The sequence below is a fragment of the Cryptomeria japonica genome, chromosome 5, assembly GCF_030272615.1.
Source record: "Cryptomeria japonica chromosome 5, Sugi_1.0, whole genome shotgun sequence".
Taxonomy (NCBI): domain Eukaryota; kingdom Viridiplantae; phylum Streptophyta; class Pinopsida; order Cupressales; family Cupressaceae; genus Cryptomeria; species Cryptomeria japonica.
The window spans coordinates 799,075,908-799,147,996 of record NC_081409.1 but is presented as its reverse complement, the minus strand read 5'-3'; the positions used below and the strand labels follow the sequence as shown (position 1 = coordinate 799,147,996).

The 72,089-nt window shown below is 35.9% G+C and overlaps 6 non-coding genes across 6 annotated transcripts; 1 reads left to right on the top strand and 5 right to left on the bottom strand.

The window, feature by feature from the left end:
- Nucleotides 1–35,423: 35,423 nt before the first annotated feature.
- LOC131075608 (U1 spliceosomal RNA) lies at nucleotides 35,424–35,583 on the bottom strand. Its single transcript, XR_009113234.2, has one exon. It is a non-coding gene; the product is annotated as a U1 spliceosomal RNA (small nuclear RNA).
- Nucleotides 35,584–36,082: 499 nt separating this feature from the next.
- On the bottom strand, nucleotides 36,083–36,155 carry TRNAE-CUC (transfer RNA glutamic acid (anticodon CUC)). Its single transcript has one exon. It is a non-coding gene; the product is annotated as a tRNA-Glu (tRNA).
- Nucleotides 36,156–47,708: 11,553 nt separating this feature from the next.
- LOC131075606 (U1 spliceosomal RNA) lies at nucleotides 47,709–47,868 on the bottom strand. Its single transcript, XR_009113232.2, has one exon. It is a non-coding gene; the product is annotated as a U1 spliceosomal RNA (small nuclear RNA).
- A 4,633-nt stretch (nucleotides 47,869–52,501) lies between these two features.
- On the bottom strand, nucleotides 52,502–52,661 carry LOC131075607 (U1 spliceosomal RNA). Its single transcript, XR_009113233.2, has one exon. It is a non-coding gene; the product is annotated as a U1 spliceosomal RNA (small nuclear RNA).
- A 340-nt stretch (nucleotides 52,662–53,001) lies between these two features.
- On the top strand, nucleotides 53,002–53,073 carry TRNAG-UCC (transfer RNA glycine (anticodon UCC)). The gene has a single exon. It is a non-coding gene; the product is annotated as a tRNA-Gly (tRNA).
- A 252-nt stretch (nucleotides 53,074–53,325) lies between these two features.
- TRNAE-CUC (transfer RNA glutamic acid (anticodon CUC)) lies at nucleotides 53,326–53,398 on the bottom strand. The gene has a single exon. It is a non-coding gene; the product is annotated as a tRNA-Glu (tRNA).
- Between the last annotated feature and the right edge of the window lie 18,691 nt (nucleotides 53,399–72,089).

The window sequence follows — 72,089 nt, the reverse complement described above, 5'->3', positions numbered from 1 at the left end:
TTCATTGTCCTCATATCCTTGGACAAGTCATAGCATTACTAAAAGACAATCCACAGACAACAAAGAAAAATAGGTGACGATACCCCATCCTCACCTTTCTAGTCAAAGACATCCTGGAGATAAAATCTCTAGTCAGAGACATCCTAGAAAAGCTAAAAGACATGTCACCAGAAAGATAAAATCAAAAGAAAACCAAGAATCGACATCATCATCCACTGTAGTCCTCAAGTTTAGTGTCTCTTGTCACTTGTATAAGTCTTATTTGATTGTGGTCACAATGTTTACTTTCACAAAAAGGATAGATAGCACTGAACCATACTGTTGTCTGAGTCTGTTGAAAGATTTGATTTGTTGAAGCCCATTGTTGATATTGTGTCTTATCTGAAATTGACTGAATCCATGAAACTGATACTTTATTGCAGAGAAAATGGAACTTTATTGTGGATCTGTGATGCAAATGTTGTTTTATTGCGGATTGTGCACAGATAGACTAAATAAAATTGGAAGAAACTGTACTCCTCAAAACATGTGATGCTCTTAGTTCCACACCTATTACTAGATGTAGGATTTTCCTTAGCCATAGATAGGAGCTAATTTATTATGGATGGAAAGGGGTGAAAAGGGAGGTTATTATGAATGCCTAACCAATCTTAGGTAGATCAACGACAAGCCATGATGGGAATGTGTAAAGTTTATTATGGATGGATTGGTTGTGAGTGTGTGCAAAGTGAAAGAATCCTGAAGGAAGGAGGAGCAATGTCTCTACACATGGCACCGGTGACCCAGTTTTCACCATGGTACTTGTCCAGGGCGCCACCGAAGTGGTTTTCACCGTTGGACGAAATGTTTTTTTCTTTACTTTTTTTATTTTTCATTTTTTTTTTGTGTCACAAGGTGCCTATTTTCCAGGTTTTCACCAAGTAATGATTTTTTAATTTTTATGATTTTTTTTTAATTTTTTAAATTTTAAATTTTTTTTTTGTATTTTTGAAGTAGTATATTCTGAAGAGCTATGTGTAAAACCTGCCAAGGTGCATATTGCTGATAGGATCCTCAAAAGGTTCATCCTTTGTGGTTGAGAGCTGATATGTATCGGATCCATAGGTTGTTGTGATGATGTAAGAACCAAGCCAATTTGGTTCGAACTTGCCCTTCTTCTCTCTGTCTTGCTGATTTTTGGGATTTTCTCTAAGATCTAAGTCACCCACCTTGAATGTGTGAGGATTTATCTTATGATTGTAGTTGCATTGTTGCTTGATTGAATGACATGTAGCTCAAGTGACTATCTTCCTTGATAAAGGAACTGAAATAGAATTACTAGTGTGTGGACTACACAAGCCCATATACATGTCACCTAAAGAAGTTTGGGCATCTCTGATAACAAAGTCCCTCGAAGAAGCTCCATTAAAGGTCCATGATGTATCGCCAGAAGGGAAAGGATGTGCGAAACAAGTGGATGAGTTATGAAGGTTTATGATTATGAAAAGAAGTGAAAGTAGGATAGCATGATGGAGACTTAGGATCAACAAGTATGCTTTTTGACTTAAAATTTTAGAAGTTTTGCCCCCAATTATTTTGGTATTAGGGGAGATCAACTCTTGTTCTTTTTTGTTCATAGGATTTTTATCCTTGACTTTGATTTTTGCAGAGTCCAATAGCTTTTGACTTTTCTTTATTTTTTACTTTTAGATTTTTCTTTTCAAAGCTTGATTCTTGATCCCCAATGAGTAAGGGATTTTTTAATTCTTGTTGATCCAAGTCTGGGAGAGGAGTGGAAATGGAATGAGTGGATGAAATGGTAAGGATATAAGATTTATCAAGAGGGTTGGTGATACACTCAATAGATTCTTCACTGGAACCACTCTTAGGACTATTGATATCAAGAGTTGTTGGCACCACTAGAGGAGATTTGAGTTCATACTTAGTAGCCACAACACTAGGTGGTTCACACCCAATTCCTTGATATTGCAAATTGTTTATAGATTGTTCTTGTCAACTAAATACTTTAGGAGATAGTGAGAGTTAATCAACATGAAAGATATACTCACCACATCCCATGTCTTTAAACTTGAACTTTTCTTTGAGCTCCATTTGTTTGGATGTAGAAGCTTTCAAGGATTCTGGATCCACATATGCTGATGAAGGAACAACGTCTCGATTGACTGGGATTGTTATTTTTGATCTAGGTCACATATTATTGCAATATATGAATGGATTTGGGTAAGTTTTGACAGTCACTTCAACTCCATTGTGTGGAAACTTGATACATCGATGATATGTAGAAGGGATTGCGCTCATCTCATGAATCCATGGAAGTCTCAAAAGTATGTTGTATGTGAGCTATAAATCAAGGACTTGACAAATCACATCTTTTGTAACTGGCCCAACTCTGAGAGGCAAGGTGACTGTGCCCTTGGATGAACGCTCTTCATCATCATATGCCTTGATGGTAATTTTGTTTGTAGCATTCACAACTTTATCAGAATATCCCAATTGTTTAATAGCGCTCAATGTACAATTTTTTAGACCCGCTCCTCCATCTATCAGGACTCGTTTTATTTGATGTTTATGTAAGAATGCTTCAATGTGTAAAGGTGCATTATGTGGTTGGCTCACGAAGGCGTCGTCAGCTTCTGTGAATGTAAGGGAGTGTGGAACGGAAAGGTATCCCACCATGGCATGAAACTGGTCCACGTTCAGATCAGTGGGGACAAAAGTTTCTCTCAAAGTTTTGTCAAGAATGGCTTTATGTGTGGGGATAAGCGTAAAAGCTCGAGGATGGAGATGAGTGTGGGTGTCTTCCCTAACTGTTCTACAAGGTCATACTTAGGCTTGGTTGATGAGGAAGCAGTGTTTTTAGCTGGAGCACCTTGCAAGGTGAATTTACCTCGACGAGTTGTGACATTACATTCAGAGGTTGGTTCAGAAGAAGATCCAATGCTTTTTAGGACAATCTTAGGTCTATGGGTAGAATTCTCAGGCGTTTTGTCCTTGATGATAATGGTAGAGAAATAATTGTCCATTGAAATGTGATTGGTAGTTGAATCATAGTTATAGGATGCTCTAGTATAGTTGGTTTGGTCATCTATAGCTTTAGCTTTTCTCTTGTCATGTTTTGGGAATGGTTCTTTAAACATTTCATGTTCTTGATTGGATGAGTGTCCTTCAATCTCAATGAGATCTTGTATGATGTTCTTCAGTCGATGACAGATTCCTATTTTATGGCCCTTGCTCTTATGAAATTCACAATACTCATCATCATTCCACCAATTTGGTTTAACCTTTGGCTCATATGGAGGTAGATCTAGGATTGTTATTATTTTGTTTGCCACTAGCTTTTCGAAAACTGACTCTAGTGGTTCTCCCAATGGAGTGTACTTCCTTCATGACTTGGAAGTTGTTTGAGTATTCACTTGATTGTTTGTAGAGCTTGATCCAGAAAAAAATGATTTTGGGTCGTACTGTATTGGCATCAACAACACTGTCATTGACTGTGTTCTTGTTTTTATTCCAAAATCTTGGCTTGTCTTTTCTTTTAAAGTCCTCTTTGTTTTCTTTGACTATTTTAACGATGCCTTGCTCAATTAGGACCTTCTTTATTGCTAATCCTTTTTCAATGACGTCCTTGAAGGTGGACAAACAAGATTTTCTTAGGTCATAACCAATTTCTCTATGGACATTCTGGGTGAACATCTCTACCATTTGTTTTTGTGTAATTTCACAAGGGCATCTGCTGGCTAGATTTCTCCATCTTTGTAAAAATGATGAAAAAGACTCTCCATCCTTTTGCTTGGTGTTGCACAAAGTATTGACTGATATGTCTATCTCTATGTTGTACGAGAAATGTTGGATAAATGCCTCTGCTAAGTCACCCCATGACTTAATTCCAGGTGGGAGTTGGGAGAACCATTCCATAGCTTGATCACCTAATCTTTGTGGTAATAGTCTCATCAAATATGTCTCTTCTGATGCTACCTCAATGCAAGTTGTGAAAAATTGTCTTAGATGTGCTTTAGGATCCCCTTTTCCTTTGTACTTATCGAACTTAGGTGTCACAAAATGTGCAGGAAAAGGAGGCATTGGAATGCTTTTGTTAAATGGATAGGGACATATGTCTCTCATTGTATAAGTTGGCTTCGTTGTATTTATGTCCTCCATTTTCTTTTGTAAGTCCTTAATTTGCTGCTCCAAATTGTTCTTAGGTGGAGACCAACTTCTTGGACCATACCCCATGCCTGAACCACCAGGTGGAGGAGAAGCATAATTCATATATGGATGATATTGATCATACACATGTTCATATGGAGGAGGTCTATAATGATGTTGCGTATAGGGACCACTTGGTATAGAGTCATGATAAGGAATGGAATATCTATTTTGTCCATGTATACCATACTCTATAGGCATGCCATGAGTTTGTTCTAATGTGTTGCCCCCAAATTTGATGTGGGGTTTCCTTGTGTCCAAATTTTGAGCATGCCTTTGGATATCCAATTGTTTTGGTGGTTGATCCTTAGCATTGGCATGTGATTGAGCATATTTTTCTGCATAAGACTTCCATAATGGTCAGCGAAAGTGAGTGTCATATGCTTGACCATGTGTGTATGGGACCTCAAGTTTTTGAAACAAAGATGATGTTGATTCAGGCACAAGATGTGGTCCTCTATTGCCCCCACTATTAGGCGTCCTTTGATCCATGTTGAGGTGAAGTTGTTGCAAAGGTCGATTTTCCATTATTTGAGACATGTCAAAATCATGAGGGATCTTGGCTCCACTTTGTACCATCACTTATAAGAAATATTGTCTATCTCTCCTCATTATTTCCTCAACCAATCGATTGAAACGGGGATCCATAATGGAGTCTTCCACTTCTGCTAAATGTATGGAAAAGTTGTTCATATTGTCATTGTGTGTATCATTGTTGTTTGTAGTGTTATCCATGTTGTCAACATTTTGAATGTTTCTATAAGCGTCCATGCCAGGTAATGTGGTATGATCCGAATTTAAAAAGACATCATTGTCATACTCATAGGCACTCATGTTTACGGACTCTTGAGCCTCTTTAGCTTCTCTCCTAGATTTTTGGGAATGGGTTTCAACCATGAACTGGGTCTTGACCAAGATGTGTGAGACTAGATGAAAATGGAAAGATTATGGAAGACCAAGAGTTGGATGGAATGTAAATGAATCTGAGGTGTACTTGCAATGTCCAAAGTATAAGACCAAGTATGTATGTAGTAGAGTAGGTGTGACTTCCAAAGAGATGACAATTTCTCTTGATGAGGTAAGTTGACCTTGACTCTTAGTAAGACCAAATGAGACCCAAAGGTGATAGACCTTGATGAGGGACCACTTAGCAAAATGTTGTTGAATGTAGTGTGTTGACAAAGTATGATGGTGGACAAGCAAGTGACCTTTTGACTCAAGTTTAGACAAATGTAAATGTAATGCAAGGTGTAAAGCAATGATGAACTTTGTGAGACCCAAAGATAGGTTGAATGCTAGATGAAAATCTAGAGAAATAACTTAGGAAGCTCAAGAATTCTGAAACTGATTGCTCTTGTTTGCTGGGCTATAAATTTTTCCAATTTGTGAAGTTGTTTGTTGTGACCAAATTTGAATTTGTGACTATTTTTTCGTGACAAGAGGACACAATGTTGATGAAGACTCAATGTTTGCAAGTGTTTAGATTCAAAATGACTCAAAGAAAAGTGTGTTGTTTGATGTAAAATTATTTTGCATACACTTTAAGACATAAAAGACACAATGTTTTGATGTTTGATCTTTAATTTTTGATTGTTCAAAAGAAGAAAAGCACAATTCTTATGGCTGGCCAAGACAATAGTTGTTGATCCCACATGGGGTTTCCCCCGAGGCTACACTATTCAAAGTGGATGCTTAGATGCTTGACCCCACTGGCTCCACTCTCGACACTCACTTCTCTGAGGCAGCCAAGCATTTGTCCCCACGAAAACTCCTCATGGTGAACTTTGTATCTCTACTAAGAACCGTATGTGTGTGGGTCGCTCCAGAGGTCTGACCTCCTAACCCAAAAACTAGATGGATTTTGGCTTTCTAAAACAAAAAGGTGCTAGTAAGGGCATCCGCTCGTGTGGCCATACATGCGGCACTTTCAGCACTATAAATACAGAAGGCTCCCAACCGGTAGGGGTTATGCCCTACAACTGATCAAATAAATTTGATCAAACAAGTTTATGTGGAGACATAGTGTCAGTATGAATTAATCAGCACACGTTACCCATGGCTTTCACCATGGATACAGTTGTTTATAGTGGTTCAGAAGAGGATGTATTTTCCTTGCTACCACTTGGGTCATTCTCTCCTCACTAGTAGTCCTAATGACCACACGGGGAGACAGGCCCTCTAAAGATGAAACAAAAAGAGTCTATCGCCCAAGACACAAAAGACATTGGTTCAATTTTAGTGCACCAATTGAAGTGTTTGATAATCTATGAAAACAAGGCACACAATAAAAAAGAAAATCATTGTCAAGGTCCTGCAACAAAGATCTATTAGTAGTTTGGATTGTTTCAAATGATCACCCCTTCCTGCAAGCACACAACTTAGGTCAATTTTAGATCCAAAAGACTTTGTGAAATAGGGGCCTTCAACAATGCGTTTTTTTTTTATCAATTCAAAGATTTGATTCATCACCAAAAAAGACCACTGTAAAATTTCAAGAAATTTCTAGAAATGTAAGAAAATCAAAAAACTTTGCTAATTTGCTCCAAAAATTAAATTTTTAATGAAAAATCATATAAAATGCAAAATTGATCCAAAAAATCTGAAATTTTTACTGGACACTCCTGATGATCTTCCAAACCTGCATAAAAAAATTTCTGCAAAATTTCAAAGTAGTTTGTGAGATATGAGAAAAATAATACAAAACCCTAATTTTCAAAGATCTAATTTTTTAGGAAGTATTTTGTATCAAAATTAAAATCACAAAGAATAGATATTATGTATAATTATGAGAGATTTCCAAAAATGTAAGAAAATCCAAAAAATTCACTAATTTTCTCTCAAAATTAATTTTGTATGAAAATACATAAAAAATTCATAGAAACTTATAATATGCTCCAAAAAATCTAAAATTTTTACTGAGAACCTCTGACAATGTTCTTGACTTGCAAAAAAACTTTGATGCCACAATTCAAAGCTGTTTGTGAGATCTGATCAAAATAATGAAAAACCCTAATTTTTAAAGATCAGATTTTTTAGGAATGATTTTGCATCAAAATTAAAATCACAAATAACAGATCCTGTGTATAAATATGAGAGATTTCCAAAAATGTAAGAAAATCAAAAAAATTCGCTCATTTACTCTCAAAATTAATTTTTTATGAAAAATCATAAAAACTTCATAGAAAATGCAAATTTGCTCCAAAAATTTTTAGTTTTGGATTGAGAGCTCTTAATACCGTCTTCAACTTGTAAACAAAATTTGGTGCAAAAATTCTTAGCCATTTGTGAGATCAGATCAAATCTCTCCAAGATCTTGATTTTGTGTCCAAAACCCTAGCTGCACAAGGTTATTCTCCAAATTGTTTTACAAAACAACAATATATAGTTAGGAAAACCAGCAAAAAAACATAGATCTAACAAAAATCCATGTCCCACCGGACGTGCCAAAATTTTTATGGTGAAAAGTGGAAACAACAATGTTGAAAGACTAAATGAATTCAACAACAAAACCCTATCCTAACAACAACAAAGATCCACCATAACATATGAAGATTACCTAAGACAATGCAAATCAAATGAAATCACAAATATTATACCATCACATGTCCAATAGGGTTTGAATCTCCATTCTTCCTATCTCCATTGATCTTGCTTGATATATTTGCTCTCAAATTTTATGTGTGCACAAGAGCTCAACAAAGAACGGAAATGTGGTTGCAAGTAGGCTTGATCTCATATGACAGTTCGAAAGCGTAGTTGGGTAGAATAGAATGATTAAAATGTGTAGGGTTGATAATGAAGGAAGCATCTCTTTATATAGAAGACACTATAAGAAATGGAGGGATAAGATTGAGAGGTGTAAAAGATAAATGGTCGGCTAAGATTAGAGGGTAGGTAGAGAAAATAATAAAATAATAAGAGGGTAAGTAGTGTAGGAATTAAGAGATGAATGTCATGTGTCATAGCTTGAAAAGGTTAATGAATTAATTAAATAAATAAAAATTTAATTAATTAATAGAAGAAGAGAGATCAATTAAATAAATAAAATATTTATTTAATTTAGGAAAAGGATTATTTAAATAAATAAATGTATTTATTTAAATGAGAAATAAGACTAGAAGAGGTTAAATGAATTAATTAAATAAATAAAGATTCATTTAATTAATAGAAGAATTAGGATAAAATAATTAAACAAATAAAGTTATTTATTTAATTAGACAGGACAATTTTAGGTGTCTACAACAACCAACCATGTGATTCCACATCAGCTGCACAAATATGGGGGCCTTTTTTGCACAACTATTGGCCTCTCCTTTTTTTTGGTTGTTTTGGACACCTTGGCAAAAAGCATGCTAATGTAGCATCATATTTTGATGATGTGGCCCTGAAACCTTAGTTATAAGCAGGGGACTTGCCACATAAGCTATTGTAAAAAATTGAAAGTGATTTGAAATTTTCACTTAAGATTTTGAGAAGCGCAAAGTTAGGGTGCACAGCTATTGGGTCCTCTCCCCTATTCTATGTGATCGTCAAGTTTGTTGATTATGTAGGCATGGCATATGCCATGATAATTCAATGGTTTATCATATCACAAACATATTAGACCTTATTAGATCATTCTTGAAAACATTATTTTAGCTAAGGCAACCAACGGGAAGTGAAACCATTTGATGAATATTTTTATTGATGATTACTATTAAATTTAGATATATTTGGACTTAGTTTTTGAAATAAAAATCCATATGTTTTTATAATTTTAAGTCATCTAGAAAAATAAAATTATTGATCTATTTGACAAGGGGTTCGTGATTATTCCTTTAGGGGCTTGTTCATTATTCACTTGTATAGATATATAAATAAATATTATAGTGACACATAAAACTAAGTTCTAATCTATATAAGTAGAAAATAATAATTCTCCATGTGTCATCTATCTTAATTCTTCCTCATGGAATTTTACATCATCATTAATCCTTATGGACCTTTAATATTAGTCATTAAAACCATCTACATGTGGATTAGAATCTTGTTTTTTCTCCTTTTATCTTCTACCATCAATCTTCCTCATTATCCTACGTGTCGAGAATATAGTCTAGAACTCATCCCACTCTTTCACCACATATGTATGATTTGAGCTAAACAAATTGAAGAAATTATTCTAAGAGTTCCTAATTTCATGTAATTATAGGAATAAACTAGACATAGATCTAATGTGCCAATAACCGATAATTAGCAACCAATAATATATTCATTATTATTGGCTTGCTAATGGGCTTTTGAGGGCTTATCCTCCTAGGCTTAGTGATAAAAGTCATGTGTGGATGTCGCCAGATAGGGGATGGATCAAGATGAACTTTGATGGGGCATCTAGGGGGAATCCCAGGATCTCCGGTGCAGGGGTCATAGCTTGAGATGAGAAAGGTAGTATTTTAGCACTTGGAGCAAAGAGATTAGTGGATGGCACTTGTAGACACCCAAAATTGTCCAATCTAATTAAATAAATATTTTATTTATTTAATTACTTTAGCCTAATTCTTCTATTAATTAAATAAATCTTTATTTATTTAATTAATTCATTTATCCTCTTCTAGCCTTATTTCTCATTTAAATAAATACATTTATTTATTTAAATTATCCTTTTCCTAAATTAAATAAATATCTTATTTATTTAATTATCCCACTCCTTCTATCAATTAAATAAATATTTATTTATTTAATTAATTCATTAACCTTTTCTACCCATGACACATGTCATTCATCTCTTAATTCATACACTACCTACCCCTTTCATTATTTTATTATTTCTTTTACCTACCCTCTAATCATAGCCAACCTCCTTTTACACCTCTCAATCTTATCCCTCCATTTCTTATAGTGTCTTCTATATAAGGAGATGCTTCCTTCATTATCAACCCTAATCAATCATTCTAATCAATCTATGCCCCCCGTTGACTACTTGACTACACTACGCTTTTGAACACAGGCGATCCTACTTGCAACCACATTCTGTTCTTTGTTGAGCTCTTGTGCACATAAAATCTGAGAGCAAATATATCAAGCAAGATCAATGGAGATAGGAAGAATGGAGATCCAAACCCTATTGGACATGTGATGGTATAATCTTTGTGATTTCATTTGATTTGCATTGTCTTAGGTAATCTTCATATGTTATGGTGGATCTTTGTTGTTGTTAGGCTAGGGTTTTGTGGTTGAATTCATTTAGCCTTTCAATATCATTATTATTGTTATCCATTTTCACCATATACATTTTGGCACGCCCGGTGGGACTCTTGTCCCTTCTGCATTTAACATCCTTGTTGTAGATATTGTATTTTGAAGTTGTAGATCTGACATTTTTGACGACATTTTGGTATTTCCGCGCCTGTGTACTTTCGGATCGCGTCTTTGATTTTCTGCCGTGTCTGTGACATCTGGAATCGCATCTATGTCCTCGACAATATTTTATTTTGTAGATTCCGAAAACCGTGTCTGTGTTCCTCAGTCGAGTCTGAGGTGTTTTTAGATGTGTCTGTGTCCAGAAATCACTTCTGGGTTCTGGAACCGCGTCTGCGTCAGAAAGCCGCGTCTATGTCTGGGGTAACCACGTTTGTGTGCATTGATTTCATTTTTGGAGTTTTAATGATTCAATTTTTGGTCATTTAATATTTCAGATCCGGTTTATTTTGAGCTAACATTTGCAAATCTAGCTAATGAAATTGGTGCAGCCTGTCTTAAAAACAAAATCGTTTGGTTGAAGGCCCCTAATTTCACAAAGTCTTTTGGATTTAAAATTTACCTAACTTGTGTGCTTGCAGGAAGGGGTGATTATTTCAAACAATCCAAACTACTAATAACTCTTTGTTGCAGGTCCTTGGCAAGGGTTTTTGGATTTTTATTGTGTGCTTTGTTTTCAATAGACTAGCAAACACTTCAATTGGTACACTAAAATTGAATCATTGTCTTTTGTGTCTTGAGCAATAGGCTCTTTTTGTTTAATCTTTAGAGGGCCTGTCTTCCCGTGTGGTCATTAAGACTACTAGTGAGAAGAGAATGACCCAAGTGGTAGCAAAAGAAAAACCATCTTCTTCCAAACCACTATAAATAATTGTATTCATGGTGAAAATTATGAATAACGTGTGTTGATTAGTTCATACCGACACTATGTCTCCCCATAAACCCGTTTGATCAAATTTATTTGATCAGTTGTAGGGCGTAACCCCTACCGGCTAGGAGCCTTCTATATTTATAGAGCTGAAAGTGCCGCATGTATGGCCACACAAGCGGATGCCCTTACTAGCACCTTTCTGTTTTAGAAGCCCAGATCCTTCTAGTTGTTGAGGCAAGAGGTCGGACCTCTGGTAGTGGCCCACACACATACAGTTCTTAGTAGAGATACAAAGTTCGCCACAGGGAGTTTTCGTGGGGACTGATGCTTGGCTGACCCGAGAAGTGAGTGCCAAGGGTGGAGCCAGTGAGGTCAAGCATCTAAGTATCCACTCTGAATAGCGTAGCCTCAGGGGTAAAACCCCATGTGGGATCAACAACTATTGTCTTGGCCAGCCATAAGAATTGTGCTTGACTTATTTTAAACATTCAAAACATTTAAGACCAAACAGCAAAACATTGTGTCTTTTGTGTCTTCAAGTGTATGCAAAACATTTTTACATCAAACAACACACTTTTCTTGGAGTCATTTTGAGTCTAGACACTTGCAAACATTGGGTCTTCATCAACACTGTGTCCTCTTGTCATGAAAAACAATCAAACAGTCAGATTTGGTCACAACAAAAATGACTTCACAGATTGGAAAAAATTGCACAAATTTTGCAGAAACGCGTCTGTGTCGGACATAATAGCATCTGTGTTGTATAACCGCGTCTGTGAAGGGCAAAAATGTGTCTGTGCTTTCAGAATCAACATTGCAATTTACAAAAAAATCTCAGAAACACGTTTGTGTTAAACAGAACCACGTCTGTGTCAGGAAATCGCGTCTATGAAATATACAGGCACGACTGTGTTCAGAATTGAAAAACTTTTACAGCCCAGCAAACAAACACAGTCAATTTCATAATTCTTGAGCTTCCTAGGTTATTTCTCTAGGTTTTCATCTAGCATTCAACCTGTCTTTGGGTCTCACACAGTCCATCATTGCTTTACACCTTACATTACATTTACATTTGTCTAAACTTGAGTCAAAAGGTCACTTGCTTGTCCTCATCATACTTTGTCAACACACTACATACAACAACATTTTGCTAAGTGGTCCCTCATCAAGGTCTATCACCTTTGGGTCTCATTTGGTCTTACTTAGAGTCAAGGTCAACTTACCTCATCAAGAGAAACTATCCTCTCTTTGGAAGTCACATCTACTCTACTACATACATACTTGGTCTTACACTTTGGACATTGCAAGTACACCTTAGATTCATTTACATTCCATCCAACCCTTGGTCTTCCATACTTTTTCCATTTTCATCTAGTCTCACACATCTCGGTCAATACTTAGTTCATGGTTGAAACCCGTCTTCAAAAATCTAGGAGAGAAACTAAAGAGGCTTAAGAGTCCGCAAACATGAGTTCTTATGAGTATGACAATGATATCTTTTTCAATTCTGATCATACTACATTACCTGACATGGATGCCTATAGAAACATTCCAAATGTTGAGAACATGGACACTACAAACAATAATGATACACACAATGATGATATGGACAACTTTTCAGTACATTCAGCAGATGTGGAAGAATCCATTATGGATCCCCATTTCAATCGATTGGTTGAGGAAATAATGAGGAGGGATAGACAATACTTCTTACAAATGATGGCACAAAGTGGAGCCAAGATACCTCATGATTTTGACATGTCTCAAATAATGGAAAATCGACCTTTGCAACAACCTCACTCCAACATGGATCAAAGGAGGCCTAATAGTGGAGGCAATAGACGACCATGTCTTGTGCCTGAATCAGCATCATCTTTGTTTCAAAAGCCAGAGGTCCCATACACACATGGTCAAGCATATGATACTCATCTTCACAAACTATTATGGAAGTCTTATGCAGAGAAATATGCTCAATCACATATCAATTCTCAGGATCAACCACCAAAGCAATTGGATATTCAAAGGCATGCTCAAAATTTGGACACAAGGAAACCCCGTGTCAAATTTGGGGGCAACACATTAGAACATGACATGCCTGTAGAGTATGGTATACATGGACAAAATAGATATTTCATTCCTCAACATGAATCTATACCAAGTGGTCCATATATGCAACATCACTATAAACCTCCTCCATATGAACATGTGTATGATCAATATCATCCATATATGCAACATGCTTCTCCTCCAATTGGTGCCTCAAGCATAGGGTATGGTCCAAGAAGTTGATCTCCACCTAAGAACAATTTGGAGCAACAAATCAGGGACTTACAAAAGAAAATGGAGGACATAAATACACCGAAGCCAACATACACAATGAGAGACATATGTCCTTATCCATTTGACAAGAGCATTCCAATGCCTCCATTTCCTACACACTTTGTGACGCCTAAATTTGATAAGTATAGAGGAAAAGGGGATCCTAAGGCACACATAAGACAGTTTTTCACAGCTTGCATTGAGATAGCAGCAGAAGAGACATATTTGATGAGATTATTCCCACAGAGCTTAGAAGATCAAGCTATGGAATGGTTCTCTCAACTCCCACCTGGAATTAAGTCATGGGGTGACTTAGTAGAGGCATTTATCCAACATTTCTCCTACAACATAGAGACAGACATATCAGCCACTACTTTGTGCAACACCAAGCAAAAAGAGGGAGAGTCTTTTGCATCATTTTTACAAAGATGGAGGAATCTAGCCAGCAGATGCTCTTGTGAAATTCCACAAAAACAAATGGTAGAAATGTTCACCCAAAATGTTAACAAAGACATTGGCTATGATCTAAGGAAATCTTGTTTGTCCACCTTCAAGGACGTCATTGAAAAAGGCTTAGCGATAGAAAAATTCCTAATTGAACAAGGAGTCATTAAGATATTCAAGGAAAACAAAGATGACTTTAAAGGAAAAGACAAACCAAGATTTTGGAATTAAAACAAGAACATAGTCAATGATGGTATTGTTGATGCCAATGCAGTGTGACCCAAATTCATTTTTTCCAAATCAAATCAAGTGAATACTCAAACAACTTCTAGATCACGAAGGAAGTACACTCCATTGGGAGAACCACTTGAGTTAGTTTTCAAAAAGCTAGTGGCAAATAAGGTAATCACTATTCCAGATTTTCCTCCATATGAACCAAAGGTTAAACCAAATTGGTGGAATGATGACGAATATTGTGAATTTCATAAGAGCAAGGGTCATAAGACAGGAAATTGTCATCAACTGAAGAACATCATACAAGATCTCATTGATAGAGGTGACATTGAGATTGAAGGACACTCATCCAATCAAGAACATGAGATGTTTAAGGAACCATTCCCAAAACATGACAAGGGAAAAGATAAAGCCACAAATGACCAAACCAATTATACCAGAGCATCCTATAACTATGATTCAACTATCAATCACATATCGATGGACAATTACGTCTCTACCATTATCATCAAGGACAAAAACCTTGAGAATTCTACCCAGAGACCCGAGATAGTCCTAAAAACACCGCTTCTTCATCAACCAAACCTGAGTATGACCTTGTAGAACAGTTAGGGAAGACACCCGCGCTCATCTCCATACTTGAACTCTTGCGCATATCCCCGGCACATAAATCCATTCTTGACAAAATCTTGAGAGAAACTGTTGTTCCTATTGATCTGAACGTGGACCAGTTTCAAGCCATGGTGGGATACCTTTCCATTCCACACTCCCTTACATTCACAGAAGCCGACGATGCCTCCGTGAGCCAACCACATAATGCACCATTACACATTGAAGCCTTCATACACAAACATCGAATAAAACGAGTCCTGATAGATAGAGGAGTTGGTCTAAACATTTGTACATTGAGCACAATTAAACAATTGGGATATTCTGATAAAGCTGTGAATTCTACAAACAAAATCACCATCAAGGCATATGATGATGAAGAGCGTTCATCCAAGGGCACAATCACCTTACCTCTCAGAGTTGGGCCAGTTACGAAGGATGTGGTTTGTCAAGTCCTAGATCTAGATCTCACTTAAAAAATATTGCTAGGGCATCCTTGGATTCATGAAATGAGGGCAGTCCCATCTACATATCACTAATGCATTAAGTTTCCTCACAATGGAGTGGAGGTAACAGTTAATGGTGATCCTAATCCGTTCATATACTGCAATAACATGAGATAAAAAACTGAGACCATCATTCCCAGTAATCGTGACGCTGTTCCTTCTTCGGCATACATTGATCCTGAGTCATTAAAACCTTCGACATCAAAACAAGGTGAGCTTAAAGACAAATTTTAGGACAAGGGCATGGGGGAATACACTTTAAATCAGACCATGTACTTACGACAAGTCATGAGTTCACCAAAAGAATATGGAAGACCACATCCTAACAAGCAAGTATCCATCATTGTACTCAAATGGGACCCTACTACCTTTCAAAGATGGGGCAAACTGGAAGAGGAAGACTTATACAAAATGCTTTACAAAGACCTTGAAGATGATACACAAGATCATATCAGTCTACCATGTGAGAAATATGGCAAAGGTTTCAAGATACTACAAAAATTCGGGTATGATGGAAAAAGCCCTCTTGGGTTATGAAAGGAAGGCATCATTGAACCTTTACAACCTGAATTGACATTCAAAAGGGAATGCTTGAAGGGACTTGGTTTCCTGACTTCCAAGGTCCACACTCAAAGGATAGAAGAAGCCTTACAAATCAAAGCTGCCAAAATTCAACAAGAGGATCGCTATTCCATAGACTCCAACGAATGGGAATGGGGTTCAGATAAATCCTCCAGTGACTACGAGCTCACCAAGACATTCAGAGAGCCAGATGAACCCACAGAAGAAGAGGAATTTTATAAAAGATTCAAAGTTGGTCAAGAAACAACCCATGAGGATTCCACACAATCCTTGTCTCAAGGTCCTAGGTTGAAATCACATAGGATGAGAACACCTGTCCTAGAATGCGCTACTAGTGATGATAATTTGGATTCATTCGCGATCGAGACTGATGAGGAGAGTGCCAATGATGACCTCGATAATTACCTTGACATACCCAAATATAACTGCATCTTCACTCTTAGCCCCACTAACTTCAAAGACATTAAAGGCCTTCCCCTTGTTCACCACCAACTCATTGACTAGGATCATGAAGGACCTGCACAGTTTGACACATTCCAAAATGATGAAGCTTTTATTGACTATCTTGGCATACGAGATGATCTTCCCTCTGGGGACCATAAAGCGGGATACACTATAGAACTCAATAGTGTGGCATATTTTGGTGAGGGTGTCGGACCTTCCAGTCACAAAAATGTGAAAATAAGAACAAACCAAGGGTCTTATGGCGAAAACCACACTGTGGCATTGTCTGACCCCAAAAAAGTAAAAAGAAAAGATGTATCTGAGGGCAAAAACCTCTGAGGCACCCAAAGATGGAAGGCTCGACATTCTCCCAGTATCACATGAGGAAAAGTCATCCATGTTGGTAGAGGAGACTATCAAAACAAACATTGGTACATAAGAGGTTCCACACAACATATTCCTAGCTCAATCGTTGATGGAGTTAGAAAGGTCAAAATTCATAAGTTTCTTCAAAGAACGACAAATCAAATTTGCATGGTCATACGCTGATATGCCTGTATTAGATCCAGATTTGGTAATGCATCATTTGACAGTTAAACTGGGGGCAAAACCACTGAAATAGAAATTAAGAAAGATGCATCCACAAGTGGCATTACTAGTCAAAGTAAAATTTGAGAAATTATTGGATGTCGGATTCATACATCCAATTGATTATCCTGAATGGATCTCCAACTTAGTGCCAGTCAGTAAACTAGATCGCAGCATCAGAATATGTACAGATTTCAGAGACATCAACAAAGCTTGTCCTAAGGATGACTTCCCATTACCAAACATAGATTTGATTGTAGATCTCACAGCAGGTCATGAAATGTTATCATTGATGGATGGATTCTCTGGTTATAATCAAATAAAGATCGCATCTGAGGATTGTTGTGACGTATTCACACATCACCCCATTGCAAATGGGGACCCCTGCTTTTTTGCTTTCTAGGGTTTGTTTTCTAGGTCTTTTAGGGTTTTGTCAGTTAGCCTTTGCATTTTGAGTGTCGCCAAGGGGATCACCTGGAGAGCAGGTTCTGCTTGAGTGATGTCCTGATCCTGAAATTTGACTAAGTCTGGAAACTGAAAAAACCTCCAAAAACTAGATTTTGCAATATAACTCCTAGAGGTCTGAAACCACTCTCAAACATCCTGAAAGTATATATGGAATATAACTTAAAGTATAAGAAAGAAGAAAGATAGAAGGAAATGTCACTTATACTTAAATGTTATATTCGATAAAATTATCCTAATGAAGAGTTCAAAAAGTCAAATCTCACTCCTGACCCTTCAAAAAGTAAAATTTTTATTCATAGCAAAGAACAAGACTATATCTCCCTTGGCAAAGTGATTTTTAGATGAAAAGTGAAACATTTTGGTCCAGGTAGTAAAAATCGCTCCTGACCCTCAGAGAGGGTCCACAGCGAGATTTTCAAATATGCATTATTCTTGCAAGATCAAAGTGATTTTATGATTGGAAGGGATGAAGGAAAGCATTTTATATCCATTGAATATAATTTGGAGGATCAACACAAGAAGAAATCAACCCAAAATGAAAAAATCGCTCCTGACCCTCACTGAAGGCCCACAGCGAAAAATTGCTCCGGACCCTCAGAGAGGGCCCACAGCGAGAAACCTAAAATGGGGATTTTTCATCCAAGTTTGAGGAAAGCTAAGGTTAGGCATGGGTTTTAAATGATGTTTGAAAAGCCTTGAAGTGAAAAGAAATCGTTGAGAATCAATATTTTGAAAGCAATTACAAAAATCACTTTGGACCCTCAGAGAGGGCCCATAGCGATTTTCCAAGATTCTCTCCTTGGTTTGAAGAATTGAGATAAAAACTTGCTTGGACAAGAGGAGAATGTGATGTGTTATTCATTGGAGGTGATTTGAAGATTAAAAGATAAAGGAATTTGCCTAGAACCAAAAAATCGCTCCGGACCCTCGCTGAAGGCCCACAGCGAGATTTTCAAAAAATGCATGTTTTCTTCAAAATGGTGCTAAGGCAAGGTTAGGACAAGGAGAAGAGACCTCCAAGAACATGATGAATATTATTTTGCCTTTGAAACTTGATGATTTTGGTCAGAAAATGAAAAATCGCTCCTGACCATCAGAGAGGGCCCACAACGAAAAATCGCTTCGAACCCTCAGAGAGGGCCCATAGCGAAATTATTGAAAATCCTCATTTTACCTTGCAATAACAAAGTGAGTTTGGATGAGATGGATGAAGGAAGAACATTTCCAAGTGATGAATGAATTTTCAATGAAAAATGGTGGATAATCAAGCTCAAAACCAAAAAGTCGCTCCTGACCCTCAGAGAGGGCCCAGAGCGAAAAACTTCAAAATCACACCTTTTCTCCAAAATTGGATGGAGCTAAGTTTACAATTCATTGGAAGGACCTAGTTGAAATGTCTTGAAGAGATTTTGGAGGTTGAAAAATATGAAATTTGAGCAAAAAATGAAAAATCGCTCCTGACCCTCAGAGAGGGCCCACAACGAGATTTTGATTTCCTTCATTTTGCAATGAAAAGAGACCAAGTTTTGATCATAAATGGAAAATAAATGACTTTCTCCACCCGCATGAAGAATTTTTGACTAGAAATGATGAAGGACTTTGTTGAAAATAGAAAAATTTCTCCTAACCCTCAGAGAGGGTCCAGGGCGAAATCCTCATGAAATCTCATTAAGCCTTGTTTTAAAAAAATAATATTCTCCAAATTGCATTAGATCGCAAAAATTGCTAATTTTGAGGCATTTGGAAAATTAAAATTAGATTCGCATTAAATTAAAGGCATTTTAATTTAATAAATTAATTTTTAGGCCTTGAAATAATCAAAAATCCACTTTGGAGGCATTAAAATTAATTTTCAAATTTTAAATGAAGGTGAGCGCTCAAATACATTTATTTGCTTTTACAAGCAAGTCGGCCTTCTTTTGAGGGGGATTTTATTTCATTTTCATTTCCCTTTTGGCAAGTCGGCCTTGGAGGGAATCAAGTTGAGCGCTCTATATATGGGTGATGCTTTGTTCAAGTTTAATCATCCATTCATCCTTTCCTAAGTGCGAAATTGGAGAGCTATTTGAGGGGCAAAATCTAGAGGTTGAAGTGCAATTTGGAGGAGCGAAATCTAGCTAGAGTGGAGCGAATTTCTACTAAGTGTTGAAGATCAAAGAGGGTGGAGTCTATTCTTTTTGAAGCTAGAGGAGGCGCAATTCATCCAAGGGAGAATTTTGATTTAAATTTTGCCTAGCAAAATTCATCTATTTTTACATCATTTCTTAGAGTTTAATACTCAAGAGGAGGTATGGTGAAATCATCTTAACACCCTTGTTCAAGGTTTGATTTTTAGACTTTTTTTTATAGAAAAGTCTAAGTATTGCATAGTTAACTAGGAAATGATAACTCAAGATTTATCATGAAGTTTCTTAATTAAAAATCTTAAATCTTCCTTTTAGGTTTAATTTCTAGACTTCAAGATATATTACTAATTTTGAAATGTTGTGTAGGTATCAAGATGGTGATTCCAAAGCCCGGAGGATCTACAAGTCGGCAGGTTCTCATCAAAGATGATCAAGCAAGGATAAGGGCGACCTCCTCCAGTCTAGCATCGACAAGGACAACCTTCTTCGGTCAAGCATCATCAGGAATGACCTCTTCCAATCCAGCATTCCAAGACGAGTTACATCATCATCCTACACATCAAAGACAAAAGAAGTCAGAGCAAGAGTTCATTGAAGAAGCAGATAGTTCCAGATGAATTAATTAAAGCTAGCTTCTCAACATCACCAAATTGGATATCTACCAAGTTCCAAGTGTTAGATAAGGTGGCATCCCAGTCATCACTTCTCCAGTCGGATTGGTCCACCTCAGCATGTCCAGATTCAATGTACCTAACTCATGGGAGGTGGCACAAACTTCTATGTACCTACCCCAGCTATCTATTGGTCGAATTTTTTGAAGAAGACATGTGTCCTAAAAATGTAATTTTATCATTGGTCAAGCATTAAATGCTATGTAATGGTTGTAACAAACCCTAATTAGGGTTTTCATTATTGAATCTTGGCCATTGATCTCAAATTGATCTTAGCCATCGAATTGTATTGTGGGCACTATATAAGCCCCGACTCTTCATTTGAAAAGAATAATAGAATAAATAATAGAAGAGAGATAGAGAGTAGTTAGAAGGTGAATAGTCAGTTGATAGAGTAGCAATTAGAGTAGAATAGGAGGACAAGGCAAGAAATTTTTGCCATTGATTGTAAACAAACTCCATTTTCATTGAAGTAATGGTGAAGTGTGTCGTTTCTTGCAATATGCATGGTTTCTTGTTGAATCTTCAATTCTAGATGATAGATGATTAGATCGAATGGAAGAAATATGTTTGATTGATGGTGAAATTCGTATATTCATACTACTAGCAGTTTGTTGATTGCAGACTTGCCTTGTGTAGTCAACTGGAATCATTCAGCTTAAGCTTAACTTCAATTGTCGCTTCTTCATTGATATGCATCAACCTGATGGTGTCTATGCCTGTAGTGATGATTTGAACATTGTAAAGCTTTCCTTCGAAGATCACACTAACCTTGTGGAGATGGTCCTGCGATGTCAAAACAAGACTTAGTTAGAACTTCATCAAAGATCATTCATTGCTCTACATTCTTAGTATTAGGATTAGATCCTTTCCTTGCCTTCATCTTTTTTCCTTTTTTTTTCAAATCAAAGCTAGTAAAAACCTGTGTTCCAACAATATTCAAAGCAAATCAGACGTTCAGTCATCAAGTGTAAGTCCCCTTGTGATTCCAACAAATCACATCATATCACAGAGAGCTTATCCACACGTAGAGATCCTACAACAAAGAACCTTGAAGTCACCCTGATTGATCCTTTTTGCGATATCTTTAGCATTCAGAGGCTTTACTCAAGAGAGGATAAGGTACCCTTGGGTATTTTATTCTATGTTTGATAGTGTACAAAATACACGTCAACAAGGATCAACACAAAACATCATTCACTTGTCCTTGGGGAACTTTCTGTTGGAATGTCATGCCCTTTGGGCTAAAAAATGCAGGCGCTACATATCAAAGAGCCATGACTACTATCTTTCACGATCTCATGCACATAACTATGGAAGATTATGTTGACGACCTCTTGGGCAAATCAATAGACAAAAATACACATTTGGACATACTTTCAATCATCTTTGATCAGTTGGAAAAATACAAAGTAAGATTAAACCCCAAGAAATGTGTCTTTGGAGTAACCTTCGGGAAACTCCTAGGTTTCATTGTACCAAAAAGCAGAATCGAAGCTAATCCAAGAAATATCAGTCAACTTTGGTCTTTACAAGGGACACTCCAGTCCATATGAAGATTCATAGTGCAACTTGTAGATAAGTGTAATCCTTTTCAACACTTGCTACATAAAAACATCAAATTCAAATGGGATGATAACTATCAATAGGCTTTCCAGACACTCAAAGATTATCTTTTGAATCCACCAGTTTTGATGCCACCAATTCCAGATCAGCCTCTGTTACTATACATATTAGCTACTCCAACAGCACTAAGGGCACTCTTAGCACAACAAATTGCTGAGGGGAAAGAAAAAGCAGTATACTATATCAGTCGCACATTGGTGGGATATGAGCTAAACTACACACCAATTGAGCGTGCATGTCTCGCTGTGGTCTTTGCTTCGCAGAAATTACGACATTACATGCTAACTCATAAGACTAAGTTGGTGTCGAGGATCGATCCATTGAAATACCTTCTCAATAAAGCAACACTTACTGGGCGACTAGCCAAATGGGTAATGATCCTAAGTGAATTCGACATCGAGTATGTGGACAGAAAAGCAATAAAAGGACATGCTATCGCAGATGAGTTGGAAAATGCTCCCATGATTGATGATGTCCCTCTAAGTTCAGAATTTCTAGATGAATCCATTTTAACAGTGTCACATGCAAAGCCATGGCAACTGTACTTTGATGGCTCATATACACAGCATGGGGCAGGAGCTGACATCCTCTTTATAACTCCTCAAGGGGATTCTATACCAAAATCATACCGCTTATCATTTCCTTGCACTAATAATATAGCAGAATATGAGGCATTAACAACTAGATTACGGGTTGCAGTTCAGTGGAAGATCCAGGAACTTCGTGTTTTTGGGGACTCTCAACTTGTAATTCATCAAGCAACTGATGATTACCAAACAAAGGATGAAAAATTAATGCCTTACAAAAAAAAGGTGGATGACTTGAAACGACATTTCACAAAGATAGACTTTGAGTAGATACCAAGAGAGCAGAATCGAGCCACAGATACCATGGCTACAATTGCTTCACTAATCGATCTACCTCCAAATGAGACCCACTATGAGTTCTTGGTGGATAACCTTTTGGTTCCTTCATATGAAATCACTCCTACTGAGATGATATGTGTCATCGGTCCCGAGTCCCAATTATAAGGTTCCATTTTCACATACCTTCATGACAATACTCTACCCCCTGATCTATCCAATAACCAACATCGCACTTTCATTCGCCAATCTTCTTGATACGTCATTTTAGCTGATATCCTATACTGACGAGGTCTAGATGGCACTCTTCTTAGATGTTTAGAAAATGATGAAGCTCAGATTGCGTTACGTGAAGTACATGAAGGGATATGTGGTCCACATTCTAGTGGTCCTACCTTAGCCAAGAAACTCATCAGGACTGGATATTATTGGCCCAATATGGAAAAAGACACATATCGGTTTCTCAAGAAATGTAAGCAATGTCAAATTCATGGAGACCTCATCCATGCGCCAGTGCAAGAACTTCAACCAATTGCGTCTCCTTGGCCCTTTTGTTAGTGGGGACTCGATCTCATAGGCAAGATTCACCCTCCTTCTTCCAATGGTCATAAATTCATTATCACTGCCATAGAGTATTTCACAAAATGGATTGAAGCTATGCCTCTTACACAAGTCACTGGAAAACAGATTGCTACGTTCATCCTCAACTATATAATTTGTCGATACGATATTACTATTTCCATTATCACTGATAACGGGCGTCCCTTCAAAAATCGGGATGTTTGTGAACTCTGTGACCGCTTCCATATTTCCCATCGTTTATCCACACCATATTACCCCCAAGGTAACGGTTAGGCTGAGGCGTCTAATAAGACAATCCTTAAAATCCTAAAAAAGACAGTCGATGACACTGGCCGTAATTGGCATATCCAACTTAATCCTGCACTTTGGGCATACTGCACAAGTGTCCGCACACTTACAGGAGCAGCACCCTATTCACTTGTCTACGGCACTGAAGCCATCTTGCCTATTGAGGTCGAGCTACCCTCTTTACGAGTCTCTTTGCAAAATATTATCAGTGATGAAGACTATAGGGTCTCTCGCTTACAAGAACTTGAACTACTGGATGAACAAAGACAAACTACTTTTAATCATCTCAAGGCTTACCAATAATGAATGAGTCGCAGCTACAATCACAAAGTCAAGCCTCGCACATTTAAGGTAGGTGATTTGGTTCTCAGAGAAAACCCCAAAAATCAGCAAGATAGAGAGAAGAAGGGCAAGTTCAAACCAAATTGGCTTGGTCCTTACATTATTACAACAACATATGGATCTAGGGCATATTAGCTCTCAACTATAGAAGGTGAACTTTTGGAGGATCCTATCAACAACATGCACCTTCGCCGGTTTTACACATAGCTCTTCAAAGTATCCTAATTCGAAAATACAAAAAAATCAAAAATACAAAAAATACAAAAAAATCAAAAAAATTCAAGGATACAAAAAAAATCATAAAACAAATAAAATCGTTACTTGGTGAAAACCTGACAAACAGGCGCCTTGTGACACAAAAAACATTGAAAAATCGAAAAAAGTAAAGAAAAATAATTTTGTCCAATGGTGAAAACCACTTCGATGGTGCCCTGGGAAAGTACCATGGTGAAAACTGGGTCACCAACGCCATGTGTAGAGACATTGCTCCTCCCTCCTTCAGGATTCACTTTCATGCTTTCACTTTGCACACACTCACAACCTATTCGTTCATAATAAACTTACCCATTCCCATCATGGCTTGTTATTGATCTACCCAAGATTGGTTAGCCATTCATAATAAACCTCCCTTTTCACCCCTTTCCAGTCATAATAAATCAGATCCTATCTGTGGCTAAGGCAAATCCTACGTCTAGTGATGGGTGTGGAACTGAGAACATCACATGTTTCGAGGAGTACAGTTTCTTCCAGCTTCCTTCAATCTATCTGCGCATAATCCGCAATAAAGCAACATTTGCATCACATATCTACAATAAAGTTTCATCTTCTCCACAATAAAGTATCAGTTTCATGGATTTAGTCAGTTTTAGAGGAGACACAACAACAACAATGGGCTTCAACAAATCAAATCTTTCAACAAACTCAGACAACATATGGTTCAGTGCTATCTATCCTTTCTGTGAAAGTAAACATTGTGACCACAATCAAATAAGACTTATACAAGTGACAAGAGACACTAAACTTGAGGACTACAGTGGATGTTGGTGTCGAGTCTTGGTTTTCTTTTGATTTTATCTTTTGGTGACATGTCTTTTAGCTTTTCCAGGATGTCTCTGACTAGAGATTCTATCTCCAGGATGTCTTTGACTAGAAAGGCAAGGATGGAGTATCGTCACCTATTTGTATTTGTTGTCTATGGATTGTCTTTTAGTAATGCTATGACTTGTCCAAGGATATGAGGACATTGTGAGTCTAGTGTGAACTGGGGCATTCCTTGTTTGAGATTGTCTTATCTCCATGCAAACGGGTACAATGACTTTCTAGGTCAAACATATGCCTCGATTGTCATAACTTACTTGCCATAATAAAGCTCAATGATGATAACGCACAAGAAGCTCTTTCACTTTCATATCTTCTATCTTCCATCCCCCTTTCTTGATTGACTTCCATCGTCTTCTCGAGTCCGCGTAGCTTGCTATCACATGACTGAGTATAATGACACGCCAAAAACATTTACATTTCATGTAGTTGCACTTGCATTACCACATATAAGCATTTCATACATACATATAGATATCACAATTGCATCACATCCTGCACACAACACCTATTAGCACAATTTACATTTGCATTATAATATTCATTTGCATTTCATACATTCACATTTGCATCATGCATACACATATAAAACATAAAAGAACAAAAATATTGCATTTCATCATGTACATATTTGCATCCATATCATAAGCATCACATAAGCACATCTCGTCACATAGGTACACATGCATATAGCTGCTGCAAAAGATGAATCATCTCATATATATATATAAAGTGTCATGATACAATGATGTCAAAATCATATGGCTACAATCAACTGAAGGTGTCTACATCATCATACAAAAATGATACAATACTAATACATAGGGAGCCCTCTACGGCTATGATGAACTCCCTCCCTCGGAGCTGCGTGGTCTCGACGGAATCTGAGCCCTTGAAGGACCCGCCCCAGGATCATCCCTCTTGTCCCCTCTATCTGGTGGTGGTGGAGGACCCATAACCCCACCGCTGGATGCCTATCTCCTCTGGCTCCCTTCTGTAGCTATCGTTGTTCGTGATGGTCTACGAAAGCTCGTCACCCGCTGATCAGCTGGCACTGCACCATAATAGAGATCCCGCCAGTAGGCAATCGCCTCCCCTGCCCGTAAGACATAGGCATATCCAGCCCCTGTGTCCTCTGTCGCCTGCCTCCCAGCCCTTAGTGCTGTCTTAGCCTCTGTGTAACGCTGAATGGCCTGGTCCCGCTCTCGCTCAGTATCTCTGAGCCACCTCCTGAGTCTATCCCTCTCCCTCTTGAGGTCTTGAATCTCATCTGCCTGTCCCAAGTAGATCTCCCTCAGCTCGGTCAGCTCATCCTCCTCTGCCTTGGCCCCCTGTACCTCTGCCTGCGGCTCCCCTTGTTCGGGTGCCTATCCCTATGCCTGTGCTTGTACTGGTGGTTGTACCTATACCTGTACCTACCCTTGTCCCTGTCCCTGCACCTGTTTGGGACCCTGTGCTACTCGCACCTGTAGCGGTAATCCACTGCAACCCCTCACAATCCGAACCTGTCTGTCCTCTCCACCCTCCCTCTGCGGTGCCACCCTCCTCTCTCCAACTGCACCTTGCCTCCTCCGTTGACCTCTACCCCCATCATCTCCATCATCATCACCATCCCCACCACCATCTCCGTCTAGTGGCTCTCTTGGATCTGTCAGGCGTGGGAATGGATGCTCGGCCCAATACGTTGTGTACTCTACATCCATGCCAGCATCCTCGACCTCTGGCCACATGTCCCAAGGTAAGGGCATCATCTCCACTAGCTATGTAACGGCGTGATCATATGATAGCAATGGCCCAAACTGTGCCTGATCCCTGACCATCCGCGCGTACATGCTTGAACCCCGTGGCATCCACTGGATCCTGCCAAACTGCCTGCCCACCTTGTCCACTAGCTGCCTCTCCAGTACATAGGGCATCCGCCCAATCAGATACCTACTTCGAAAGGTGTAGGGTAGCTCTACTGCATCATCCTCCCACTACTCACATCCTAGGTACGGCCTCCATATAATCGTATCAATCTCATCTATAGTTTGCCGCCAGTACTCCAACCTGCCAATCCGTGGCTGCAAGGTGATCATATCGTACAAATGCACGAAACTACATCTGTGACCTCTACCCCTGAAATGTATCGGTCATGTCACTGATAGATGCTCATAGGCCCACACCTGTAACAATGTGACCCCGCAGCCCAATCCTACTGATCTATGGTACACAAACTGATGAAGCTCATAATATAGGTGTGCCAGCACACATGGTCCCCAGGCATATATGGTGTGCTGTGTCACCAGTGTCTCCAATGTGCTCCCCCAGCCCACAGCCAACCCTCGTGTCGCTCTATTTGGACACAAGAACCCACTGATCGCTCCTCCTACCACTGCCGGTAGTGCCAATCTTGTCTATGTCATGGTATCCCATGCCACGTGCCTTGCCCTCATCTCCAGTCCTGGATCCCGGAACACTTGTCTCAAGGCATCCCTGTCTCCATCTCGATCGTAGGGAATTAGCTCCCTATTGATCGGTATCCTCAAAATCCAGTACACATCCTCCAGGGTGACTGTCATCTCCCCCATCGAGAAATGAAAAGTGCAAGTCTCAGAGTGCCACCTCTCCGCTAGTGTAGTCAGCAATCCCATGTTCGCCCGAAACTCAGGCACATACAGAATATGTCTCAGACCCATAGCCTCAATAACAGCTCTGTCCTCAAACGTCAACTCAGGTCACAACCTCTGAGTCGATGGGAATCTCTCCCGTGACTCCAGCATAGGCAAATACTCCTGTAGTCACACAAATCAATCATCAATCTCTCCCGTGACTCCAGCATAGGCAAATACTCCTGCAGTCACACAAATCAATCATCTCAAACCTAGTGGTACTCCCTATTCATCACAAAGTACTACGTGTTTGGCACTCCTTGTTCATCACAAAGTGCTGCTCACATTTGCACTCACTGTTCATCACAAAGTGCTGCTCATATTTTGGTACTCACTGTTCATCACAAAGTACTATATCTTGGTACTCATTGTTCATCACAAAGTGCCTTGATCTATCTTATCCTAGGGCCTATGCTTGAGTGAATCCTCTTGAGTAGTTTCCTAATTGGCAACGTATGTTCTATCACAGAATTGTCAATCCTGGCCCTATTTGTTATCCTAGTCTTCCCTAGAGGACCTGCTTGAGTGTATCCTCTCAGCAGCTTATCCAATCGACAGCGTATGTTCATCACAGAACTGTCGATTTGACCCTGAAGACATAAACGTGCCTTAATGACATAAACGCGCTTAGAGACTGCATAAACGCACTTGTTTTACACAGACGCGTCTGAAACACACAAACGTGCCTATGCTCTGCATGGACGCGCCTGCAAGACACAAACGTGCCTGCCTAGCACAGACGCACCTGCACAGCGCAGACGCAACCGCATTCTGCACAGACGGGCCTGACACAAACACAGACGCGCCCCGCGATCATAGACGCGCCTGGCACCAACGAAGACGCGCCTGGACGTTTTTTACATTTTTTGGGCCCTAACTTAGAGCGCATTTATTACCCTATCTAGCATGCATTAATGACAAGAATAAATGCAACAAAGTACAAAGAGGTTTTGTGGTACTTATCGGCTCTCCTGCCTCTACTGACCTCTGATATTGGCGAACGCGATCGAATCTATGAACCAAAGCCATCGCTGCTGACTGTTGCTGCTCTATTTCGCTCTGCACTCTGATCTCGTGGATGTGTGGATGACAATGAGGATGTATTTCCCTCGTGGTCTATCTTATAGACTACCCTAGCCCTCGTCTCCCGTGTCAGTCTTCGTTATCCCGTGACTTTGACACTTTATCCAGTCAGTCCATTCTAGCCTTTCTTTCTTATCGAGAGATTGTCTACGATCTTTTCAGACATTTTTTTTCATCCAATCTCTCGAGGGGGCATATCATTCCCATCTTGGAGCAACTTTGTATCAGTTCATCTTATCTTCTTTGAAACAACGTGACAAGCCACATTGTCTCAAAGAGGGGCAAAATGTAGACACCCAAAATTGTCCAGTCTAATTAAATAAATATTTTATTTATTTAATTACTTTAGCCTAATTCTTCTATTAATTAAATAAATCTTTATTTATTTAATTAATTCATTTATCCTCTTCTAGCCTTATTTCTCATTTAAATAAATACATTTATTTATTTAAATTATCCTTTTCCTAAATTAAATAAATATCTTATTTATTTAATTATCCCACTCCTTCTATCAATTAAATAAATATTTATTTATTTAATTAATTCATTAACCTTTTCTACCCATGACACATGTCATTCATCTCTTAATTCATACACTACCTACCCCTTTCATTATTTTATTATTTCTTTTACCTACCCTCTAATCATAGCCGACCTCCTTTTACACTTCTCAATCTTATCCCTTCATTTCTTATAGTGTCTTCTATATAAGGAGATGCTTCCTTCATTATCAACCCTAATCAATCATTCTAATCAATCTATGCCCCTCGTTGACTACTTGACTACACTATGCTTTTGAACATAGGCGATCCTACTTGCAACCACATTCCGTTCTTTGTTGAGCTCTTGTGCACATAAAATCTGAGAGCAAATATATCAAGCAAGATCAATGGAGATAGGAAGAATGGAGATCCAAACCCCATTGGACATGTGATGGTATAATCTTTGTGATTTCATTTGATTTGCATTGTCTTAGGTAATCTTCATATGTTATGGTGGATCTTTATTGTTGTTAGGCTAGGGTTTTGTGGTTGAATTCATTTAGCCTTTCAATATCGTTATTATTGTTATCCATTTTCACCATATATAGCACTAACAATGAAGTTGGGTGTTAGGCAGCAATTGAAGCAATTCTTATAGTGAAAAAATTGGAGGTGAAAAAACTACACCTTGAAGGGGACTCCCAGCTAGTGGTGAATGGCATCGCTAGGGGTAGGATGGAGGCTTGGCGTCTGGATAAACATATCAGAAGAATAAATGACCTCCTGAATGGGTTCATGGATTTTGAAGTATCGCATGTTCTAAGGGAAGGGAATGTTGAAGCTGATGTGCTCTCGAACGTAGGTGCAAATGGTTCCTTGGCTGAACATTTTAATTTCTTTGAAGACTTAAGGGATTTGGATCCCTTAGAATTTGTATGAAGGTGCTTTGAGTATCAAAAGGGGAACCTGAGAAGTTGTGATGAGCTATGCATGAACCATTTTAGATATGCATGTTGAGGGGTGGGGATGGCTCACGTGGTTTGAGTTCACCGCAATGGTAGCAAGTTGCGAATTGGCAACGTAGGTGCAATGATGATAGTGAATGGAACTTTGGATTGCTAGCGACGTGTGGTGTGAGGTGGTGCGTGTGAAATAAATGGATGGGGTGGCAGCGGGTTGTGTCATTATTGTCCTCATTTTCTTTTTGGCACTGCGTAGAGGATTGCAATTTCTCTTGCGAGCGTTGTGTTTTGGCTATGTGGCAGGGGAACGATGGAAGCAAATTTCTCGTTGCTCACACTGGGCCAAATGGTTGCCTTTTGAGGCACTATTTCAAGCCATTGTCTGAAGAATGTTTTTAGGGTGGATGTGGAAGAATTTTGGAGCGTTGTTCGCTTGATGTTTGGGGACGAATTCCTAGACACTAACTGTCACCCACGAACTAATTTGGACGTATTGTCCTTGTTTGTGGCTCTGGCGCTAATGGTGGGAAGTTCAAGGGAGGAGGTGTCGCGGGTGGTGTCTCTAGTGCTGAGACCAAAATGGTCGGGTGGCTTGACGGAGGTGGTGGAACTTGCGGAGATTGGTGTGGGTTTGAGAATGGTGCAAGGGTCGTGGAGGTGCTTAGGCGGGCAGAATGATGCAGTGCAGCCTCTGGTGGTGTGGTCGGCCTCTCGCCCGATTGAAACCTAGTTGGAGGATGTAAGGAAACAGTGGCGGGAACTGTTGGACTTTATGCGGAAGATGGGACCGACGGAGTGGGCGAAACTGTGCGGCAAGCAGACCCTAGTGAAGTCGCATGCTCTGATTGGTGAAGATGGGCGGTCGTTGGTGCGTCACCAAATCCCGTGGAAGAGTGCAAAGATTGTGGAACGTAGTGAGTTGCGAGGAGGTTGACCGGGAACCATGACAAGTGTTGGGATGACGCAACCCAATGCAGGACCCAGTCATGCCATCCCCAACTTCTCCAAGGAGGAGGCCCTTGGCTAGTTTCCGTAGGTTGGTTTCCTAAGTAGGTCGTCGGGTTTTTGGCTGGTTTTTCCCTGTTGTAAGGAATGTAACCTTAGTGATAGGCATAGCTGGTGTGGTTTCTGTCTCGGGTATCATTTTGATTTTGTAGGGGCGAGACCCCATATAGTCTTAAGATAGTGGAATGTTGCAGAGCAGCTAAAGGCATGTATTTTTCGTTTCAAGCAATATAAATATTAAAGTTGTTACTGATAAATATATAAATATATATATATATATATATATATATATATATATATATATATATATATATATATATATATATATATATATATTCATTATTATTTGTAATTGACTTATAACAAATGATTTATTTTTTTATAAATTATCAATTTTAAATAACAATTATTTTTAATTGTATTATATTAATTTCATTGTTTGTATGTCAAGTTTTTAAAAATCCAAAATGATTAATTTATAATAAAATTGTAACTATGTTGTGGAAATCTTTAAAAAAATGTGTAAAAAATTGATGGATGGAAATCTAAAATATTATTGTTTGCAATTTATATCAATTTTAATTTTAAATAATCGATAATAAATAATTTGTTATTATATATATATATATATATATATATATATATATATATATATATATATATATATATATATATATATATATATATATATATATATATATATATATATATATATATATATATATATATAACTTAAAGTTAGATTGTAATTAATAATTTATAATTGAGATTAATTAAATATTTATAATAATTATTGATTGTTGACTATTTTTTTTAAAAATTACTTCTTACCAAATTACTTAATTTATTATTAATAGATTTAACTTTTAAAAAATTATATTTAAAAAAACAATATTAATAATTATTAAAATATGAAGAAGTCAAGAACTAAAAATAATATAAAAACAAACGTAAAAGACGAAAAATCGATTTAAGGAAATTTGTCCAACTATCGAAGTAGTCAACCCTTAAAGTGTACCTTAAGCCTAGCAAAAACATAATATATCACTAGAAAAACAATTTTGAATATACACATCAACCAAGAACAATAAGAGGAGTGTATGAACCAAAACATATAGATGATAGGTAAAAAAGTTGAAAATATTCTTTAGTACTTGCCTATGTTATGTAGTATCTCCAAATGTATACTTTTAAGCTACAAAGCTAGATCATAACTACCTTTGCCCAACTTATAGCAATTTTCGTAGATGATTAAAGGAGTCTTTGAATATGTAATCATTTCAAGTAACATGAAAAAGGATGTACAATGTTTCTACAAGAAATTTCTAGCTTTTCTTGAAAGGAAAATAGATTACATTAGCTCGAGTCACAAAGAGAGGGAGGGCATAAATCTATTTATTAGAAATAAATGCATCAGATCTTTGTGTAACAACCAAACAACCAAAAAAAAATTGTCCTTTTTTGTGAGCATTTTCAAAATGTGAAACATATTTTTTGGAATTTTTGTTCAGCTAAAAAGAAATGGGCTCCAATTTTTTACCATTTCTTTGTTATATTTGACCATGTGCTAAGTTGGAAGGAAGTAATTTTGGGTATTGGGTGTTCTAAGAATGTTGTTGTTATGTCAAACTATCTTGCTTCATATTTGGAAAAGTAGATGTTTAGCTATTTTTTCTAATCATATTACTCATCAAGAAGTAGAAATGTTATAGTTTTACTATGACATTATGTTACTACTTGTTTCTTTGTTCTCCAATGAAGAAGAAAACCACCTACAATAGGTTTTTGGAAGAGATCAGATTTCAGTTTGTTCAAATACATGCAAGAGTTGTGCAATGTTCTAGACAACTCCAAAAACTCTTCAAATTTGAAAGGTAATTTAGGAATAGTTGATGCATATTCTTTTGGTTTCGGGCACTTGCTTTATAGTGTATGTAATTTAGTAGCAACTGATATATATTCCCTTCCTTATTGTGCATGCTTCTTTGTACAAGGTTTTGGTAAACAAAAAAAATCAATAAACAGAGAGAGAGATAGTAGGTGTGCAACTACAAAATATATTACTCACTTAAGACATATCCAGAACCTAAGACATTGCCATACACAGGCCCACTATATTCAGCTAACAACTTGAGGCTTTATTATGGATTCTTTAGCTTTCAATAGCATTTTGCTATGTATTTTTAGGTTATAAAACAGGGGCCTACGAACAAGGTGTGACATGGCTTTAAGCTATTGGTAGATTTGAATTAGTTTCTTAAGAAGCATATGACAAAATTAGTATACATGACAACACACTTGTTAAATTGAATGACAAAACTAGTATGAAATGACTCATTTGTAGCATATGCACAAAAGCATGAAATGTGTTTAGAGAGTATAAAAACATTGTGGCATAGGTGAAGGTTCAAACATATATTTACCTACACCCTAGATACTTTGAGCCATCACAGTTATTGATGTATTATATGTATGTAGCTCCTTCATAGTTGAGTGTTGAAGATATCTAGCTTTCCACCCTAGATACTTTGAGCCATCACACTAATTGATGTATTATATGTATGTAGCTTCTCCATATTTGAGTGTTGAAGATATCTAGCTTTCTACCCTAGATTCTTTGAGCCATCACAATAATTGTAAGTTGTATTATATGTATGTAGCTCCCCCTAATTGAACATTGAAGATATCTAACTTTCGAAAATAAATGAAAAGTTACTTGTCATATTATGCTACCTACATTTTAAGTTGGAACTAAAATTTATATACTAAAATTTGAATATAAATTTGAATTCACTTCTAATGATCTAGATCATGGTTAATGGCTACTACTAGATTGTAGACCACATCCTACAATGAAATCCTAAATCCTATACAAATCTACAACCTACAATGAAATCCTATATAGGACATATCTGCTTGCAACAAGTAGCACTAAATCCTATACAAATCTACAACCTACAATGAAATCCTATACGGGACATCTGCTTTCAACAAGTAGCACGGAATCTTAGAAGGGCTTCTCAAGTTTCTCCTTTCTCTCTCTTCCATTGGATGACTGTGCTAAGGAGGAGATTTTTGACTCGAGTTTGCTACCGGTTAAGCAATATAGAAAGTGCGTTTGGGATTTTGGGAGGATAGTCTCTTCACTTGAACCCTCCTTTAACATTTTGGCAAGAGTATGGTTTAACCGTCATTAGCATACTATATCAACTTACACCACACTTACAATCTTGGAGGAGAAATCAATTGGCAAAGCCAATGGAAAAAGCACAAAGACTCTTCCATTTCTTTCTTTCAATCCTTGAAGCACTCTTCCATTTCTTTCTTTCAATCCTTGGACATTCATACTTCTTCCATTGCCTCACCCTTTTCAAATAAAATTTTGCAATCTTGATCATCTTATCAGAGTAGTCAATCAACGATCACCTTGCTACAGTCGTCAATCAAAATACAAGGCCATTCTGGCAACATGGAGTAGGAAAAATATAACTCTCACGATTTAATATGTAGAACACCAGATAATTTAACAAAAATGAGACATTGCACGCTATAGATTGTAACTAAGAACTACCACTAAAATGTTTGATGACAATTTACAATCTGCACCTTCTATAACTATTAACATAAATTAGTTTTGTATTTTACCCAAGGGCTCGCATTAACTTTGGACTAGTTTTGAATGGGGGCTCGCGTTTGTAACCAAGGGCTAGTTTTGAATGGGGGCTCGCGTTTGTAACCAAGGGCTCGCATTAACTTTGGACTAGTTTTGGGTGTAGGCTCGTGAGTGGTGGCTCGCATTTTTGAGTGTAGGCTCGCGAGTGGTGGCTCGCATTAACTTTGGACTAGTTTTGAATGGGTGAGACATTGCACGCTATAGATTGTAACTAAGAACTACCACTAAAATGTTTGATGACAATTTACAATCTGCACCTTCTATAACTATTAACATAAATTAGTTTTGTATTGTACCCAAGGGCTCGCATTAACTTTGGACTAGTTTTGAATGGGGGCTCGCGTTTGTAACCAAGGGCTCGCATTAACTTTGGACTAGTTTTGGGTGTAGGCTCGTGAGTGGTGGCTCGCATTTTTGAGTGTAGGCTCGCGAGTGGTGGCTCGCATTAACTTTGGACTAGTTTTGAATGGGGGCCGCGCGAACGCGAGCCCCCTCTGTCACAAATTATGACGTGCACTCTCCACAGTGGGAGATGCTAGGCAGAGCCCCCTTCCAAGTGCAATGAAGGTGCTCTCCCTAGGCCATCGGCCTTATTGATCACCGATTGACCCCGCCCAGGTAAGTATGATTTATATGCATCCATCTCCCCTTTCTTATACCCACTCTTCTCCCTTCTTTCCTCCTCCTACCGCATGTGGGATTAATGACACCGCCCCTAAATCATGTAAACAAACCACCAGCACTTTTCACCAAACCATCTACTCCGGCACTTCTATGTCATGGGACTGCAATTTTTAGGCTGAATTAAAGTAGGTTTACAGTATCTGGTTTTCATAGCATGAAAACAAAACAGTTGTCGGAACTCGAATTTTTAATTTTTTTTCCAAATCGAAGCAAGTTTACAGTTTCTGGTTCTAAGATCAGGAAAACGAAAACGGCCAAATTAAAACTTCCGTTTTGTGAAGCCGCAAGTTTTGTAAAACCCAATCAGAAGCAAATTTACAGTTTCTGGTCCGAAAACAGAAATTAAAACTTCCATTACCCAAAACTTGAAGCCTATCTTGGCCGAATCAAAGCAAGTTTACAGTTTCTGATCCTATAGGAGGAAGACAAAAAAATGTAAAATTCCGTTGCCGGGACTTGAACCCGGGTCTCTCGGGTGAGAGCCGAGTATCCTGACCAACTAGACTACAACGGACTGTGATGCAATATGTTGAAAAAGCGTTTAATTTCTAAAACTAGGCTTTAAAAAATTGCCACACTTATCCGTTCGACCAGAAATAGAGATCCAAACATTTAAAGATTGTAATCTGTTGGTTCTATCAATTCCACATTTGGATTGTGAATTCGTTGAGTCCTAACATTTCTAATGGATTTTGTGATGTAAAGGAATGTGATAGAGTCATCCAAAGCATTTAGGATGAAATGGGACACCTTTAGAAGGTGTCAAGACAAAAGTATAGACCTTAAATCCACCTAGAACATTTATTTTTCCAAGTTCACTAGCTTTATAAGTAGTGAACAACATGTGTTCACTATAATGAACATGCCAAACACTATGACGAACTTTTTAAAAGTTGTAATGAACAATCCTCTGCTTTGGTGAACTTGTTATAAGTGTGAAATAAAATACTATTAAAGTCACAATTTGTCAAATTATGTGGACAACAAGTGGAATTTACAAAAGTTATAAACTGTTTAATATATGTTCTTTTTGGAAGTTATTAGAGGACCATAGGTTTCATGACAAAGATAGTTGATTCTTTTTAGAGAAGAAGAGAGTCAGAAAGCTCAATCATAAACCTTTTTAGTTCATGTTTACGAAATTGCATTGTACAAGGAAGGTTTTAAGAGTTGTTGTGGCTCATTTCAAGTGTTAGAAGCTAGGATAAACTATCTATGTGCTCGATAAACACCTTTTTGTAGCATTGCATCACTTGTAAGTGATTGACAATCAATGGTATGAAGAATTTTTAATTACTCTTCTTTGAGTTTTCTCTTTATTTGAAGGTTTCTCTAATTATAACATGTTGTTTTAGTTATGCAATTCTTCTTTACATCCTCTTTTAGCTCTGCTTTACTCTTTAATGCATGCTAAGTTTTTAAATGAACTTGAAATATTGTAATATTATTCATCATAGGTAGAAATGTCCATGTTTGAAGGTTCTTTACAAGCTTTATACAAGAGCATCTTTATGCTTACAACTTTGATATAGTCAAATTAGCCCTCATTCTAGCACCAATTTATTGGTTAGTTAGGTCACATGGGTCAACATCAAAAGGAATCAATGCATACCTCCTCTCTTGAAAGGAGATATAAGAATCTTCCAAGGGTCATAGTTCACCAAGACTTGGCTATGCTAAGGTAGCTCAAAATGAAGTCACGTTTTACAAGGGGCCTATGAAACTTAAGGAAATATTACATACAATTTGGTAAAGGTGCAAGCTCAAGTTAAGGGATCAACCTTGTTAAGAAAACACAAAGAAAATAATACCAATCTAGTTTTGGTCCACTTAGCATGTTCAATTTAAAAATATATTAATAAAGGTTCGCAACAAGATGAAAGAAATCATTAAATACATAATTCCAGTCTTTATCAATAATTGAGAAAATTAATATTGAAACTGACTAATTTCCTTTCTAGTTGATTACATATGCTAGAAGTTGGGATATAAACCATCTATGAGCTCTATATACGTTTTTAAGGCATCATACCACTTTTAAATTATTGAGCATTAGTGATATGGGGATTTTTTAATCACTCTTCTTGGAATTTCTTCTTATTTCGAGGTTCTCTAGCTATAGGTTGTTATTTTCATTGTGTGGTATTTTTTTACTTAGCGTTTTAGATTTACTTTTATCTTTAATTAAGTGTTTAAAAGAACTAGGAACACTACAATAGCATCCATTGTAGGTGGAATAGCCTACATTTGATGGTTTTTTGTAGGGTTTGTGCAAGAGAAACATGTTGGTTTTTTCTTTAACAGTCTTACTAGCCCTCCTTTTGGAACTATTTTTTTGGTTGGTTAGATGAGTTGAGCCAACATCAAGAAGAATTGAGAGATAATCCCTTTCTTGAAGGGAGATAGAAGAGTCTTCACAAGGTTATATTCTACCAAGTCTTCACTATTCTAAGATAGCTTATAGGTTGATGATGTGTTGTTTTGCAAGGGGCCTATGGAAGTTGAGGAAACACCACACATAGTTTGGTCAAGGTACATGCTTAAGTTAAGGAACATTTCTTGTCAAGAAAATATGTAGTAAATAATACTAATCTAATTAAGTTCACTTAGCATATTCACTTGAAAATAGACTTGATGAAAACTAACCATAAGATGAATGTAATCATTAAACACAAAAAATAGTCTTTATCAACAACAAAGAAAACTAATATCAAAACTAACTAATTTCTATTATAATTAAATTCAAATAAATGACAAAATATATTAAAGGGATTGAGAGAAATGGGCATATTATTTCTCAAAAATGAATTTGATTTTGTAATGCTCGTCAATGTGATGTATCTCTTTTCGTGTGTAGATATTTCTTTATGATGATATTAGTGGTTATAGTGAAGTGATTATGGCATGACTTAATTCTAGGATATATATGTGCCTTGAGAGATGACATGTTCTCATTGATCATATGTTGCTTTGACCATGATCTCTATTGTCAAAGTTAATGCTTTTCCTCGAGAGTGTAGGAAATATGCAAGTGTTTGACCAAAGAAAGGATGGAGGAGAATGACATGGATTCACTTGACCTTTTGACCTTACCTATTCCATGTGGTCAAGTTAGTGAACATATGAAAGTTGTGGATATATTTGGTTGCTCAAACTATACTATTTATTTGTGAATAAAAGATTGTTTCTCGGGTTTGTTTATTTTCCATTAATTTGAATCATTTTTATTTCTAGATCCTTGTGTTATCAATAAACTTGTAAATTGTATGTGTCTATTTAACTCTTGATTTCTCTTGTATTTTATCATTTTTTTGGTAATGTTTGATTGAAAAATTTATGAATATCATATACTCTTAAGTTAAAGAGCTATTTAACTACCACTATGAAAAGACTTGCATTTTAATCATGCGAATATTTAAGAAATACAATAAGCTAAAATAAATTATTTAAAATTATAGTGCATTAACTTCAATCGTATGAATTTCACATAGTAATCATTTAACAAGTATTTTCCTTAAAACCATTTGAATGAAATAATAATTGAAATAGCTATTGAGAAACATCCATTTGGAAAAAAGCCTTGTTGAGTTGTCATAAGAAAAATAATGTAAATTGAGGTTGAGGGATTTTGCAGAGTGAAAAAAGAAAAGGAAAGGGTTTTGGGGAGACATGTTCTCTTTACTTTATCCTCTTATCCTCTTCCATTTCTACGAGGGTATGCTTGTTGTAAAGGAAGTTCTTGTGGTTATTTGAGGATCACCATAGGCTTCGTGAGATAGGAGCTTGGAAAGGATTGCAAATTTCTTGTATGAGGGTGCAAGGAAGATCTCCTTCAACTTTGTTTGAGAGTTTTCTTGGGAAAACAAAAGTATTTTCCTATTTTTATTTATGAACATACTTGTTATATTCTTTTTTATCATTCCCACACTAAGGAAATCTCACATATTTTAGATTATTGTGTATTTATTCTAGTTCTATGTATTTAGTTTTGTAATTTTTAATATAACACTATTACTTTGGTGAAATTTATTCAATTTTTTTATCTACTGGTTCATTAGGGTGTTCTTAAATTATATAAACTTTGACTTCAAAATTTTTGAAGAAAATTGAAGCTTGGACATTAATGATGAATTTTTTTTTATTGAAGCTTGAATATATCAAAATTATAAATTTTGGAATTTCAGCATTGTGGATCCATTACATTTTGTGGGATGTAATGTCTTCAGCTAGAAATGTGATTCCATACCTCTTTGATGTGGGCCATGATTTTTGGCCTCATTTTTTGTCCCATGATTTTTTGAGTCATTTTGGAAGTAGGTTTGAACTCTAGAGTTAGGAGTAGAGTGGGCCACTAATTTCCATTTAAGAAAAAGTTTATTAAGATTAAATTGATTGGGATGAAACATTAAAATGAACTCAATCTAGAGTAATTTAATTTATAATATCAAACAAGAGTAGTGAAGGGACATCATTACAACCTAGTAGGGATTGGATGGTTATCATTGAGAGATCTTGTTCGAGTTAGCTTCATACTCCTTAACATCCATGCAAATTTGAAAGTTGTCATGATGATAGTCTATGTCCAATATCTAGTAGTCGTCTCCTACTAATCATCTAGTTGTTAGTACATAATGTGTCTGTGTAATTCTCTTCACATGAGTGTTGTTGGATCATCACAATCACTACATTATGTTGGGGCTTCCTCGTTATTCTTTTGTGTGCTATTGGTTGTTGATTTTCATAACCCTTGTACACTGCCTTTTTAATTATCGTTACCATGCGTATGATTATTGGTATGATGATATCATGCATTATTTTATGTTCTCTAATTGTTTGCATAAAATGATTAGTTAGAATGCATTAATGGATTCAAATTATAATATGATTTTAGAGTGGTCTTCCTTCTCTCCTCAATAAAATTAAAATGAAATGAGTAGTGTTGATGAACAGTAAAGGACACTCTTCTTTGAATTTTAATTTTTAACAATTCTCATATTTGACCTATTTCATTCACATTTTGTTTGGGTAATAATTTTTCAAATTGTGAATTGTGCATTGAACCTTGATGTATTGTGTGTTCAAGTGTGGTTGTGCATTGAATTACCATTGTCCATTATTTATTCATGTGGGGTTTGTTGAAATATTCCCTTTTCTAATCAAATTATTATGGTTTTAGTCTTTCAAGTTCCCAAGGGTTTTCATTTATATATGTTTTACTAAAACCCTACTTATTTTGTGCTTTGGCCCTTGGCATATGTCGATACATTCATTTATTCTAATATTGACTAGTTTGTCTAGTTTATTCAATTAATTTTATATATTGATTCACTTGAATGTCACTATCTTATCAACTCCTAGCTTTTAGTTATCAATAACCACCTGCACTCATTTTATTTCTATACGTTATCCAACTATGGTCACACTGTGACTTTAAGTCCCCATTGCAATTCCATGTGTCAATTTCCTATTATGTCATTAGTGTCCTTCACATTGTGGATTTCATGTGAATTCTTTTGGTAAAAATATAAGGAATTGATATTATACTATGTGTCTTTAAGTGTGGTGTCATGCCTACCAATTCACATAATAATGTGATATTCTCAAGATGAGTTAATCGGTTATGATTGGCCCATTAATTTCTCTATGTGTGCTTTGTGGAGTAATTGTCAAATTCATGTTGGCTTGTAACAATAATTGATATCTTATTGCATTGGAATCTCCTTCGCATCTTAGTTATGAATTTGGACCCACTTTCATTTTAATATAAATTATCAATAAAAATTTAGAAGGTACAATAAGAGTCACAATATTAGAGACATTATCTTGCTACAACAATAAAATATACCCAATGAATTCCAAAAATTATTGTTGCATATGTAATATTACTATTACGTTAGGTGACAAAATGTTGCTTATCCTGCAAAACACTAGCAAAAAGATGCATTTCCAATGCCAAAACTCTGAGAACCCACTAGATCCAGATGCTATATTGCCATTTCCAAGAAGCATCATACCTTGAACTTGTTACATACCACTACCAAAGTGTGTCTATTCTATCAAAAGTATATAAATATATCAATCTACCTCAATATAAGTGCTTAATTCAGGCCAAATCTACTATCAAAAAGTATCTATACTATCATCCACTAAGTAGGCATTTCAAGCAAGGCTCCCGCTATCAACAGATCACTATTATTCCACCCTAAAGGTGGCTTACTATTGAAAATAACTTCATTGGATCTCACTACCTCTAACATGAAATCATCATCCATTGGAACACTATCTTTTTGTTCAACATTGAATCCCAGGTCTTCCAAAAGGGTATCACTGTACTTCTTGTTGTATTGTTTTTTAAATTCTAGATAATCCTTTATAAACTCTTCATTTCCCTTCCTTGACTTTGGCAAATAGCTAGCATATTTTATTTTTGATCTATTAGCAACACTGTGACCAATGTCTCTGAGCTCTTGGAAATTCTCCTTGGATATTTCAAGGGTAATAGTAACCTACAATGTAACCACATTAAATATGAGTCTTCTAGAAGACTCAGTAACCTTCCTCTTTCGGCCTTGAAACCATTCTTTATTCCTATACTTCCACAAAAGACAAAGAATTTCATGTAACAAAACAAGCCATAATATATTATAGAATTTCCCATGACCTTTAATGCAAGCAAATAAAGTTTCAAACATACAATGAGTCTTGTCAAAACCCCGAGACTATAACCCATATACGAAAATGGACCAAACTTCCCTAGCAAAAACATAATTAAAAAAATGTGCTCAATAGATTTAGGTACTCTACACATTGGACAAATATTAGCATTGGAGGAAGGCATTGGGAACTTTTTTAATAACAACAACCATTTAAAGAATGACTTCTTTTGTTCCAACACACTAGACCATAGATGATTAAGGGATTTAGACCATTGGGTAGGGATGAGGTTCAAATTCCACCAATCATTGAGGTAACTGGTCACAACATAATTCTTAGCCAATGAGCACTAAAATTACTTTAGAGGCAACTTTATTCAACATTGTGTAATCACACCATTTAGTAGAATTGAGCTTGTTTGCATGAGAAGCAATCTTAACAGGAAAAGGTATCATCTTACAAGCTTCCTTGACCATTGAGCATGTTCTCTAGTGGGACTAAGGCAAGCCATATTCAATGCTCAAGTCAAACCATCATTATGATATAGATTCCACCAAATGGATCTAGAATTAAAGATCTTGTTACCATCATTGTTGTAGAATTTACAACCAACAGCTTTATCTCTAACCAAATCCCAAGCTTTCTATATACTCTTCAACACACTTGAACCAAAGGGGACCACAAAGTATTTACCAAATAAGAAATCATAGATGTTCAAGTCTTTCCAACCTTTAGCATGTTTAGGATGGACCAATTGAATACTATTCCTTAGAAGAGATTTCCAGGTTTCATTGCTCTCAAAGGCTTTTAGAATCCATTTAATTGCTAAAGAAATACCATGCAATCTTAGGTCTCTAAGACCAAGACCACCTTGCATTTTAGTTAAACAACACCAATCCCATTTTATTGAATGCCTTTTCTTCTTACCTTTACCATATGACTAGAGGAATGATCTAATTTTCTTTTAGATTTCATTGATATGATAGCTACAAAATAATCATACTAAAGAGTAGTATAGGTTATAAGAAGATAAAATCTTTTGACAAACTTGCAACCTCCTAGCTAAAGAAAAATAGTGTTTATTCTATTTTACAACTTTTGTACCTATCTTATCTTTAATCTAGTTCCACGTTCTCTTGAGGCATGGATTAACAACAAATGGGATGCCCAAATACCTTACTTGCTTATTTGGGCCAGCCCACTACAAATCCAATTTCCTAAACCAGTCAAATGGTTTATCCTTCCATCCAAAACCATTGATTTAGCCCTAGAAAGTTTAGCACCTAAAACTTTACAAAAAAATTCCAATTACCCTAATAGGTTATCAATTTTTTCTTCATTCAAACTTATAAACATTGCAATGTCGTCTGCAAATTGTACATGGAGCATACTATCATGATTTGGCAAATCAGTACCTTGAACCCTAGGTCCTAAACTAGGCTTCTAAGAAAATAATGTATGGCATTAGAAGCTATTAAAAAAAGAGTAGGGGCTAGAAGACACCTTTCCTAATGGACCTTTGGATGGTGAAAGGTTCAAAGAGAATACCATTTACATCAATTTTGGCTACTACATCCTCGAAGAGAGTTTTGACCATCTGACAAAACATAGGAAGAAATCCAAAAGCATGAAGGATCATGAGTACAAAGAACCACTACACTCTATCATAGGCTTTCTCAAAGTCTAACAAAAACATGCCCATTAATTGATTAGAGTTTGTAGCCCATTCCATTGCTTTCCAAATGGTAATTAAGTTTTCAAGTATGTATATTCCCTTAATGAATCTAGTTTGGGTATTATTAATGTATGCGAGAAGGATATCAATCAACCTCAAAACCAATACCTTTGATAGAATTTTATATGAAACATTGAGAAGTGTGATAGGTAAACTCCAATTTTTAATTAAGGATTTATCACCTTCTTTTAGCAAAAAAATTATGATACCCTTGTTGATGTTGCTATGAAGTGATCCATTTTCAATAGCCTTGTTGTAAAGTTGTAGAAGACCTCAATGATCCACTCATAGTTCTTGTAGAATTTTGTAGAAAAACCATCTACACCAGGAGATTTCTCATTTTTTAAGGTCAAAATAGCTTAAACAAATTTCCTCTTTGGAAATTCTCTTATTAAGATTTTCAACATCTTCTCTTGTGAGTTTCCTTGGAATGACCATTCTATAACAATTTCTAGCTTCTACACACTCATGGCAGTTCCCTTTAGAGGAGAAGAGGCCCTTATATAATAGGAAAAATTGCTTCACAATGTCCTTTGAACCTTTTAACAACTTACCATTGTTCCAAATTCCATCAATTTTCTCCTTAACATTCTTTTGTTCAATATATTAAAGAAAAAATTAGAACCTGTCACCACAATTGATCAAGTTCATTCTGGATCTAGTTCTTAAGCCTTGAGCTTTCTTGGTCTATAACATCCTAAGACTATGTTTGGTAGAATTCATGTAATCATTTAACAATTTATTATTAGGTTTATCTTGAAGGGAATTTTCAAGTGAACATAATCTATTTTACAAATATAACTCTTTTTTTCTTCCATCGAGAACCCTCTTATTTCCAATAGTTTGAAAAATAGTAGTTTAACTAATAACATTCGTATTCCACCTCTCAATAGAGAAAACTTTTAAGAAGGTTTTATTAAATTCTCTAAGTGTAAATATAGCATCATTGAAATCTTCCACATTTAGCAAAGAAGTATTTAACATGAAAAGAGTATTCTTCTTAACCCCCACTGGTTTGTCCTTACTGTTCAAGATTTTCACCACAATAAGATGGATGGTGATTAGAGAGGAAACTTGATAGACTTTTCCTCTACACTCTTCATCCACTAGATCAGATATAAAGAGATCTCTATTAACATGAAATCTATCAAAGATACAATAAATTCTTTTTTGGACCCTTTGAAAATTGCACCATGTATATACATCCCCTTACTGTCCTTTTTAAGACCCTCCAAAGGATCAAATAAGTTAAATTGGTTTTTCATCTTATACCAAAATAACTTCTCATTACCCTCCCACCCCATATCTAATCCACATACTTTGTCTTCATTACCTTCTACCATATTAAAGTTTCCACAAATGATCCAAAGGACATTAGGTAGAGTGCACATCCCTTTCCATTGTTCTATCTCATCGAAACCGTCATTGGTATACTATATCCACTTAGACCACATTTACAATCTTGAAGAAGTCAATTGGCAAAGCCAATGAAAAAAGCACAAAAACTTTTCCATTTCCTTCAAGCCTTCAATCCTTAGACATTTTATACTTGTTTTTCCCATTGCCATACTCATTAACAATCAAGAAACCATTGGCATTTCATACTTCTTCCATTTCCATACCTGATCCTTTCAGCACATTTTATACTTCTTCCATTGCCACCCCTCATCCTTTGAAGGCATTTCCATACTTCTTCCATTGTCGCACATGATCCTTTGAAAGCATTTAATACTCCTACTTCAATTGCCAAACTCATTAGGCAATAAAAAGTCTCATCCTTTTCAAGTGGAAATTGCAATCTTGATCACGTTGTCAAAGGAGTCAATCAATTATCACCTTACCAGAGTCTCAATCAAAATACAAGGCCATTGTTGGCAACTTGACAGAGGAAGTATATAACTGATATGACTTGACATGCAAAACCCATATAGAATTTAACTATGAGAAATATGATGTTTTGCACACTTAAACCCTATAGATTTTAACTACGAACTGCCAATGACATAATATAATAGGAAAAATTGCTTCGCAATGTCCCTTGAACCTTTTAACAGCTTACCATTGTTCCAAATTCCATCAATTTTCTCCTTAACATTCATTTGTTTAATATATTAAAGAAAAAATTAGAACATATCACCACAATTGATCAAGTTCATTCTGGATCTAGTTCTTAAGCATTGAGCTTTCTTGGTCTACAATATTGTAAGGCTATGTTTGCTAGAAGCCATGTCATCATTTAACAACTCATTATTATGTTTATCTTGAAGGGATTTTTCAAGTGAGCATAATCTATTTTTCAAATATATCTCTTTTTTCCTCCCACCTAGAGCCCTCTTATTTCCAATAGTTTGAAAAATAGCAATTTAAGTACTAAAATTCTTATTCCACCTCTCAATAGTAGAGAAAACTTTTAAAGGGGTTTTATTAAATTCTCTAAGTGTAAATATAACATCATTGAAATCTTCCACATTCAGTAAAAAAGTATTTAGCATGAAAAGATTATCTTCTTAACTCCCACTGGTTTGTCCTTACTATTCAAGATTTTCACCACAATAGGATGTTGATTAGAGAGGGAACTCAATAGGACTTCTGCTCTACACTCTTCATCCACTAGATCAAATGTAAAGAGATCTCTACTAACATGAAATCTATCAGGCTACAATAGATTCTTTTTGGACCCTTCGAAAATTGCACCATGTATATACATCCCCTTATGTCCTTTTTAAGACCCTTCGAATATCAAATAAGTTAAATTGGTTTTTCATCTTATACCAAAATAACTTCTCATTACCCTTCTACCCCATATCTAATCCGCCCCATATCCAATCCGCGTACATTGTCTTCATTACCATCTACCATATTAAAGTCTCCACCAATGATCCAAAAGACATTAGGCACATCCATTTCCATTGTCCTATCTCATCGAACCGTCATTGGTATACCATATTCACTTAGACCACATTTACAATCTTCAAAAAGTCAATTGACAAAGCCAATGAAAAAAGCACAAAAACTTTTCCATTTCCTTTAAGCCTTCAATCCTTGAACATTTTATACTTCTTTTTCCCATTGCCACAATCATTAGCAACTTCTTTTTCCCATTGCCACAATCATTAGCAATCAAGAAACCATTAGCATTTCATACTTCTTCCATTGCCACACCTGATCCTGTCAAGGCATTTTATACTTCTTCCATTGCCACCCCGCATCCTTTGAAGGCATTTTCATACTTCTTCCATTGTCACACCTGATCCTTTGAATGCATTTCAACTACCACTTCCATTGCCAAACTCATCAGGCAATCAAAAAGTCTCATCCTTTTCAAATGAAATATTGCAATCTTGGTCATGTTATCTGAGTAATAAATCAATGATCACCTTACCAAATGGTCAATCAAGATACAAGGCTATTGCTGGCAACTTGACAGAGGAAGAATATAACAGATACGACTTGACATCCAGAACCCTACATCGAATTTAACTATTACAACAAACATGACTTTTTACACTCGCATTTTCATTAACTTCAGATTATTTGTGTGAGGGCCGCCCGAACGCGAGCCCCCTCTGTCAATATAACTGATGCGACTTGACATCCAAAACCCTACATCGAATTTAACTATTACAGCAAACATGATTTTTTACACCCGCATTTTTATTAACTTTAGATTATTTTTGTGTGAGGGCCGCGCGAACGCGAGCCCCCTCTGTCACAAATTATGACGTGCACTCTCCACAATGGGAGATGCTAGGCAGAGCCCCCTTCCAAGTGCAATGAAGGTGCTCTCCCTAGGCCATCGGCCTTCCTGATCACCGATTGACCCCGCCCAGGTAAGTATGCTTTCTTTACAGCCCTCTCCCCTCTCTTATACTCCCTCTTCTCCCTTCTTTCCTTCTCCTCGCACATGTGGGATCAATAACACCGCTTCTAAATCATGTAAACAAAATACCAGCACCATTTACTCTATTGGGCAGCATAGCAGTACCGGCACTGTCTCTATGTATTGCATGGTCCCGTCCATTGCACACCCTCTTGCAATTCGCAGATTTATTCAGCAGAATACGATAGGAATGATAAGGTATTACAAATTCGAAGGGCAAGATGGGATGAGCGTAACTCTGCTGCATTAAAATTTAGAACAAACAAAAAAGGCTGCAGACTAACCCACACAAAATTCACATTTGCCTGAAACATGTTACAAAAGCTTTAGATCACAACGTCGCCTCAGAGATTAGAACTAATAGATGGAGATTTTTCACCCCCATTTCAACGCCCACAATCTTGTATTTTTCCTAGCAATTTAGAAATATTGGAGCTATTAGAGTCTTCCAAGGGGAACTTGAACCTTGGAGCCTCTTGGAGTCATGCTATGCTCTTAAGCTCTAATTTATCTCTTTTGTGTCTTCTCTATTTTTTCCCTCATACTCGTGTAGTCCACTATCCATCTCGCTTATCATTAAAGCTTCTTTTTTCTTATCAAATTTTACATACTCTCACAAGTCCTTATACCTATATTTATGTCAATCTCTTAGCTTTGTTCTTAGTATTTGCATGCTAGGTTTTTCTTGTTTACACTTTTGATATTTATATATATATATATAGTCATTATTTGTGATCAATTCTTAAATGTACATGCATCCTTTACAAAGTGATTGATGTTGGTGTTTTGGTTGGAATAACCAACAAGGGGACTGATTAAGGCAAGCTCTATTCTAACCTTTTTTTTAAAGATTTTTTGTTTTATAGATATTTTTGAGAAGATACATGTAACACGTATATTAAAAGTCATGCATACTATTAAGGAGCTTCCCTAAAAATTACAGAGCATCTCGACACTATTGCCACATGTCCGCTTGTTAGAACATCTCCCATGAAGCTCACTCGTTTCTTAGAGGATTGCTTATGTAACCATCAAACTTTTCCAAAAACTATGTTTTAACATTCTAAACATTTTAGTTTCATATGTTTTTTCAATTTCTATCAAACGTAGCCAGCTCAAAAAGTTTGTCCAAGTTTTACTTTTCTAGTGTATTTTGTGTGTTTTGACCACCTTGTTTGCATTGAATCTTTTTGTCTTTAAATAACTAAAACCCCAGGGCATGAATATCTCTTTTATTTCAACTCTACAACTACTCTATCCCAATTTCCCTTTTTAAAAATTATATCCAAGGTTTTTACTAAAAAAACCATGGAAATCTACATCAAACCTAAAAATCATTGAATTACTAGAAAAAATTGATTACTTTACCTACTGTGCATGTTATGGCCTACTCTTTGGGTATTGGGGTGTGTTTTGAACAAACAAGGAAGCATAGTAGATCATTGCCAAAAACAAATTTTGAATATACAAAACAATTAAGAACAATTGAATGAGAGTGAATGGACCAAAGCACATAGATGATAGGTTAAAAAGGTAAAAAGATGCTTCAATACTTGCCTATGCTATGTAGTGTCAACAAATGGATACTTTTAGGTGTATTTTATAGAACTAGATCATAACTAACGTTATCCACCATATAACAATTTCTATAGACAATAAAAGAAGTTTTAGGAGATGTAATTATTTCAAATAACATGAAAAAGGACATGTCCAATTTTTCTACAAGAAATATCCAGCTATTCTGGAAAGGGAAAGAAATCACATTAGTTTGAGTCCCAGAGAAAGATAGAGTGGGCAGAAATCTATTTATCACAAATAAATGAACCATGTCTCTGAGTACTTGAAAGATTAGGCTACAACTCATTAGAATTACAGTTCCATGGACAATTGAGTTTCAGTATAGCATAGACTACAACAACTAAACAAAAACACAACAAGGCTTTGATATACAAGTATATGGCATTGATAAGTACCCTTTTGCACCTCTTTAAAAACAAAATGAGAATGACACAACCTCTCAAGTTTTAACTAGATCCAAGCTTGAGAATTATTCAAACTTTCCCATATTTCTATAATATAATGGACATAGCATTGAAGCAAATATATTGATTGTGAACGTGTATTAACTATATATAGAGCTTTATTTCATTTTAATAATCCTTAGTTATTAGGTGAGCACTAAGGACAATAGAGATCAATGTTAAAGCCTATAAATAGAAGATTTTGGAAAACAAAAAATTAAAAAACAATAACAAAGATAATAAATGTGCAACTGCAATATATATTACTCACTTAAAGACGTATCCCTAGTCTAGGACATTACTATGTACATGCTCCACTCTATCATAAGGCTCTATTATAGATTCTTAAGTTTCCAGTAGCATTTTGCTATGTATTTTTAGGTTATAAAATAGGGGCCTAGGAACAAGGTGTGACATGGATTTAAGCTATTGGTAGATTTGAATTAGTTTGTTAAGAAACATATGACAAAATTAGTATACATGACAACTCACATGTTAAATTGAATGACAAAACTAGTTTGAAAGGACCATTTGTAACATAGGCACAAAATGATGATTATGTTTAGAAAGAATAAAATTTCATGGCGTAGGTGAGGGTTCACATGTATATTTACCTGCACCCAATATTCTTTGAGCCATCATACTAATTGATGCATTATATATGTATTTGAAGCAACTCCACCATTATTGAGCGTTGAAGATGTCTAGCTTTGCAAAATGAATGGAGGAGCTAATTGCCATAATAAGCTAACTACACTTTGGGTTGAACTAAAATTTCGACATGTACAAATAGCTTAGAGAGAAGTATGTATTTCATTAAAATTTGACTTTACTCAATAAATGATCTAATGGTCTAGATCATGGTTAATGCCTACCAAGTTGTAGACTACATTCTACAATGAATCTTATATAGGACAAATCTACTCACAACAAGCAACACATAATCTTAGAAGAACTTCTCAATTTTCTCCTTTCCCTCTCTTCTATTGGATGACATTTTTTAGAGATTTCCCAAAAATGAAAATTAGTATCTCCAATTGATAAAACTAGCCAATGTCCAACCACAAGCCCAAAAAAATTGCTATTTTTCATCTATGAGAGAAGCAAAGATAAAGATAACATTAGAAAAAAATGATTTTTTTCTCCTACACGCCAACCAAGAGAAAAATGAAAATGTAAGTGCCCCTCTTGAAGGCAAAGATAATAATCAAGGATAGATGTTGTGAGCGTGTGTGTGAGTGAAAGTGATGTCATATATGTATTTTAGATACTTTTGATTTAAAAAGTTTTGGTTGGATCAAATTCAACTAGAACATATTTTTTACTAGAAATGATGTTTTCACCATTTTTAACTAACAAGGACATTTTAGGTGAAAATATTTAAGTTAATTATAAATCTATCCAAAAGAATAACACATTTGTATATTTTCATCTTGCCAGGTCTCTTGTATATCATTACTACTACAGTCCTAAGTATACTCAACTTTGCCAATTTTTTCGATTTAGCTTCTTACATACAACACATTAACTCAATTCTCTATTCTGTGGTTAAAATTAGTAAGTGAGTAAATTGTCAATTTCCACATGATTTTATATGGAACACTTTATTGTTTGATTTGATATAAAATGTGCCTAAGTTAAATATTGCCTTAAGAGGATTGCTAATGGAAAAAACAAACATCCACTTAGACCACATTTACAATCTTGGAGGAGAATTCAATTGACAAAGCCAATGAAATAAGCACACAATCTTTTCCATTCCGTTCAATCCTTACACATTTCGTACTTCTTTCTCTCATTGCCACTCTAATTCATACTTCTTCTACCATTGTCACACCTAATTCTTTGAGAGCATTTCATACTCATTCGCAATCAAGGAACCTCATCCTTTGAGGGCAATTCATACTTCTTCCTTTGAGGGCAATTCATACTTCTTCCTTTGAGGGCAATTCATACTTCTTCTTCCATTGCCACTCATTAGCAATCAAGAAACCTCATCCTCCTCATCCTTTGAAGGCATTTCATATTTCTTCTTCAATTGCCACACACATTAGCAATCAAGAAAACTCATCCTTTGAGAACGTTTCATACTTCTTTTTCCATAATGAAGAAACCTCATCCTTTGAGGGCATTTTATGCATCTTTTTCATTGCCACACCTCATCCTTTTTGGAGAGTATTTCATACTTCTTCCATTGCGAGACTTTCGATCAATCAAGAAACCGAGTAGTCAATAAATGAGTCACTTTACCAGACATAAATCAAAATACAAGACCATTCCTGTCAACTTGACTGAAGAAGAATATAACGGATATGACTTAAACATGCAGAATCCCATGGAATTTGAAGTGAGACAAATATTTGTTTTACACACTTTAAACTATAGATTGCAACTGAGAATTACTATTAACATGTTTCAGTTTCTACACACATCCTAACAATATACGAACAAAAAGCTATTAAACACACTGATAATTTCATTAACTTAGTTTTGGTTGGGTACACACATTCTAACAATATACGAACAAAAAGCTATCAAACACACTGATAATTTCATTACCTTAGTTTTGGTTGGGGGCCGCGCGAACGCGAGCCCCCTCTGTCTCAAATTATGACGTGCACTCTCCACAATGGGAGATGCTAGACAGAGCCCCCTTCCTAGTGCAATGAAGGTGCTCTCTCTAGGCCATCGGCCTTATTGATCACCGATTGACCCCGCCCAGGTAAGTATGCTTTCTCTATGCCCCTCTCCTCTTTCTTATACTCCCTCTTCTCCCTTATTTCCTCCTTCTTCCGCATGTGGGATCAATGACACCGCCCCTAAATCATGTAAATAACAAAACACCAGCACCATTTACTTAATTGGGCAGCGTAGCAGTACCAGCTGTTTAAAATGGAGTAAAGGTGTGATATTTTCAGCGGACAAATCAACGTGCTTATTGTCTTGAAAATTGCAAAATCAATCGCACTGAAATCTCCATTACTCTGACGATGGGGGAAAATCAGGGCAGGACGTGGCTCTCATTATTTAATTTTTTTAATCTTTATGTCAAAATCAAATCTCAATGGTAGCGTTTGTAGTCCAACGGTTAGGATAATTGCCTTCCAAGCAATAGACCCGGGTTCGACTCCCGGCAGACGCATCTTTTTATAAACACAAGGTTATTTTTGGCCGAACCAAAGCAAGTTACAGTTTCTGATCATACTAGCAGAAAACGAAAAATAGTCAAATTCAAATTTCCGTTTTATAAAACCGGTGTTTTCCAAAGGCGGAACCAAAGCGAGTTACCAAAAACCAAAACAAAGTCAATTGTAAAAGTTCTGTTCCCGGGAGTCAAACCCGGGTCTCTCGCGTGAGAGCCGGACTCATAAAACATAACAGTCAAAAGTAAAAGTTCCGTTGCCGGAACTCGAACCCGAGTCTCTCGGGTGAGAGCCGAGAGTCCTAACCAACTAGACTACAACGGATTATGTTTACTTGCTGTCCAACAATGATAAAGTCCTTAAAAAAGGCTTAATTTTTTTTGCAATGGCAACCCACCACAGCCGTTTGACCACAAATAGAGATCGAGACATTTAAAACTTGTGATCTGTTGGCTCTATCAATTCTATTGTGATAAATTACCTCATGTTTGCTCAAGCTTTCAATACTTTTCGATTTTAATTCTTAAAAAGTATATTTATGTGTAAATTACAATCTTTCATTCTACAAAAAATAAATGGAAAAATTGTTCATTATGAAAGCATTTCTATACTATCATATATATATATATATATATATATATATATATATATTTTACTAGCAATTGCACCTTGGTGTGCAATGGGTACGCCGAAAACAAGATTATTGACCAAAACAATAAAAAGAAATAATGTTATTTATTCAATAATACTACCAAGGAATAAGTTATAGAGTTTAATCAAGTGTGCATTCATTCATATAGACTCGTATTATATTTGAAATAAATGGTATAGATAAAGAGAGTAAAACAAGTCTAGAGATGGAGGGGAGAGAAAAAGAAAGATGGAGATGGAAATGGTGATGGAAAAGGAGAGGGGGAAATTAAGAGAGAGAGGAGAGGGATATATAAAAAATGAAGAGAAATATATAGAGGGAGATAGAGAGGCAGAGAGGTACAAAATTTGGATGTCTAGGAAGAAGTAGAGGGAGAGGGAGAGAGGGACATATATGGATGGGTAAAGAGAGTGGGACATCTTTTGAGATAGGGGAGAGAGGAAAATAGAGGTAGAGATGAAGATAACATTAGCAAGGAAGAGGGAGATAAATAGAGAGAGATATAGAGGTAGAGGGAAGAGAGATAAAGAGATAGGTAGATGGAGAGAGATTGAAAGAAAAGATATAGAGATATAGAGGGAGAGGGGAAAGGATATGTGTGGGCTAATTTATAACTAACTCATCAATGAAGATGTTGACATAGGTTGAGACCTAGTATGGTGGCTATACCTTTGATAAATATTTGGACAAATGGTAATAGTTTTAACAAAATAGTGAATTATTTGTAGTCGACATGTATAACGTCATTTTCTTTTCTATTATTGTCACGTATAGATAGAGCAAGTGAGGAAGAGGGAGATAATTAGAGAGAGATATAGAGGTAGAGGGATAGATAAATATAGAGAGAGAATGAAAATAATAGTTATAGATATATATAGAGGGAGAGGGGGAGGTATATGTGTGGGACAATTTTTAATTGACTCATCAATAAAGATGTTGACATAGGTTGACACCAATTCCAATGGATATACCTTTGGTAAATATTTCAACCAATGGTAATGGTTCTAACAAAATATTGAATTATTTGTAGTCTACATGTGTTATCTCATTTTCTTTTCTTGTCACATATGCATTATCCTTTAGTGTCCTTGTCCCCTTATACTTTTTGAGACAAAAAACATGTGAGATATTTTGTAGAGATTGTATAGGGGGTATCATTTTTGTATGAATAGGGGTGTCATTTTTCATTGGTTTGACTTCGTTGAAATTGATATATTGTATCTTTTTTCTCACTTCTCTTGTTTGTAATCATTTCTCACCTTTGGGAGTCTTAAATTACACTATGCCTTTCCTTTCCTTATATCTATACTTTCTTTTATTTAGTCTCAAATCTTTCATGTGAGTGATTTTGTAGAGATTACATAGGGGGTGTTATTTCATTGAATATGTATGTGTCATTTTTCATTGAATAAGGGGTGTCATTTTTCATTGGTTTGGCTTCATTGAAATTGATCTATTATTTCTCACTTGTCCTATTTGTACTCATTTCTCACATTTGGGAGTCATAAATTACACTATGCCATTATTTTCCATATATCCATAATTGTTTTTCTTTAGTCTTAAATCTTTTGACCAATGTAATGGTTTGAACAAAATATTGAATTATTTGTAGTTGACATATATTATCTCAATTTCTTTTTTTTCACATATGCAATATGCTTGAGTCCTTATCCCCTTATCCCCTTATTGCATAGGGGGCATCATTTTTCATTGAATATGTATGACGTTCCAAAATATTTATTGGTTCGACTTCATTGAAATTGATCTATTGTATTTTTTTTTCCCTCACTTCTCTTATTTGTACTTGTTTCTCGCCTTTGAGAGTCTTAAATTACAATATGCCATTATTTTCCATATATCCATACTTGCTTTTCTTTAGTTTCACATACAATCTTTTGACCTTGAAGATATCATTTGATTATATGTCCTTGAATATTGATATATAAAAGATAGTGCAATTATAAACATTATATGAATTCTTTTACATCTCTTATGCATAACAATGATTGAATTTAAGTAAAAAAAAATTCACCAAAAATAATAATAAAGTAAAAACTTTGTTGAAAGAGATATTAAAAAATAAATAATAATATTATTAATTTTTTTGAATTATATATATATATATATATAATAATCATTAACATAAATAAATAAGTGTAAAAATATTTAAATATATAAATTATTTTTATATATTATATTTATTATTACTACTTTAAAATTAAATTAAATTGATATATGATAGTATAGTAATTATTAAAAAAATTAAACTGATTTTTTTAAAAATAAATAATAATCATTAAAATATATAAAACATGTAAAAGATTTTCAACTTATAATGTAAGTTGGGGCAGGTGTGAGGCTCAGTCTTTTTCACACCGTGGAAGAGCTCAGTCCTTTTCACACAAGACCCCATACTTGGCCTCCGCAACCCCTGACTCGTAGCTTTTTGTGTTCTTAAGATTGATAAGTGTGTGATGTTGGTGACATGGATCCTTGTCCGGAATGGTAGTGAAAAGGTATCCTCGTAGAAATACCAGCGATGGAAAGGCGCAAAGATCCATGACTTGGCTCCATTGCAATATGCGCAGTGCACTCTGCCTTGCTGGACAAAACTCCGAGGGTCATTGGAGGGGAGCTTCTTCATTGCCATCAATGCCTCGTCGTACCTCCACAAGGAGAAAAATATCAACAATGAAAACCCGATGGTACGAATACAAATGAAACTTTTTACTTTGCTTTTACGGTAATATAAAACTTTGTTTTCCTATTGCGGTACTATGAGTTGAGTGGTGTGACAACATACAAAAGTCATCGTGAATCAACCAATAGAAGTTAATCGTATCTGCACAACCATTGATGCAAAATGTAAGGGAGGTGTGCGAAAGAACTGCATTAGTTTGCATGAAAGGAAGGCAGTCCTTTCGCGTAGCAACACCGTACGCAGACGACGAAAAAGGGAAAAGAACAATCAATGGCAAAAAAAAATTTCCAATGGTCTTGCATTTGTTTTGGCTAACTTTCAACCATAGATTTTAAAGATCACCTTGTTCATTCCATATAAGGAATGCCTTCGGCCTAATTATATATAAAGTAAGCCGAGAGATATCAAGGCTTTAATTTTTTAGTATAATAAAGTTAAGTTATTGGAATAATAGAAAAATTAAAGCCTCAATATCTCGGCTTGCTTTATATATATATATATATATATATATATATATATATGCTAGTAGCATCTAGAGCTGCAACACAATAAGAAATTAAATAAATAATAATGATAATAATTTTATAACTGGAGAGAAAATTATTTAAAATCAAATTTATATCACACAATCAACCACTTGTTGTTAGTTTTCCCAAACATGCTTTTTCAATTAGGTCTAGCGATAGGGTTCAATTAAGTTTAGCTTTAGGGCTGGGGTTTTATTTTTTTAGTGCTAGGGTTAAACTTGGTTTATTTTTCAATTATTTTTTAGGTTACTTTTCAATTTTTTTTATTGTTAGGGTTAAATTTTGTTTAGTGTTAGAGTTAAGATTCAATTAGATTTACAATCATGGTTCAATCTATTTTTCAATAATTTAGTGTTAGGGTTGGGGTTCAATTTTGTTTAGTGTTAGGGTTAGGTCTCAACTTGGTTTATTTATCAATTAGTTTTAGAGTTAGGATTAGTGTTAGGGTTAACATTCAATTAGGGTTAGTGTTAGGGTTCAATGTCATTTACTGTTAGAGTTAGGGTTCAACTTGGTTTATTGTTCAATTAGGTGTATGGTTGGGTTTCAATTTAGTTTAGCGTTAGGGTTAGGGTTCAATTAGGTTTATTATCATGGTTCAATCTTCTTTAGTGTTAGTGTCAGGCTTTAATTTTGTCTAACATTATTGCTCAAATTGATTTGCTATTCAATTAACTTTCACGTTTGGGTCCAATCTAGTTTGGTAAACATGGTATTAGGCTTCAATTTTGTTTTATTTTTAATCAGGCTTAGTCTTAAGTTTCAATTTGGCTTAATGTTTAGTTAGACCTAGGGTTAGGGTTTAATTTGGTTTAGTGTTAGGGTTAGGGTTCAATTTTCTTTATTGTTCAATTAAGTTAAGGCTTAGGGTTCAATTTGGTTTAGTGTTTTACTTCAATATTGCATAGTATTAGTGTAATTTGGTTTAATATTTAATTAAGTTTAAGGTTATAGTTTAATTAGGTTGACAATTATTGTTCAATGTGGTTTAATATTAGGATTAAGTTTCAATTTGGTTTAGGGTTTGAGTTAGGGCTCATAGTATTTAAGTAGGTTTAGGGTTCGAGTTAGGGAAAATTATTCATTATGAAGACATTTCTATATGAAGTGAACCACTTAATTTTTGAAATCAATGGTTCAAAATCAAGGAGAAGGATATAAGACTAGAAATAATTTCAATCATAAACTTAAATTCAGAGATTACTTTAGTGGCGAATATTCGCCAATGGTGAAATTTTCACGTTGGCCATGTCGGAAATGGCGAATATTTTGTACCGACTAGGGGGGGGCATGTTGCCAGAACATTATCAATTTCTGTCAAAGTCACGACCTGGTTACCATATGTTTTATGCAATTAAATATTTCTATGCGATGATTTCACCAATACAATATATGGTGGACACACGGTAAATTTAATTGTTTCGCCTACACTCTCCGAGGTTGCCTTAATAGATGACCTTAATTCACCTATAGGCATGTGAAGATTTGTTAGCCAGGGGGGACCCAATTCGCTCGACATCTTGTTGACGCGTATCTCCATTCACCCCAACTTTCGCCAACTATATTGTATTCGCCTATTATTTGGACGACCTATAATCACCTCAAAAATTACATAAGTCGTATTTGGACGACCTATAATCGCCTCAAAAAATACATAAGTCATGCTATAGTTACATGGGACTCGCCAAATATTTTTATACCATATAAAATTCCCACGGAATTCGCCATATAAGGATTGGTATAAAATTTAAATACATGCAAAGATCAAATCTATCTCAACACAATATGGTGGGTTCTAGGCTCTGAATTCTGATCAATAGCAAAGTTTTAGACCAAGGAAAATCATTGTTGTTGACTGCATTGGCGACTGCTAGTGACCTAAAGCCTAAAGGTGAACGATCATATTTTTGAAGTGGTATATTATACATTATAGTCTATTATTGGTTCTTCAACAAATTGATATTTTTTTGGCAGCCTTTATTTCGTTGGAGATGTCGAACAAGAAGAGGGGTAGGAAACCTGAATGTGGGGAAGGCCAAGAGAGGTCAACAAAAAGTAGAACGTTGTATTCGTACTTTGGCATTGGAAAAGATTGTGGTGAAAATCAGGAAGTTACATCATCACAAGTACAAGTACAAAATTTGCCACCTGCACCGCATGTTGAAGATGGCGGCGAACCTGATATCTCATATCAGGATGATCTTGAAGAAGATTATCTGGTAGATACCCAAGTTAGTCGGAATGATATAATCGACTTGGGTGATAATGCCATTGATGACAATGCATGGAAGGGGAAAAGAAAAGCCATATCAAAAAAGGGTGAACCACAATCAAAAAAGGATCGGGAGTGGGATATGTCAGTGATGAATTTTCAAATTAATTGGGCATCAAAGTATCCATTCATTAAACCAGTGGAGAATCCAATTGAAGGTGAGCCTCCAATAGAATGCAGGTGTAAGATTTGCACTTGGTAACATAACAAGGAAATCAAGTTGCAGCTAAAATTTGACACCATAGAAAAGCATATGGGTAAAGTTAATAAAAAACAAATGATAGACGAGGTTGAAAAATCAGTGATAAGATGGAAAACAAAGGAGGAATGTAAGCATGTGAGGAATGTCGAAGAGTATTATTTTCATGAGAAATTACAAATGAAGCAGGCTGAAGTTAAAGGTTCTATTGAAGCTTTTTTTAGAAAAGCAATGCAAATAGAACATCTGGGAAAACCTGTCCAGTTAAGCGTTGTTTTTCATATTTTGAGCAGAGGGTGTGCTATGACAGATTTTCCATCAATTAGTGGTTTATTGCACTTTTTGAAAGTTCCTAACTATCCTAATAGACACTGGTCAGTAAACAGTGGATGGGAATGGGTAGGTTGTCTTGCTGAGGTTGAAAAAGAAGATGTAAAGGAAAAAATAAGAGAGTCAAACTTCATTGCATTTTCTTTAGATGAAGTTATGGCAGTAGACAATACTTCATGGGTATGCATGCATGTTTATACTGTAGAGAATCATACCCGCCAACCTCATCTACTATCTGTTGCTAAAATGATGGAGAGTGCGACAATGGAAAAAAAATTTCAACTAGTAAAGAGAAGTTTAATTGAATATGGAGGTATGGATGACATGACGGTAGCCAAAAAATTGGTTTGTGTTGGAGCAGATGGAGCTTTAGTAATGCAAGGTCACAGGAACGATCTTTGTACAAAGATTGAAACTTCATTTGCACCGTACATTACTGCAATTCACTGCATGGCTCACAAAATGAATCTAGCTTTTGGAATTGTGAGCAAGTTTGCTTCGGTTAAAAAAATTGAAATTTTAATCAAAGAGCTCTACTCACACTTCTGTCGAAGTCCCAAGCGATTTATGGAATTTCAACACTTTGCTGATGGATTAACTGATGGGAACAAGCTTCTCAAGGATAATGATACCAAATGGATCTCTTTGGATGGTGGATGGTCCAACACATCGAGTGTTTTCAGAATATCCATCCTTGATTGGAATATTTCACACAACTCACGACGAATTAGATCAACCAAAATTTCCTGAACTTCTTGGCAGGTTAAGTAATTTAGAGACACTCTTAACTTTAGCAGCTTTTCTGCCCATGCTAGAGGAAATGAGGAATATTATCAAGGCTGCCCAAAAAAGAGCTCTGTATATTGTAGAATATGCTACGCTGCGTAAGATGACATGCATGACCTTCGACAATCTCTATCAAAATCAACCAACACTATTTGATGAAAAATTTGTTAAGTGGCGGACACTCACAGATTTGAACAATCCTGATAACTTTTTACAAATAAGTGCAGACGGGGAGGTATGTGCCAATGTATGGGGAGTTGAGATACCAATGCACTTCTATGCCACAGTCGACCCTGAGGAACCAGGAAAGTGACCCAGGAAGAAACTAGCAAGAGTTAAAAAAGAAGATTTCGACAAGATTGTTGAGACTGTAACTACTTCCATGAAGAAAATTGCATATGATCTTTCCTCACAAATTAGAAGCCGATTCCCTCCTGACAACCTACTCGAAGCCATGTCTATTGTGTTTCCTCATTATTGGAGCCTCAACAGTGCATCTGATTTTCGAAGTAAGCTACTGACTTTGATAAAACAATTTTGCATATCCAGAGAATTGAATGGAGTAACTATAAATGGAATATTAAACGAAACTCATCTTCAAGAGAAATCATCTTATTTTGCATACACTATGAAAGAACAATATGCCAAAATGGAGAACCCCCGCGAAGAGGGATCAGTAACAAGACTTTGGAAATATATAGCTGAGAATGCATCCCTGTGTGATTCAATGCCAGAATATGTGAAGCTTGCTGATTTATGTCTTACCATGATATTGGGTTCAGTGGAAGATGAGAGAGTTTTCAGTGCTTTGAGGTTCCTAAAATCAAAGATAAGAAACAAACTAGACAAAAATTTGGAAAATTGCTCGAGGCTCTATACATCTAGGTATGATGTCCACACTTTTCCTTATGATAGGGCACTGCAAATCTGGAGGTCCAAATATGAAAGAAGAGGTTTGGGCAACACTTCAAACCAAAGTGTCAGTGGGAGTACTGGACCTACTGGTAGCATTGAGATGCAATTTGGCGAAGATATGCAAACTCAGACTCAGAGTGAAGAAACCACAGACGAGAATCAAGAAAGAACTGAATTTGATGAGGATGAATGGCAACTGTAAGAGATTGGTATTTATTAATCTTATTACTGTATCTCATCATTCATATTAAAAAAGCATATTACTTTTTACAATTAAAATTTAATATTGATTTGTAATTGTATTTTTCAACTTTATGTTTCCAGATTTAAAATAGCATAATAAAAAAAAAACCATAATGTGTTTACTGATACAAAGATGTTTATTGTTTATTTATACATGTTTGAGTCTCAAATCTGTGTGATACATTTCAGAACCATATGATACAATTCATTCAATAGTAATACACATGTCGAGAACTTAGATTTTCATTAATTCTTTCAAAATATAGCCATATGATACAATTCATTCAATAGTAATACACCAATCTGTGTGATTCTCCATGCCAATTGCATAAGTGAATACAAAGTTTTAGAACCCTTTGCAAATGACCCTGAATTCCCTTTTATAGAAACAAGAGAGCAACAACAACTCCTGTGTGATTCTCCAATGTCCATGCAAAAGTGAATACAAAGTTTCAGAACCCTTTGCAAAATTGCAAATGACCCTGAATTCCCTTTTATAGAAACAAGGGAGCAACAACAACTTCAGGTCGAATTGCAAGTTTGCAACATGTGAACACTGAACATCAAAATTACAAACTCAGCACAGATTTATATGGCCATCACAAGCCATATTAGCAATTTAACATATGCTACATGTTTGATGTCTCCTGTTCAAAAAACAGAGTTCAAAATTAAATATTAATTCATGTCATGACAAATTAAACATAGATAATATCAGTGTCTAAAACCTACTAATCAGAAATAGAGAAATGCATAAATGTTAAAGCAAGGGAGAATTTGAGAATACAAATTTACTGGCTGAAGTTTTGCACTGCGTGCATCATAGATTCATAGGCTGGATTAGCAAAATAGCTAGCGAGTGTTGTTTTTTTCCTATTCATAAAATAGATTCATAGGTTGGATTAGCAAAATAGCAATAGCGAGTGCATCATAGATTCACAGGTTGGATTAGCAAAATAGCAAACAGAAAAAACATAAAACCTTGAAATTAAGAATAAAAGAAGAAAATTGTGCAATACATACTATGATTCTTAAGAATTCTGTGCCAGTTTTTGTAGGGTGCTCTACTCTTCGTCAGATGGAAGGTCAATATTCTGTAAACTATGGAAAGTCAACTCCAACTTCATCAACATTCCATATTTAGAAGATTTACTTGATATCACTGTTTCATCCAATACTGAATTTAGAGTTGTAAATGGTTGGATGAATTCCAGAAAGCTTTTGGGAGTTGTGTCCTTTGGAAGCAAGTCTAAATCAGACTTCATTTTTATCTCCATGCTTTTTTTGTAAGCTTCTTCTCCAATGAATTTATTTGATGTGTCAACAGGCTTAGGCAAACCAAGTCTAATCAAATTATTTTTCTTTTCTTGCAGCTTCGCTATCTTTTTTCCACAACTTTCCATAACTTCTGATGTTTCCCTTAGCTTTTGGCATTTTTGAATGATAGATGATGTCTTAACTGTGGCATCAATGTAGCTCTTAATTCCCTTGGATGCCAAGTAGCTGTCACTGGAACTGTAGACTACTTTCAGAAACTTTTTTGCCATTTCCTCTTTTGAATAAACATGTTTGCTCTTCTCATAGTGCCCTTTGATTTTTATAAAAATTAGTCTCATACTTTCAGTCAATTGAAACCATTCACACAACTTCTCACTCCTCTGCATTATTTGCTGCCAAATATTTTCTTGTATATACTTCGTTGTATTTTTCATATTATCTTTCAATCTATCCTCCAAAGTTTTTATTTTATCATTTGCATTGTGCAGGTCTTATTTCATTTGTGCACATTTTTTTCTTTCTTCCTCTACTTCCGCTTGCAAATGTTTTTCTTTTTCCTTCCCATGATCCAATAGGTCCTATAATTTTTTCATTTCGGTGGCAGCAGACTCATAACTTTTGTATAATTTTTGAAAACAAGCTTTTTCCTCAACAATTTTTTTACTGCTTTTAGCCAGTTTTTCTGTCAGGTCCTTCAATTATGCATCCTTCTTCTCCTGCTCTGCAATTTCTTCTGCAGAGCCCAAATTTTTTATCCTTTTCTGTAAATCATTACACTTGCTATCGGCTGCTTTCCTCCTTGATTTTTCGTTTTCCAGGTCTACCTGTAACTTTTCTATTTGTTTCTCCAATTTATTTTTTTCTCTCTCCACCTTTAGCAGTGAAGTGTAGACCACTTCGTTAGTCCTTTTTGATACACTAATTTTGTCCACATTATGTACTTTGGAAAAATCCATTTGGAGGGTGCTAACTTGAAATTGAGAGGGATCTATCTGACTGTGTGGTGGATTTTTATCTTTAGATGGGGTCGGGGGCATAACAACCATGAACTCCATCATATCTTTTTGTGGGTCATATGTTGGAAATACCCCGTTCCTTGCAGGTTGTTCATTTACAAGTTCAAACACGGAAACCCTATGAAATGATTTCTTTTTTTCTTTATTTGCTTTTGTTGCGAGTTCATATTTTTCATAGTAATCACGAAATTGAAAATCTGGGCTTGTTGAAGCAATTGAATGTTTGAAAGGTGACATAGGAATACCATAGGCTCTAGTTCCACTTATTCCTATGGTTTTAACTAATGCTTGACCAGGATTACCAACAACAGTTCCTGATGTTGTCCCACTCCCACTGACACTTTCATGTGTAGTTTTCATAGTCTTTTGAGGTGTGTGATTTGAAGCTGCAAATGATTGATTTGTAGTGTCAGTGGCACTTGATATAGGATTCTCAATAGTCACTAGTACATTCAGGTCAAAATTTTGACGGCAAATTGTCGGAATTCTGACACAATTTCGTCTCACTACCGACAAAAAAAGTCGTCGAAAACTTTGTGTCGGAAGTTCCGACTATCCTTGTGGTCATCGCAATTCCGACATCACCTCCAACCTTTCCGACGACCACCATGGATGCTCATACCTCGAAAGAATACCGTCGCGATCTCGGCCTGTCGTCAGAATTCCGACTCCAAAGGGTAAAATTCTGACAGAGGAGTGTCGTTGGATGCATAGCATCCTCGTCGGAACTCTCTTGGAGGTCATACGACGGCCTCCAGGAGAGTTCTGACGAGGATGCTGTGCATCCGACGACACTCCTCTGTCGGAATTTGATGGCCTCCAGGAGAGTTCCGACGAGGATGCTGTGCATCCGACGACACTCCTCTGTCGGAATTTTACCCTTTGGAGTTGGAATTCTGATGATAGGTCAATTTTTCAAAAAAAAAATTTTTATAGAAAAAGATTGACATTGGTATCTCTCTTCTATCTCTCTTCTCTATCCCTCTCTACTATCTCTCTTCTCTCTCCCCTCTCTAGGTCTCTTTCTCCATCTCTCTCTTCTTCTCTCCCTCTCTACTTCTCTTTCTCTACCCTCTCTAGGTTATTATCTCTTCCTCTCACCCTCTCCCTCTCTCTCTCACCTCTATAGGTCTCACCTTCCATTCCTCCATCATTACCCATGTTGTCAAGTTGCAAGATATTTCCCAAAGTACTTGGTTGCTAGGGTTGAATTGCTTAAGTGTTGGAGTCGGAGTTAGATGAGACCTGCATGATTAAGCTATATTAAGTGATCAAGTCACCAAGATCTCAATTGTAAACATGACTAGGTTCTAGGGTTTTAGGGTAGCATAGGTCAAGATTGAGGTATGGTGGTCAAGAATTACCTTCCAATGACAAAAGACATCCAAATGATGAAGAATGAAGGCGATGAACTCATAGAAGTTTGGAGGAGATAATTTGACTAAGTTAAAGTTTTGTTTAAGTCATGGTCATGATACTAGCTTGCTCATCAAGAGCAATTTGTGCGAATGAACCCTAGAAATGTGCCCATGCTAGAGAAGCAACAATTCCAATAAAACCTAAGGCAATACTAGTAAGGGGTCAAAATTAAAGAATTAGGGTACAAAAAACAAAATTTGGCTAAGTCGAGATGTTGCTCAAGGATGACCTAAATCATGGAGTGTAAATCAATCATGAAACATGAGAATGGATAGGTCTTGACCCAAGCAACGTAAGTCCCCCTTGTGATTCCAGCAGATATCACATCACAATCATTGAGTCTATCTACAATATAAAGTCAAGACCTGACTATTGGAATCTTGGAGTCATCCCATTTGATCACGTAGTTTAGCACTTGGGAGGATTTTGTTCAAGAGAGGATAGAATACTTAGTATTTTATTTTGTGTTGCATAGTGCATAAAAAACACATCAACAGAAACCATTGAAAGGTTTGGTTAAAGCCTTCGAATCACAATCTCTACAAGAAGCTATCAAGAGTGCCCATAATTTGGAAACTTTAGTATCCAAGAACATAATTCATAAGGCACCACTTTTAGAGCAACCAAAGAAGCCTATCAATGTAATATTTTATTTACCCTGGATATGTTTTATCCTAAGTGTGATATTCCACTATTAAAAAGCTTAATTAGGTAATATTTTTACTTAGGTAGAATAAGATAATGAGTTGCACATTCTCCTTCTTTGATTGAGATTCTACTTTTTCTTTGTCACAAATTTGGAAACTTGGATAAGCAATTTCTTTTTTTGGTTTTCTACCTCTTCATGATCCTCGTGGATTTGGAATCTTGGAAGCTATATATTGTAGGTTTTTCCTCGATTAACATATCAAATGAAACTATTGTGAGATTTCATATCTTAACATACCAAGGGCTTAAGTTTGGGGATGATAGGGGGATGACGAAGGGGGCGGGGTGGGATGCAAATATATATACAACTTAAAAAATTAATTGTAAAAGGATGTGTATAGAATAAGTATAACAACTGTAAATAAAAAAATTCCACACTATGTAAATTTTACAATAAACATTAAAAATATGTCAATGATTGCATTGAAATTTGAACATTAACAATGGTGGCAGAGTTTTGGAACTTTGGGAACAAACTAAGAATAAGTATAAGAATTGCAAATGAAACTTTGGCATACTTAGTGTTTAAACTAGTCAACATAAAAAAAATGGAAACGATTGCATTAACAATAAGAATGGTGGGTAGAGGTTTGGGGTCAATGGGTAGTGCCCCTTGTGGGGGGTTTGGGGCAGAGCCCCCATCAAGGTTAGGGGGCATTGCCAAACCTTTAATACGGATGACATTTTCACAATAATTTCACCATTTTTGTTTAGAATTGGAGTTTCTAATTGGGGGCCATGGGAGACTCATAGGCATCCTCAAGATGGTCAAGAGACTCCTTGGAGTCCCTAGGGTGTCCCTAAGTGGTGCGGCAAGGGGATGTTTCCCCTAAGTATTGCATCCTGAAAAAATAGGGATTTTGGAGGGGGGGAAGGGGTCCCCATGTTTCAATGGTTTCAAAAGATTCTAAGTTTTTTTTTTTATCTTGTCATAACAAAATATACTCCTCTTGCATCCTTGGATGATTTGAAAATTGAAAACAATTTGACAAGAAAAAACTAACTTCTAAAGTTTAGACTTAGTTTTCTTTTTTTATCCAAGTCACTACAACATTTCAATGATCAAAGTAGCTTTTTTTTGGTGGTTTCGAAGCATCTAAAAGGCTTGAGAAATTCAATATTATCTTTCATTCCACCAAAATTGGGGATCAAGAAGCATGCTCACAAACAAGGATTTGTTTGTAACTTAAGGCAATCGACTAGTTTTTGGGGCATTTTCAGGTCTAAAGAACCTACCATTATGTCAAAAAGGCCCATAATACCCCATTTTCATCTAAAACTTGTCTCTTTTGGTCGTAGAAGCATTTAAGGAAAAAAAAAACCACACAACCAATGATATGCCTATACCATACATGTTTGAGTTAAAATAAAAATAAAGAATTGACAAGGTTTGGAGACCATTGAACAATTTGGGAGATTGCTAATACATACACTCAATTTATAAAGTCTCAATTTGATGTACTTGATCTTCGAGAGGCCTATACAAAAGCATTTTGTAATTGTGAACTAAGATAAATTTCCATTTTTGGCAGTTTTCATCATGGATTATGGTATTAAATTCCGACATTCTATTGTCAAGATAAATTCAGAGAACCATTTGTACTCGAAACAAGGGATAGTGAAAAATTACATTATGTAGGATCTCCTACCCTATCTCATTGAATTCATTCCTACACCAAGTGACTATGAACAAAAGCGTAGGTATTTAACAACAATGACATGGTCCATGGACTAGTGATCCTCCTCTTGATACTCCATCTATAAATGAGAACATCTCTTATACACATTGCTACTTCAGAATTAAAAGTTGCTTCTTCTAGAACTTTCCATGATTCTTTGCAATAGGATTATATGTCTTCTAGATTCACCCCACTAGGACACATTCCTATCAAGCATCTTTACTTTTTTGAAAAGTAGACCACATTTCAGATCCAGATGACACCATAATGACTTTGATTTCCTCTTGCAAGATATTCCTCCATCATGTATTGCTTCATCGAAGTTCAAATTTGCTTCTTCAAGGGCTCTCAATGATTCTCTATATAGGATTCTTCGTGTCTATGAGATCCACTTCATTGGGAGGCCTACTTAAACATTTCACATCTGTTTGTGGACTCTCACCTTTCAAATATTGATGAAACAATTGAGAATATTTGTCTTCTCATTGATAACAATGCCCATCAAGTTACATAGTCTCCCATTGTAAATTCACTTGTTATATCCCCACCATATCATGCAACATGACACATTCTATTTCACATTAATTAAGGTCTCACGCTTCAATGATTGTAGTGCCTGAATCTTCTATGGAACAATCACAGCTTAACATCAACATCAAGACACATGAGTCGCTTCAAAAACCATACATCTGAATTCCTTTCTACATTCCACTTGAATGGGAATTCAACAATTTGACAACTCAAGATTTCCATATTGTGAAAGGAAGGTGCATCATTTGTTGCAAATGAACCTACTACAACATTCACCATTCAACATTTTGCATTGCTTTTATCTCTTCTTTGTGGAGGCACCAACTTTAGGGGATGGGGTGGGTCTATATTATCCTTCACATATGTCACTTGGGATGGAGTTTTGTCCTATGGATTTTCTAGTCTCTACTTCCAAAGGGTACACTCTCTTTATAATTTGGGGTTATTTCATATTTTACATGGATACCTAACCTTGTGACCCATTTCTTCTTACCTCAATTGCACTTAAGGGGGTGTGCCAATGTACCATTTTATTCACCAAGTGGATATGTTTTATCGTAAGTATGATATTGCATTTGTTTGCTTAGTTTACTTAAGTAATTTCTTTTAACTTGAGATAATGACTTGCACATTCTCCTTCTTTCATAGGATTATGTTTTTTTTCCTTATCCTCAAAAATTTGGAAACTTGGATAAACAATTCCTTGTCTTTTGGTTTTCTATCTCATCCTCATCTTCATCCTCATGGATTAAAAATCTTGGATATCGAGTGAAGATATTGTGAACTTTTTCATTTTCTCTCTTATGAAATCAACTATGTTATGCTATTTTGATTTTATTATCATTTATATTTAACAATTTTAAAAATGTTATCACTTACATTAATTTCTAGGTTAATATTTATTTTGTAGATTCTAATAGAATTGAATACCATACCCAAACAATATCTAGTATGAACTAGTTAGTTACAGGCTAGGTTCCAAGCGTACTTGGTAACACAATTTTTGAGCTTGTGTTTGTTTATGATTTAACAATTGATGCATCTAGCTTTGCTACGCATCTACTTTGAATACAATGAGAGGGTGATTTTGTCTAAGCCAAGAGACCCTGCTATCTAATATCACCCAAGAAAGATACTGATATTTTACCTTGGAAATATAAGCCTTTTGTAAGTATAATTCAATGAATTGTGATAATAACTTAAAACGAAGTGAATTAAAATTTGATTGAGTTCCCCATTGTATTTTAACAAATCACCTAGGAAGATGTTCGTTCCTAACAATTTCCAATTCTCTTTCCAAAAGGATGAAAAAGAAGAGAAAGGAACTAATTAATGTTGGGACAGAATTTAGAAGACCTATGTTTTGTGTCTGAAAGCTACTAGCCTAGAGAGCATGGAAACGATCTGAAGTCATAGGAGAGTTTCAGTTCTATCTCCAGAAATTATGTCCAGTACTCTTGTATTGAATTTTTAAATCCTTCTAAGTTTAAATGTTCACGAGGAAACTCTAGAATTTTAATAAAATACATAAATGAAAACCAATTTTGTTTTCGTCGGAATACTTTTGAAAATCACATCACCTCAGTAATTGAACTGTAACAATAAGATTGCATACAAAGTGCAAGTTTGCTATGAAAAGTGTTAAAAGGGTTAAACTGTTTCAATTAATACAAACACTCGAACTATTAAACAACAATAGCTTGTTGGTAATCAAGATTTTAGACTATAGAAAACACCTTTTCATACAGTTACAAAGAACATAGAAAACATGTATGTGGAACTATAGATTCCAACATATGTAAAAATACAACAATCTAAATAAGAATGGGAAGCATGTGGAGAATGGTTAAGACATGCATAAATAAAAGGAAAACAAAAATCTCTCAATGTGTATCACAAACAAATCAAGGAAAAAAACTTTTAGGCAGGGGACCGATATGATCATAAAAATTTCAAAATTTCCAAAGTATAGAGCATTTGAGATTTTACAGAGAATGCGCTAATTCAGCTTTATTCATGATGAGGCATATTCACAACTTTTGCAGTCACACCATGGTGTTGTTCGTGTTGGCTCTATTGGACCCTGCAATTAAGATTCAATATACGTACATTATTCAATAAGATTAACTGTGCAACATAATGAAATATTGAAAAGTGTGTTATCTTATTGAGCTTCGCTTTGTTTCAAGAGTAGTTTAATATTCTCTACTTAACAGGGCCAACCATGTGAAGGTGGAAGCTCATTTGGCCCCTCCCCCCCCCTAACATCACTCTAAATTCCCCGTTAACATCTAACATTCATTCATTCTTTCATCCATTATTAAAATATAACATTCATTCATTAACACATAAAATTCATTAACTTTCATTAACACGCAACATTCATCAATAATCATCAACACATATCATTCATGAACATTCATTAGCACATAATTACATTCATTAACACATAAAAATCAGTCATTATCAAATAAGGTAGATTACAATCATTTCTTTCTTTGTTTTTTTTTTGAAGCTATGTAAAGTCTAAGTGGAGCATCGTCTTCTTCATCATTTCCCCCATCTTCGGATGTTCTGCCCTCTTCTTGTGCTCTTGATGTATGCCTAGTCCTATACAAAGGACGAGGATGCTGAACCAAAGGGGGGTCCTCTGCAATAACAAAGAATTAGGTTAAATTCAAAACATTTTTTTATTATTGTTACAAGTATTTCATTAATTTAAAGAACACAACCGTTACACTCTTTACCTGATGGGGCCACATCATCTTCCACACCATTTTGTCTAGCCTCAACCTCGACATGCTGAACACCCTCTAGATCCTCTGGAGTTGAAATACGAAACGTTACATTAATCAATACACCAATTGCAATTAAATTTGTTTAAAGGAATAACAGTGGTCCTCTTTACCTGATTGGGGAACATCACGTTCCTGATGTTGTCTACCCGGATCATGCTCCACTTGGTCACCACCGACTACATGCTCTAAAATATTAACAATAAAGGTTACATTAATTACTACACTAATTTTCAATTTAAGATGTTTAATTGTATTAATAATTACATTAAAAAAATTGAATAGCAAATGAATACCTCCACTACTAGGATGCACATCCGGACCTTCATGTACAGGTTCTGTTCCACAATTATCATGCTGCATTCCAATGTCACGCGCAGTGTTATCATTGCTTGCTTATTTAAAAAAAATATAGTCACTTTATGTTGAAACTTAACATCAAATAGATTATTGGTTAAGAATTCAATTTGAAATAATTTTCATTTAGCTTATTTACCATTGTGATAGATGCATCAGAATCTCGTGTTTTCCCACTCAATTCTTGTAGCCGTTCAGCCACGACTATATAGCCTTGCTGGTAGCCAATTCTCTTGTCATCTTCTATGGGCGCTCTATTGAATTCAGATCCCTACATTTTTGCTTAGTATTGTGAATTTTGCTTGTATTGTTTGATAAAAAAAAAATTGTTTACAATTTATAAATATTTGGATGTGATACTTAATTTACTGATTCTTACAATTTGTGCGGCAAGTTTCATATAACCACCAGAGCCGAGTTTGAGTTGCACATGCTTTTCTTGTCTTTCCTTGGTTGCCTTTGACGTGTCACTCAATCTATGAAAAGTTTGAAATATGTTAGATTATATAAATATAATGAATAATTAGTACATATTCACATTCTTAATAGTATCACATACCTTCTTCTAGCGTCTGGTGGTGTATTTCCTTTTTTCATTTCAATTCTC